The following is a 69,412-nucleotide window of genomic DNA, read 5'->3' on the forward strand; positions in this document are numbered from 1 at the left end:
CTTGAGTGTTATTTGTACATGATGTTGATACGTGGAATTATATTTAACATTCATGATTTGGGCTATAAAGAATATTCTTCTGCCTCTCGGTCAATGCCTTTTTCTCTGTTGAACTTTCTCCAGTCTTTTTTTTTTTTTTTTTTTTTTTTTTTAAATAACCATAAAGAAAGGAGACAAAATCCTTCAAAAAAACTTAAATGATAAGAGGGGCGAAACCTGCCCTTAATTTACAAGGTTGGACAGTTGTGGCTTATTTGACCCGGCTAGTTGAACTGGTGCTCAAGGAATATGTCATACTAGTCCCTAAACTATATTGATTTCTTAACTAACTCCCTCAACTACTAATTTTATCAATTAAGTCCCTACCGATCTACATTTCCACAGTCAAGTCTTTACTTATACGTCATGTTAAAAAGTGCACATCTTATTCAAGTTTCCTAACGAATTCTATTCCTCCTAGAAAATATTCTATTTTTCTCCATTTATCTTGTGCACAATTTGAGGATTATATTATTTTAATTTATTTTTATAACTTTTCTTACACGTTCTAAATAAAGAAAAAATTGGATAGTTTTGTATTTAACACTACATCATCTTCTATATTTTAATAAAATTAGTAGTTGGAGGACCAATCAAGAAACTATATATAATCAAGGGACTAAAATGAGGTTTTCCTTCTTAATTTCTAGATGCAAATAGCCAAATAATAAACACTCTATTTGTTCACTTTCCTTCCTTTGTAATGTTAGCATGCTACTATTTTATTTTTGGTATTATATATTAAAATTAAATATAGATCTCAATAATATTAAAATATATTATCCAAACTCATAAAAATATTACTTCATTTAAAACTAACTTGGTTCTTGTTAAGATTTATATGGTATCTAAATTATTATTATTATTAAATCTAATTTAATTCTGTAAATTTATTCGAGACCCAATTTTACTATTATTTTATCTGAGTTGGATATTAAAAAAATTAAATTGAATTTGTGTGATAAGATTTAAATTATATTTAAAAGTGTTATAATAGTTAATTTTTAAAGTGATTTTGACTTGACAATACATCAAAATATTTTTTTTTTTGAAATTATTTTTAATATTATTATATTAAAATGATCTACAAATATAAAAAATTTAAAATTTAGGGACGTAAAAGAATAATTAAAGATGGAAGAAAGGATAGGAAATTTCATTCGAGCATGTAGTGCATTCCAAATGGGTAAGTGACACATGGTGTCTTTGACCAAGACAAACCCCCTCGGCCTCCAAACCGTAGATCATTGAATATATATACACACACACTCTCTCTCTCTCAGCGAACTCTTCTCATATTGTCAATCCAACTCTCCATTTTTTTCCCCTGTTTTTGGCTTACCCACTCCACACGAGCCATCTCTCTCACCAAACACACTGAAAATCAACTCCCCATCTTGCTAAAAAGTAAAATTTCCCATCTTGGACCTCAAAACTAGAGATTGTAGGGATTTGGGTTTGGGTCAACGGGTTCGGTTCTTGAACTATTACAAAGTCAAGGTAGTGTAAAGAAATGAAATAATTTGGGGTTCCACAAAGAAGGAAAAAGGGATGTGGGAGATCTGGAGCTCGGCTTTCTTTTTGCTGTTTCATTTGGTGTTAAGGGTATCCGGTAATGCAGAAGGTATGCCTTTCTTTTCTTGTCTTGTTGTTTGTTGTAGTACATATATACTGGAAAAATAATAACATGGTTTTGTGTTGGCAAGACAGGCGATGCCTTGAATGCATTAAGGACGAATTTTCTTGATCCGGGTAATGTTCTTCAGAGTTGGGATCCTACTCTTGTCAATCCTTGCACCTGGTTTCATGTTACATGCAATAGTGAAAATAGCGTCACGCGTGTGTAAGTTTGTTTATGGAGTTAAGATAGTGTTAAATTTAGTTGATGATGGCGGCTACTATTGCTGTTAATGTAACAACATGCTAATTTTACTTTCAGTGATCTTGGAAATGCAAATCTATCTGGTCCACTGGTTACACAACTTGGTAACCTACCGAATTTGCAATACTTGTAAGTCTTCTTTGTTTGATTGGTTCGATTGCTCATAAGTAGAGTGTGTAGAAGTATGGTTCACCTCATTGATTGTGCACAAGTAGCGTGTATAGAAGTATGACTGGTTATGTTGTGCCTATCAAAATTGAAAAGAGAGAGGAAAAGGAGTCAGCAAATACCCATACTGATTTTCTATCACCATTGAGCCCACTTTGCGCAATTTCCACCTGAAAACAAGCTATCTAAATCTACTTGAATGTCTTGATTCTAGACATGATCTTACTGATTGGTGTCTGAATACCAAGGCTTTAAAGGGGCAAATCGTAGACTCTCTGCACACAGTTTTGTATATCTATAATTTAGAAACCTTCTGACATTAGTTATATACATGTGGGAATTTTTTCCAACACAAATTCCTAGTGGCAATTGATAGACGAGTTACATCACCTGGAATTGAAATTTTATATTTTTTAAAACAGGCTTTTGTTGAAACCCTGCCCCTTCTTCTTTTTTTTTTTTTTTTGTCATTGAATCACAATTAGTAATGAAGTTCTTTTGACAGGGAACTTTACAGCAATAACATAACTGGAAACATTCCAGATGAGCTTGGGAATCTGACAAACTTGGTGAGCTTGGATCTTTACTTGAACAATTTAAGCGGTCAGATTCCAAAGACGTTGGGCCAGCTTCAGAAACTCCGGTTCTTGTATGTAACCATGCCTTCCATCCAATATTTCTGTAAAGCTTGGAACTAGTTTGCTCTGTCTTTTATATTTTCATGGAAGTTTGCTGTGTGTGTATTGGCAGTAGGCCTTACATGGTTGTTCTTTATGTGGCAATGTGAAATGAAGATAAATATTTTTCTGTCTTTTATCATAAAAGTTTCCTTCACTCACTGAAGAAGCGACAAGGGTTGAAGTAATGCATATGCTGACAGTAATTGTTCGTACAGTTTTTTATGAAAATGGTAATAACAAATGGATATAAATGTTTATGTTTTGGATGTACACTTTACATGCTTGCTCTTTTTGTGCCAATATGGGATGGAGATTATTTTGTTTTGCTACTTTTACCACTATGAGTTTCTTGCCACTTACACAATTTCACTAAAGAAGAGACGGGGCAAAGTAATGGATATCTGCACTTGACATTTTCTTCTGATAAATCTGATTAGACATTTTGTTGATAAGCAAGACATACCCTGACAATTTGTACTTCGGGTGATAGTAAGTGCCATCTAGAAATCTGGCTTTGCACATCTAGTAGTGCATAAAGTTTATTCTGTATTTTTCCTGGCTGTTTTGTTTAAATATTGTTTTTGCGTTGTCAATGTCATTGAGATTCAGAACATGACTTTTCTGTTCTGTCAAATAGGCGTCTCAACAACAACACCTTGTCGGGACCAATTCCAATGAATTTAACTACGGTTAACACCTTGCAAGTCCTGTGAGTATTATTTTTCTGATGAAAGTATTTTCATTATCATGAATAGGTGTGTCCTTAATTTCCCCAGGTTCCAAATATTGCTCAAATGAAAACATATTGCCATTTGTGCAGGGATCTTTCTAACAACAAACTAACAGGAAATATTCCTGTCAATGGCTCATTCTCTTTATTCACACCTATAAGGTTTGTTGCAAGTAATTCTATTTTTTAGTGTCATTTTGGTGGTTGTAGATGACACAGTACCTGCGTTACTAACCTCCGCATTTGTTTGCAGTTTTGCCAATAATAAACTGAATCCTCTTCCAGCTTCTCCGCCACCTTCTCTTACTCCACCATCGGGTCCTTCTAATGGTCAGTTACAATGTCAACTTTTTATTTACTTATTTAACCAAAAGAGGGAAGGGGTTGAGAGGGGTTAAGATAAGTGCCTCTGTCTGGGGTTGGATTTTGAATCTTAGTAGGTCTCTTTCATTTGAAAATGTTTGTTGTTCTGGGTATTCCCGAAGCATGGTAAAGTCTTGAAATATCATTTGCAATAGGGAATAGTGCCATTGGAGCTATTGCTGGAGGAGTTGCTGCTGGTGCTGCTCTGCTGTTTGCTGGCCCTGCAATTGTACTTGCTTATTGGCGTCGTAGAAAACCACAGGACCATTTCTTTGATGTACCTGGTCAGTTTTTTTTTTTTTTTTTTTGAAGGAGAGGTCTTATTTAATCATAGCTGAAATTTCACCTGTTTAGAATGCGTTTTCACTTCCTTTACAATTATGTGCAGCTGAAGAGGACCCAGAAGTTCATCTTGGACAGCTTAAAAGGTTTTCTCTGCGTGAGCTACAAGTTGCAACTGACAATTTTAGTCACAAAAACATTTTGGGCAGAGGTGGATTTGGAAAGGTTTATAAAGGACGTTTAGCTGATGGTTCTCTAGCAGCTGTTAAAAGACTGAAAGAGGAGCGCACCCAGGGAGGGGAACTGCAGTTTCAGACAGAAGTTGAGATGATCAGCATGGCTGTGCATCGAAATTTGCTTCGTCTACGAGGATTTTGCATGACTCCAACTGAGCGGTTGCTTGTTTATCCTTTTATGGTTAATGGAAGTGTAGCATCATGTTTAAGAGGTATTGCTACCAGCAATTTGTTTGCTATATTTGTCTCTTGTTGTTATGTAATTTATAAGTGATTCATTTTCCACGTGCCAATCCTCTTAGATTCTTTCCCTTAAGGTAGCTTTAAATTTTTCATATAATTTTGTGATATCATGTCCAAATTCGGGTTGACCAAGGATTTCAATCTTAAATCTTAACAATAGTTTATTTTCAAGTCCAATTTGAACAGAAACCTCAATTCTCCAATTGCAATTCCTAATTTTGCATTTTGGTCCCCCTGTTTAATGCCCCTTCAGTCTCCTCTTCAGTCTGCAGGGATTTTGTGTTTCTTCGGTATACATTCCACGGTAAAAAAAAATGCTTGAGAGACCATCTCAAAAAAGTTTGAATATGCAACCCTCATTTGTACCCAGAAGTTCTTAATTACTATTTAACAGCTATAAAACAGAGAGAATATAAAGAATGGACATGATTATTTTATCATCCTGTGTGCTGTATATTGTGGTTATTCTTTTTTTTTATTGATAAGATTCTCCTTTTTGTGCCAAACAAAAAAGAAAAATAAACTCCAATTCTATGTGTTATATATAACATTTAGCATCATGAAAGAAAAGAAGTTGGCAAAAATTTTAGAAGTTTGTATTCTGGCTCTATTTGTAGCAAATTATTAAGCTTTCTAATAACTCGAAGGCTGGTTTTACTAATTATCATTTGTTCTATTTCAAACTGATGCATTATTGCAGAGCGTCCAGAATCACAACCACCTCTTGATTGGCCAAAAAGGAAGCGAATTGCATTAGGATCTGCCCGAGGGCTGGCTTATTTGCATGATCATTGTGATCCGAAGATTATTCACCGTGATGTGAAAGCTGCAAATATATTGTTAGATGAGGAATTTGAAGCAGTTGTTGGAGATTTTGGGTTGGCAAAACTCATGGATTACAAAGATACTCATGTTACTACTGCAGTACGTGGTACAATAGGGCATATAGCACCTGAGTACCTATCAACAGGAAAGTCTTCAGAGAAGACTGATGTTTTTGGGTATGGAGTCATGCTTCTTGAACTTATTACTGGACAAAGGGCTTTCGATCTTGCTCGGCTTGCAAACGATGACGATGTGATGTTACTTGATTGGGTATGTAGTCACTTCATTCCCTCCTGTGTTCTTACATTAAAAGTTTGATGACATCAAAAGGTAGTGAATGTTCTAGGATTGTTCATCATTTGTTGGGATTTCCATTATTGCTGCATGTGGTGAAGGAAAATGTGATGCAGGCGACAAAAGGATCAAATTTGTGTCTTTTAATAATTTTAGAATGCAGCTGGAAAATTGTTCAGGTCTAGGTCAGGAAGGCTCGTTCTACACAGGGGTTAGCCTCTCTCATTACATAATTATAATTGAGAAACTATAATCACTATGACACTAGGCTAACTCTACATTTGTAGGTTTTATTTCTCTTTAGTATTTATTTTATTAGTCCTAAAGTTATTTCTATTCTAAACAAGAATAGTTTTGTTGGTGGTTTAGCAGTCTAATCCCTTGTTGGATTAGGAAAGGAGCTTGTTAAGTCAATTAAGTATCATGCTTGTAATGCTCTATCTTCAAAATCAGTTTAGGACTGAAATTCCAGCAAATTCGCTTTTGATTGTGTGATGCAATCCTCTTAGGTGTGCCTTCTAAAAACCTTGGGTGAGAAGCTTAGGTTTTTCTTCCTCAAGTGACTCCCAGAATCGTACCCTACACCATCTACAATTTCCAGCAAACAAACACCATCAAACTAGATTTAAAACACTCACTAATAATCCCCAAACAACCTGCTTTCCTAACTTTACCAACTCTACAACAATTACTCATCAAAGCTTCAGCCTACATACCTTTGAAAGAGTCTCTACAAACAATATCAGAACAGCCACCTAAGCTGTACAATGTCAATATGAAGAAATCAAATTAAAGTGAATCAGTACATATTTGCACAAATAGGATGCGTTTGCTTTGTTGTTTAGTATATCAAATGGTTTCTAGCTAGTAAATGACCCCTTCGCATTTGGCATAATTGACTCAGTTTGCAACTAGCTTGATTTTTATGAAGTTAAAAGTTTGTCAGGGCAATGTCTATTTGTAATCTATTCAAGGAGGTAGGTAGGTAATGGGCTCAACTATTAGCTTGGGGCAAGGGAAGCAGTGCCTGAGGGGGCAATAGATTGCTTATCTCAAAATTTAAAGGGAGAAATTGGATTTAATAGCAATTGGAATTAAAAGTCCAATTTTTTCTTTTTTGTTGGGATGAAATTTTAAACGTACCTCAAATGTTCGACCCCACTCATTATTGGAAGTTCCATTAATAACATTATTGGAAGTTCCATTAATAATAATAATAAAAAAAAACTCATTGATATTGAAGGAAAAAAGGCTGTAACAAGGAAACATTTGGTTTGGTGTAAAAAAGTTAGTCTTACACTTGTATATTAGTCAGTGTTACTCTAGCAGTCTTGTTTACTGTCATTACTGAGTAGTTGGGCTTCCAGCTCTATATAAGAATGGACCTAGGTGATTGTTTTTAGCTGCCGTGGACGCTTATTTCCAGCCTAAGAATAACTCTGTGCTAATTAAAGAAACTATTGTATATGCTAATTCTGGGTGATTTAGACAACAATGTACTGGTTATGGGAGATGGATTGGTACTTGGAACAGAAATTTTCACAGGTTAGGAAGCACCCTTTTGGCCTTCGTATTGGACATACATTCATAGGATGACAACTGATGCTAAAAAGAGGTGCATTTTGCTTTTGGTAGTTTCTGGACTGGGTGGCTGGTAGCAGCTAGCTGTGCATGTTCGTTTGGGTATTCTATTTGTACTTTCATATGTGTTGATCGTTTGCGGGGCTTGCGAAAGAGGTGCTAAGATATCTACCTCCTAGGCTCCTAGCATTGTCATTCACGCGTTGGCAAAGCGTCATCAGTCATTTACATTTCCATGTTTGCTATCTAGGTTGCCCAATCATCAAAGAAAGTGGCTTCCTTTGTGTCTAACTTCATTTCTGAAACTTCAGGTGAAGGGACTTCTAAAAGATAAGAAGTTGGAGACGCTGGTTGATGCTGATCTGCAGGGAATTTACACCGATGATGAGGTTGAGCAACTGATCCAAGTTGCTCTACTGTGTACACAGAGCTCCCCAATGGAACGACCCAAGATGTCAGAGGTGGTCAGAATGCTGGAAGGGGATGGATTGGCGGAGAGATGGGAGGAATGGCAGAAAGAGGAGATTTTCCGTCAAGAGTTTAACCACACTCACCACCCAAACACTAACTGGATCGTAGACTCCTCATCCCACATCCCTCCAGATGAATTGTCTGGACCCAGATGATCCTCCCTTTTTTAGGGCACCATGGAAGTCTCCTCAAGAGCTATTGTGTTTGAAAGTGATATCAACCATTGTGCATAAACTGTTTTTACCATTTACCTTTCCTTTCTTTTCAATGTCTAGTTTTATATCTTATATTGAAGTTTCTGGCTGCTGTAATTTCTATAGGGAGATATGAAAGTTAAGCTGCCATCAAACACGGCAGGAAGGGGCCATGGAAGCACCCATATCACTTTTAAGTATTATAGAGATTTAGTCAAAGATTGTTACAGGAATAAATAGAATCATATTTTTCTTCTCTACTCAGGGTAACAACACAGCAATTTCCATCAAAAGAAGGCACTCTTCTTTCTCACTATCTTTATATATATATATATGAAAAGAAAAGAAACTATATGATAAACGACACAAGTGTTTTTGACCCCATAAAAAAAATATTTATTTAAATGGGAATGAAGAAAATAATGAAAGAAATAAAATTTCAAAAAAAAAAGATAAGAAAAGGAGTATCGATTTTATCATCAAACAATTTCTTACGTCAATTTTATCTTTGAACTCTCAAAAATCCTCAATTAAAAACTTAATACATTTTTTTAATTTTCATCCATATCTCCATTCATATTGTAATTTAATTTAAAGAAATGATAACATTATTTAAGAAACTTAACGTGCTTCATTGAATAATATTAATAAATATTTTAATTAAGAAATCAAAACAATTTAGAGGTAAAATTGATATAAAAATAATTTTAGTGTAAGATTAATAAAAAGTGATGTATTTGTGATTTGCCTAACTTAGTTTTAAAAAACGAGGAACAGATACTAAGCCTCCACCACACCCATCAATCAAAACATTGAAACAACTAATACCATCAACTAGATTATTTGTCATTTATATATATATAAAAATATACAAGTGTTAATTGTAAATTCAAAATATAATGCATATTTGGATGATATTTTTTTTTAATATTGATACGATAATATATTGAATGATGTTTGTTTTTAATTGTTGTGATAACAACATAATAAATTTATACGGGTTAACATGTCAAATTTTTTATTTCAATGATGAGACTGTGATAACTTTATAGAAAACAAATTATGAAAGCCAATTTTTAATTAATATAATATTGAAAGATAAAATTAAAAAAATATATTAAATTAAAAAAAAAATAAAAACAAATTGGGTCAACCCGTCAAATTAGCAACTTAGATCATGAGATCGAGATAACCTTATAGGAAAAAAAAAATCAGGCCCAATTTCTAACAAATTCAATGTTGAATGATAAAATCCAAAACAAGTAATTAAAAAAAAAAAAGCAATACAAGTCAACCTAGGCCAACCTTTTAAGCTCATGACTCAGGTTATAGGATCGAAATAACTTCATAAAAATCAAATAAAAAAATTACAAAACTTCATTTATAATAGATTCAATGTTCAAGATTGAAATCAAGAGAAAAAACAAAAACTAAATTCATGAGATCATGATAACTCTATAAAAAAACAAATATAAATATCAATTCCCAAATAATCTAATATTAAAATATGAGATTAAGAAAACTAAATAAAAAAAGAAAAAGATTCAGTTGTTGGAGTGTGAAATTAAAAAATATATATTTTATAAAGCCCCGCATAAACTTAGGATTAAAAGTAATGAGACCTTAAAGGGTAATTGAAACTCAAAATGAAAATAAATGAATAGATGATGAAATTAATAATAAAGGTGATGTGTAATGAATGAGATTCTCCATAAATAAATTTAAAGGTGTAATTGAATTTAAAATGAGAATTATAAATTTTAGTTTAAAATTTGTCATAATGGAAAAAACAGTGACGACAAAAACAATGGATAGAAGAATTAGAAAAATTTTAAATAAATATGTTCTGAAAATGAGCAAATAATTTTTTGAGATTATGATAGAAATGAGAAAATAAAAAATAATAAAGAACTATATGAAAAAGTATTGATGTAAAGTAGACTAAAAATCAGTAATGTTATTATGAAACATTAATAAGTCAAAAAATAAAATAAATAATAAAAAATATATTTTTTTGAAATAAATATATTGTCCCTAGTACCTAGTGGAATGATTGATATGATATATATAAGGATTTGATAAGAAAATTCAGATTTTTTATACAAAATCATAAACTAACCTTTTTTATATACTATCATGCATAACTTTTAATATAATTTTTGGATTAAGCTAAAACTTTTCTTGAAGTCTCAAAACATTTTTTTTTTTTATTAAGTCAGGCAAAATTCAGTAAGGTCTTATGATTTAGGTTGGAAACTGGGTTTTTCACATGAAAATCACCTAAAAGGTTAAATAAAAGGTAAAATTATAATTAGAAGAAAAATATTATCTTCTTGCTATAAGAACAATAGCCTAGCAGTTCTTAAAGAGGAGAAGGAGGGTTACTAATTTTTCCACCAAATTTTAAGAGAAAATTATCTTTTTCTTTTTTATTTGTAATGTAATATATAGATTTAAGCATTTACTTCAAGGGAAAACAATATCTAAATTGATTTGGGAGGCAAAGATCAAAGGGAGTGAAAATTGTTGAGAGAGAAAGCTTAAAGCCTAGAGAGAAGAAGAATTGGGGGGGGGGGGACTTGTTTAAAGGCTTGTTTAAATCCATTCTAGATGTCTTGAATAAGTGTTCTTACTGCTTATTTCTTGTTTATGATGAGTAATTGGAGAAATTGATATTGGTTAGTAAACTTGAAAATGAAAGGGAAGGAAACCCTTGTCTGAATTTTTAAATTCATTAAAGGAAGAGAATCTATTTGAAATTCTTGGTTCTAATGGTGATTTAATTGATGTGTAAATGTAGAAAGCATGTATAAATGGAGTTTGGTTTCAAAAGCATGAAGAAAATTTTAATAGGAAAGAAAAGCATATTAGTAAAAAATGGTGATTTGAATTGGTTTAGATTCTTTAGACTAGAACTGTGTTAAATGAATTGATGTGTTTTAATGTGTAGTATAGTTGTTTTTTTAGAAGGAATTGTGAGGGGGGAAATTAAAGAAACAAATCCATGGATTATCTATGTCTAAGGTTCAATCAAAGAGGGAAAATATTGGAATCTTCCAAAGTAATTGTTTTAGTTGTGTTTAACCATGAATGAAGAAGTTGATTTTGATTGGTTTTGGGATGAAAATGAAGTAAGACCATGTATGTTAGATTGTTAAATGAACTTGTTTAAGATGAACCTTTATAGGAAAATTGAAAGAAAAACCAAAGGATAAAGTAAAGCTAGTTTCGGCCTAACATTAAAAAAAAAAAAAAAAAAAGGGAAGAGAAATGAAAGTAAAAGGAGCTTATAGTGTGTTAAATGCTTTCATGAAGTTGAAACGAATTTGTTAAAAGTAATTGTAATAGATAATTTACAAGGAAAACCTAAGAACATTAAATGTGTAGTTTCAACCATATTTGAAAAATAATGGGAAATGGGCTTCTGGGTGGTTCAATGCGTTGAAACATTTCTTAAAAAAAAAAAAAAAAAAACCTTGAATTGGAACATGTTAGAAAGATTTTTAAATAAGGGAATGAGAGTATATGCTTTGGAAAATTAAATGTTAGCTTTGGCTTAAAATGCATAATAAAAAGAAAAGGAAGGATAGAAGTCATCATAGATTATTATTATTAAGTGTGGAATTTGGCTAAATTAGGTGCATGGATGTTAATTGTTGTGTTTATTTCATGATTGTGTGTTAATAGATTATTATACCTAGAGTAAATAGTAGAATTGGGGTTTTATAAATGATAAGAACAATGAAAAGTATGGATGTATATTGAGCTTTGTGAATTTATTTTTTATTAATTCATTAAATGAGAATTGAGATGAGGTTCCCAAGATAATTTTATGTGTTTTAAATAGCTTGTAATCCTATAGATACAGGAGATATTACTAGAGTTACACACTTTGCAAGTAAGTGTTTGTTACCTCGTTCTATTTTAAAAAATTGTACTTTCTTTAGCCTTGTTTTATTAATGTGCATTAGTACAAATTGTGTTGAAAATAGAAATGGCATGAATTAACTCGTAAGAGGAAAATATTGCATGACTTGATTTAAATAAAAGTTGAGAATTTATTGTAAAGGGAGTTCTCAATTCTATTCAAATATAATTACCTATTCATTTAAAGACCAATAATATTTATGGACACATGGATGTCTAATACTTAGTATATCATAATGGCGGTAGGTAAGAAAATGAATATCGATGTTGATTAATAATTTTGACGGACACAAAGGATGTTTAATACTTAGTAAACCATAAAGGTGGTAGCTAAAAAAATGATTATCGATGTTGATTGATAATGTTGATGGATACAAAGGATGTCTGATATTTGGTATATCATAATAGCAATAGCTAAGAAAATGAATATCGATATTGGTCGATAATGTCGATGAACATAAAAGATGTCTGGTACTTAATAAACTGTAATGACGGTAGCTAAGAAAATAAATATCAATGTTGACGAACATAGAGGATGTTCGATACTTAGTATACTATAATGGAGGTAGTTGAAGAAATAAATATCAATGTTGATCAATAATGTTGACAGACACAAAAGATGTTTAATGATTAGTATACTATAATGGTGGTGGCTAAGGAGATGGTTATTGATATTTATTGATGAACTTCACGGCCATGACAAAGAAAAAAAAATGTGTTCTAATACTTAGTGACCATGTTCATGGTAACTAAAGAGATGGGTAAAAGGCTTTTTTATTTCACGTGGATGATTACTGGCATGAAGAATAGATGTCTTAATCATCTGTATTAACAATAATTAAGGGGATAGGTGTAGGGTTTGTCAGAGTTATTGGCAACCATAAGGTTTAGCCAGAATTAAATAGTATCATTGATCATGGTAGTTTAAAGTTGTACTGGATAACTGGAAGGTATAACCAATTATGCAAGATTGTTGATGTGTGAAATAAAAATTATAGAAAATATAATAGTTGTGGGTTATATTAAAAATCATGAAAAAGGAATGAAACATGAAAAGAAAAAACCAGAAAATAAAATTAAAATATAAAAAGGAAAAGAAGTAGAATGTGGAATGACCTGAATGAAAGATTCAGATTTGACTTCAAAATGAAGAAGATTTGACTAGTGATATTAATATAGAATCTATTTAGGTAGTCAACATTTGATAATGGTAACTAATTATACTAGATTACTGTATTTTGAAATGACATTGGAATGCAATTCATAAGATGTTTTTAGACAACTTATGATATGAGTTAGAGTATTGTTATGGAGATAGCAATAGGATGCTTTCAAATGTTGTGTTAGGCAGCATATATATGGAGATTTTAATGATAACAATGATAGTAAGTTATGGAAAATAAGGGATTAGTTAAACAATGTGGTAAGGTGCATGTGAGCTATTTTAATAACAAAAACTTGGTACATTTAAGAACTGTTAAGGTAGTTCTAGCATGTTAGAGTGATAGCTGAATTGACAACTTAAAAGTGATAGGTAATGAGTAAATTGGAAAACTCTAGATGCTGAAAAAAGTAAGAATATGTGAAACCATGACTTGGCAAGAATATGAACACCATGACTGAAAAACAGGTAAATGTACAACTGTTTGTTAAATAGAAGATTGGTAAGTATATGAAGATGTAAATAAACAGTTACATATTACATTGATAAATATGAAATGCTAAAGTTATAACTAATTAAGTTAACATATAGATAAGAGATTAAGGTACTAATAGTTATAGTTTTGAAATTGGTATGAAATTATCCATTATGGTGATTAGGTTTTCAAAAGTATCCATGATGAAAGTTTGGTATAGGTTTACCTCTTTTCTTAGTTTGGTTCATGGGGTGGTACCATGGGATAGATTTATAATCTACCTCAAAGTTAAAAATTAAAGATATAGTCTAGAAGGGAAAGTTTCTGAGATGAAGGTTAGATAAGAAATTGCCTTCAAATTTCAAATGAGAATTTAAGTAAAGAGTTGTTAAAGAGCATAAGTGAAGATCAAGGGGAAAATACAAATAAAAATATGCTTATTGAGGCATGGAATGAAATATGAGGTCAATGGACCTATATGACGTTACATGTGATGCGTGAAGAATTAGTAAAGTTTACTATTTAGTAAAGTTTATAGATACCTGGATCTGTCTTATAAGTTCTTCAGATAAAAAACTTAAATAAATATGTTATGATTGCAAGGTTTTCTTACTCTTCTTCACAAGTCAACAATTAAACTTATTGGACGACTAGTGTTTAGGAGATTTGGTAAGATAGTGGATGTAATAAATAATGAATTAGGTTGGAAAGTAGTTTAATGAAAGCTAGTGAACATGTATTTGTAAAATGTTCTCAAATTGATCATTTATGTAATTTAAAAAGTATTAGCTTAATATGTGTAATAAATGTTGTCATATGATTATTTTTTTTGTTTGTTTGTTTGAGCGGCTAGAGGCCCATTGTGGGAATGAATTATTGTATAGATAGGAATTAAAATTTCCTTAATTTTCTATCCTGGTTTTTAAGAAAAGAGAAGAATTGTTAATGATCCGAATAGAAAAAAATTTTGCTGAAATTTTAATAGAATTGTTAATAACAAGTTAAGGATTGAAAATACAATAGTAAAAAAACAATGATGATTTTACGAGAGTAATTCAAGAAAAAAAATATTTTGTTTTTCACATAAGTTCAAGGCTCAAAAACTTTTATAATTGCAGATTGTTACATATTCAATTAAAAAAGAATTCAAAAAATAAATCAAGTCAACTCGGGTTAACTTACCAAACCCGAGACTCGGGTTATGAGATTGGAATAATCTCATAGAAAGCAAATTTAAAAAAAAAATATGAAGTCTAATTAAAAAAAAAATAAAGTAAAAAAGGACCAAAAAATAAATAGAGTCAACTCAAGCCAACTTTTTAAACCTGTAACTCAGGTCATGAGATCGGAATAACCTTATAAAAAGTAAATTGAAAAAGAATTTATAAGTTCAATTTTCAACCAATCCAATATTAAATGATAAAATTAAAAAAATTAAAAAAACAGCAAAAAAATCACCCAAATTAACCTGGTTAACTTGTTAAACTGACGATCTAGATTATAAAATCGAAATAAATTCATAGAAAGCAATTGAAAAAAAATAAAACCTCACTTTCAATAAATTTAATGTTGAAGTTGAAAAACAAATTCATGAAATTAGTATATAACCCAACAAAAAAAAATTGAAAAATATTATGACACAATCCTTTCAATGAAATTAAAAGAAAAATTAGAGAAAAAAAAATGGGTTGGTAAAGGGTTAAAAAAAATATAAAACATTTTTCAATAAATAGTGGTGTATGAATGTAACTATAGCGATTTATATTCTTTACCAATGAAATATTGATCTATCGTTGTAGGCACTGTTATATCCCTGAAAAGATAATAACACAAATTCGATCTCTAGAAAGCAGACTTGTTGAGAGGGGCAGTCATGAACCCCGAAAGGGATTAGTCTCACCTTTTAAAAAGATATGAGAATACCCGGGTAAAAAACAAAAAAATATATCCTTTATTATTTTTATTAATTTGTGCTAAAGCTATTAAAATAACGTTTTTAAAATAAACATTTATAATTATTTTTTTCAAAAAATCTGTGCAAAAACTATTAGGACATTTATTATAGGACTGAGGTAGGTAGTAATATTTTCTGCCAGCCGCATATCACTTGCTTGTGAATTACTCTACTTACCACCTAGGAATCATAATGAACTTAAACTTGCATCAATCTCGCATATAAAGTTGATCAACGAAGAAGAAACATGAAATAAGTGTTGACTATTTTTTTTTGTTCAAATTATTTTTTAAAATGTTTTTTACATGACTGAAAAGTGAATTGATTTTTTTTTATTTTTTTTTATAGTTTTGATATAGTTACCACGTGTTTATATTAAAAAATAAAAATATATTTAAGAAATTTCCAAGGACACTAAAACCAAGAGGTATACATGTCTTCAATGGACACATGTAGAATTGACAAAGCAGCAAGCACAAGACACACTTCAAAAACATCAATCTGGCAGGACTGCAAAGCAGAATCCTCCACAACTGCCTTAATGGTGTATAGCAACAATAACTTTAGGGCAGAGGCATTCCAGCAGCTGCAGTTCCTTCAAATGGCTACAGAACTTGCAACTTTCTTCCCATGTACATACAGTGCCTCATTCAGCAGTGTTCTGAAAATAATTCGAGGGCTTATTGTAACAGTCAAATTGTCAACTAGAAAAATAAAGAGCCTTGTACGGAATCCTAACACAATAAACACTACCGCTTAACACCAATTATACACAGTTATTAAACAGGCATCACACTTTTGTACAAATTTACTCCCTGGATAATATATTTGGATGCTGAAATTCACCAGATTCAAACTCCATCGATTGCATTCCTCAGATTTCCACCAAACAATGACATAAGGCCGCCGCCATGCACCCTTCCCTCGGGAACCAGATAGTCGAAATTCTTTTTCCCACCACTGGTGGCACCGTAACCATTTGTACCTTCCTCTAGCTTGTCAGCATTCATAAAACTTGTAAAAGACAAAGTGGCCTTCATAGAATGAGGAACCAGTACTTGGGGTGGTATGAGATGTAGTCTTTTTGCTGGCCTTTCTAGGGAATCACTGCAGTCCGAGACAGCACTAACTTCAGAATATGAATGACTGTTGTCAATGCTGCTACCTGCTGTTGAAGCAGCAGATACTAGGCCATGGAAGAGTCCCGGTCTGATCAAACCAGTCCTGTTTGCCTCCCTCTCTTGGACCATGCTGCTGTGTGCAGCACATAGACCACTCTTACCCCTGGCAAACTTCTCGCATTTTCCCTCACCCCAGGTGCATCGTTTACCCCCACCATGAGCTTTGCAGAAGTCAGTACTACCTTGGGCACTCTTCCCGCAGTTTGCAACGTTGCACCGCTTCCCTCCACCATGCCTAACACAGCAATCAGTACGGCCACGCGCGCTCTTTGTACAGCCTGGCACAACACACCTCTTTCCACCACCATGGGCAACACAAAAGTTTGTGCCTCCATGAACACTTTTTGGGCAAATTCCACCACCATCAAACATGCAGCGCTTTCCCCCACCATGTCCCTTGCACAGCGGCGTGCTCCCTTCAGCTCCTTTGGTGCATCCTGCAAATATGCATCGCTTTCCCCCACCATGAGCTTTGCAGTACCCAGTACTCCCCTGAGCACCCTTTGTACACCCTTGGTGTTCACAACGGCGCCCACCCCCATGAGAAATGCACAACCCGGCCTGTCCTTCAGCACTACGAGTGCAGTCTTTAACCTTGCACCTCTTCCCCCCTCCATGTCTAATACAAAGCCCTGATTTTCCTCTTGCAGCCTTAGTGCATCCACCTGGAAACCCGCATCTCCTGCCGCCACCATGTGCAATGCACAAATCTGTCTTCCCCTCAGCACTTTTAGTGCAACCCAAGTGTTGGCACCTCCTTCCTCCACCATGGACCTTACAATAGGCTGTTCGGCTCTCGGCACCTTTGCTGCAACCCGGCTTCTGGCATCGCTGTCCGCCCCCATGACCAATACAAAGGCCTGAAGCACCACGGGCTCCCTTTGAGCAACCCAAGAACTTGCATTTCTTCGGATTGCTTGTTCTGTGGTCTGAAGAAGTGGTTGAAATCGCTTGCTCAGACATAATGCCCATGGAGAAATCTGTGTTAGCAGATAGCTCATGGCTCAGCTGAAATTGATGATTAGATCTGGTTCCAAAGTTGAGAAGTTCAGTCTGTGATGGACCTTTTCTGACATCCATTCTAGGAGCCAAAAGAAGTGATGTCATGTAGCCACCAGACTTCTTTGCTGAGGTTGAACCCTCATCGACAACAGGAATCAGGGATCTAATATCATCATCAGAAATTTGGTTCAGCATAGATGTATTAGTATCAGTCTCTGAAATTGAATAGTCGAGACCACTCAAGGCTTCCTTGTCCCCTCCGGAAAGGCCAAGTTTTAGGATTGAATCACTCTCAGACAGCAACCCCTTGGGAAATATAGCAGCAGAATCCAGCCCTTTTTTTTTTGTTAACCCCCAAGCAGTAACAATCATCAAAATATGCACTTGGTGTTGGACCAAGTCCAAGCACCAACTTGCAGCCATCATCAGAACCATTAGAAAAATCAACCTTAAGATTATTTTGAGCACCCTCAGCATTGGTCGAACTGCTTCCTCCATATCCAAGGCAGTTCAAGCTCAAAGCAGTATCGCCAAAACAGTCATTTTTTGGAAGCTCATTATTATTAGAAAATCGCAGACCGTTTTTGTTAAGATTCATTGTCTAGAAGCTGTAAACTAAAGCGCTGGGGAACGAAAGGCTTAGCTGGCAGAAAAGATTGCAGCAGATGATACTAACAGGTATAGGTTATAGAGAAATGGAAAATTCCCAATATTCTAACTCCACCACTAACAAAACCTGACGTATCTGACCTGTCCATCTTTGTAAAATCAGAACCCACAGCAGAGACTGAAACAACAAAAGCATTTAGGACCTAGAAATATCTGACAACATTTCTAGGATAAAACCCTTCAGCACAAACAGTCACAATTGATGTGCGCAGATCTTTGGAGCCTCTTACGCTCCTTCCTTCACAATTCTTAAGTTTCATCAATCTGATAGGAAGCAAAAAAAATGAGAACCTCTGAATGATTACAAGACATGGTCAAACAAAATGGTTTTCAGCAAACCAAAATCAGATATAATTCAAACTAACTTATGAGTTCACAATTCACTGGACAGAATATATCAATATAAGCCACGTTTTACAGGACAAGATGCGCTATTTTCAACATTAGACAGCATAAAGTAGGACAGTGCAATATCTAGCAGAATAATAATAGACAATTAATATAATAGCTCTTCCAGAACATTGTCATGCATTTTTCAAACTCAAAGTAATATCTGAAAAGGAATGGTACCCAAACCTTAATCAGAGAGGGCCCTCCCTACCAAAATGACAGAGCGCAAATTTTTCACTAATTCTTCCCATCCCACCCCTCCCATCACAATTACCTCGACCTCTATCCAACATTATTTACACTACTATATATATATATATATAAGACTACTAAATAGTAATACAAAAAAGGTTAAAAACTCCAGACCCCATATCATTTAAATTCAAATTGCAATACTGTGAGTCTGAATCTCCAATAACACACATACACACACATATCAGCTAATACCTAATCTACCGACCTCCTTATCCAGCAACTGTAAAACTAAGAAACAGGCCCCTTCCATCAAAAGACAAATTAAAAGAAAAGAAAAGAAAAACCCACCAACAATTCAACTGAAATAGCAGATCTGAAACTGAAAACATCAGCTCACCATAAACTTGAGCATATAAAATCCAAACTAATACCAACACCAAAAAAAAAAAACATATAGAAACCAATATTCTCAAGCAAACTAATCTATTTTCACTCACTCATCCTTTCATTCTTGCCCAAGAAACCACCCACACATACATGTATTAATTATCACACTGAAATAACATAAATACCAATACCATGCCATCAGAAAACATTACTGAAAGAAATACAAAGGAAAAAGAAAAAAAGGAAAAGGTGATACCGTGATGACCAAATTTAGAGAACATGTGGACAAAGGGTGCGGATCTGAGAAGTGGCTATAGACATCGCTGAAACGCGTGTGTGCGCGAGAGAGAGCGAGAGGGAGAGAGTATTCCTTCAGTTGTGCACGCTATAAAGCTCTCTCCAACCAATTAAAAAAAAGCTTGTGTTGATTTGGGCGGCTCAAAGGACTTTTTGCCATCTTTTTGTTTTTTCTATACGACTCTATTTTGGGAAAATTATTTTTTAGTCCTTGTATTTCTTATGATTATACATGTGAGTTCTTTTAGTTTTGAAAGTCATATGTTACTCCTTTGACCTTTTCGATTTTTGTAAATGTTAAAATTGTTATTTTTAACATGTTCGCTTTTCAACGGGTAAGATTGCAAATTATGACAAATAGTTTAATTTATAATTTTATTATTAAATATTTTTAAATAATATATCCCTCTAAAGATATTTTTAAAAAGTTATCTAAATCAATAATAAAATCTGAAAAAAAAGAGTCATAAACAAACTTGAAATAAATAAAGATAAAAAAAATAACAAAATAGTTTTAATCCAAATAAAAAAATTAATCTTAAATCAATTAGTAAAATATAATAAATTTGTTATAATAATTTTTAGGTTTTATTTAAAAGTCTTCTTGAACCTTGACTGATATAAAATTTTAATCTTAAAAAAAAAAAAACAAAGTCTCTAAAATATTCTAATAAAACTTTAATAAATTCAACAATCAAATAAGAAACTATACAATGTATCATAAAAGAAATCTTATAAATTGTCAAAAATAAAAATGTATTCCTCCCCTAATTTCTCCCTACTTCTTATTTTGTACTATGCTTTTCATGTTTACCTTCAAAAGTGTAGGTATAATAATTACACACTTTCACTCTTATTTTTCTTATTATCCTTGCCATTTTTCAAATTTACTCGGAGCAAGAACATCAAACTTATAGAAGAATTATATTAGAAATTATAACAAATATTTTAATTTATAATTTTATTATTAAATATTTTTTAAATTGTATGTCTTTCTAAAAGGTATATAACTCCTTGCATAAATTTAAAAACTTATCTAAATCAATAACAAAATCTGAAAATAATAAAATAATAATAAGAGTCAAACAAACTTGAAATAAATAAAGATAAAAAAATAACAAAAGAGTTTTAATCCAAATAAAAAAATAATCTTAAATTAATTAGTAAAATATAATAAATTGGTTAGAGTAATTTTTAGATTTTATTTGAAATTCTTTCTAAACCTCAATTGATATAGAATTTTAACCTTAACAAAAAACAAAGTCTCTAGGAGATTCTAATAAAACTTCAACAAATTCAATGGTCCAATAAGACATATCATAAAATAAATCTCTTATATCAAAAAATATTATTCCTCCTCCTGTTTCTCCCTCCTTTTTTATTTTGTACCAAGCTTTTCATGTTTACCTTTAAAAGTACAAGTATAATAATTATAGTTTTGAAACCCGGTTAAGCAGTTCAATCTAGGATCCGGCCAATTCGGAACAGGAACCGGACCGGGTTAAAAAAAACCCGATTGACCTGGTGGGTTGATTCGGCAAGACCCAGTCAAAAAAATCGGTTGCAACCTGTTGACTTTTGATATTTTTTTTATTAAAATGACATCATTTTAATTTTAAAAAAAAATTGATCCGGTCAAAACACGGGACCTGGGTCTTGGATCGGGCTGGTTACCGGATCGAGTCTGAAAACTATGATAATAATTACACACTTTCACTATTTTTTTTTTCTTATTATCCTTACCGTTTTTCAAATTTACTCAGAACAAAAACATTTAACTGCATAAACATAAATATAGTTAACGATAAAAATGAAATAACTTTTAAAAAAACCATTAATGAATTCTTTTTATTCCAAGAAAATTGCACGAACACAATTAGGACATGGATTTAAGGACTGAGGGGGTAACAAATAAACTAAAAGTATATAATACAAGATTTCGTATGCCATGAGATTCGATAATTATTTTTCACAAAGTATAGGGACCAAATAGTAGTTTACTCATATTTTTATGCATCCATCGATGGATGGATCTATTTATTAAATATTGACCAGAAAAAAGATGATAAAAAATTAAAATCAGTTCTAGGAATGAATGGTGAAAGATCCAAACACGCCTCATTTTGCCAATTATTTGAAAGGGACGTGCAATGAGAAGATTAATATATAGTAAATATATAATATAATATACAACATCGATAATTACGTCCGTTTGGCATTTTTCTATTGGGATTGACTCCTCAGGGAAACTAGAGGCCAAGGTGGAGTCGTCGTATGGTGGAGTTGTTTAATATCGCGTCGCGGTATGCTATTTAAAATAATTTATTATTTAAATATATATTAAAATAATTTTTTTTAATTTTTAAATATATAAATCCAAACACGACTTACGGTTTTGTTTTCCATCTAAATAATCTAAATCAATGATTTAAAATATTTAATTTTTTATAGTATATGAAAAGTAAGTATTTATAATAAAATTGCCTCTGTTGTCGACGTTGATAACATCATTTTATCACCAACTATTTATTTTTTATATTTTCAACAACAAAGCTCTTAATTAAAATATAAGAATGTAAATAAAAAAACTTAATCCCATGTACATGTACTGTAATACAAAATTCAAAGACCCTTAGATTCATTAATCTGGTATTCAATATATCTTAATTAATTTTATTTGGTTTAAATTAAAAAATATAATATATATCTTAATCTACAACTTATAATACTATTTTTATACACGCATATCAAGTGCAGAAAAATTATAGGACATGAGTTTTTCATCATAGCTATAGACACAATTTATTTTAAAGCGAAATTATATATTTGTCCTTAGTGGTGACAAAAAAAAAATCTTGGAAATGGAGATGTTTTTGTCTTTTTTACTAGCTCATTTGCCATTAAAAGATTATTCAATGGGTTCTAAGCCTTTTCTATTTTTTTTTTTTTATCACAATGATAATATTCTATTTACCTTTGAGTTAACAAAATTTAAAGCTGTTGATTAAAGTTTTTTTTTTTTTTTTCATAAATTTTTAAATAGTAAAATTATATTTTTTATTTCACTATCAAAAAATTATTCGGCTTTTGAACAAACACAATTTTAAGTCTTTTCATTATTATATGTTTTTTGACTTTGAAAAAGATTAAAAAAATAAAATAAAGTTTGCATTGAAGTTTTCTTGTACGTTGATAACACCATTTTATCAGCAACTATTTTATATATATATATATTATTTTCAACAATGAAGCTCTTAATTGAAATATAAAGGTGTAAATAAATAACTCAACCCCATACATATACTGTAATAAAAATTCCAAAGACATTTAGATTGATTGACCTGGTATTCAATATATTTTAATTAATTTTATTTGGTTTAAACTAAAAAATAATATATATATATATATATACACACACACACACATACATACATATATATATATATATATATCTTAATCTACAATACTATATTTACACACATATATCAAGTGTAGAAAATTTTAGGGCATGAGTTTTTCATCATAGCTATACACAGTTTATTATATATCTTTAAAGTGAAATTATATATTTGTCCTTGAGTGGTGATAAAAGAGAAAAAAAAAGCCTTGAAAATGGAGGTGTTTTTGTCTTTTGTTACTAGCTCATTTGTCATTAAAAGATTATTCAATGGTCTCTAAGCCTTTTTATTTTTTTTTATCACAATGATAATATTTTTTTACCTTTAGAGTTAACAAAACTTAAAGCTGTTGATCAAGGTATTTTTTTTTCATAAATTTTAAAATAGTAAAAATATTTTTTTTATTTTCACTATCAAAAAACTATTCGGCTGTTGAACAAAGATAATTTTAGTCTTTTCATTATTATATGTTTTTTACTTTGAAAAATATAAATAAAATAAAATAAAGTTTGCATTTAAGTTTTCTTGTACGTTGATAACATCATTTTATCACCAACTATTTCTATTTTTATAATTTCAACAATTTATAATTTCAACAATGAAGCTCTTAATCGAAATATAAGGGTGTAAATAAAAAACTCAACCCCATACATATATTGTAATACAAATTTCAAAGACCCTTAGATTGATTGACCTGGTATTCAATATATTTTAATTAATTTAATTTGGTTTAAACTAAAAAGTAATATATATATATATATATCTTAATCTACAATACTATATTTACACACGTATATCAAGTGTAGAAAATTATAGGGCATGAGTTTTTTCATCATAGTTATAGACACAGTTTATTATATATCTTTAAAGTGAAATTATATATTTGTCCTTGAGTGATTATAAAAAAAGCCTTGAAAATAGGGGGTGTTTTTGATCTTTTTCACTAGCTCATTTGTCCATTAAAAGATTATTCAATGGTTTCTAAGCCTTTTCTATTTTTTTTATCATAATGATAATATTCTTTTACCTCTAGACTTAACAAAACTTAAAGATGTTGATCAAGGAGTTTTTTTTTTTTTTTTACCTTTCATAAATTTTTAAATAGTAAAAATATTTTTTTTATTTCAACTATCAAAAAAATTATTGAGCTATTGAACAAGGATAAATTTAGTCTTTTCATTATTGGATGTTTTTTACTTTGAAAAAGATTAAAAAAAAACAAAATAAAGTTTGCATTTAAGTTTTCTTGTATGTTGATAACATCATTTTATCACCAACTATTTATTTTTTTATATTTTTCAACAATAAAGCTCTTAATTGAAATATAAGGGTGCAAATAAAAAACCCAATCCCGTACATATACTTTAATAAAAATTCCAAATACCCTTAGATTGATTGACCCAATATTCAATATATTATAATTAATTTTATTTAGTTTAAAATTAGTACAAAAAATAATATATATCTTAATTTACAACTTGCTTTATAATACTATCTTTACATATACAAATTAAATGTAAAAAATTATAGGGCATGAGTTTTTCATCATGGTTATAGACACAGTTTATTATATATCTTTAAAGTGAAATTATATATTTTTCCTTGAGTGGTGATAAAAAAAAAAAAAAGGGCCTTGGAAATAGGGGTGTTTTTAATCTTTTTCACTAGCTCATGTGTTCATTAAAAGATTATTCAGTGGTGTCTAGGGCTTTTATATTTTTTTTCACATTAATAGTATTTTTTTTATCCCTAGATTTAACAAAATTTAAAGCTGTTGATCAAGGGTTTTTTTCTTTTACTTTTCATAATTTTTTTAATAATAAAAATAATGTTTTACATCCAATATTAAAGAATTATTGTGTTGTTGAACAAGGATATTTTTATTCTTTTCATTATTCATGTACAATTAAAATATGTTTCTAACTTTGAAAAGATAAAATATATATATATATATATATATATATATATATATATATAAGGTTTGCATTTAAGTTTTCTTGTACGTTGATAACATCATTTAATCACCAACTATTTATTTTTTATATTTTCAACAATGAAACTCTTAATTGAAATACAAGGGTGTAAATAAAAAACTCAATCTCGTATATATAATGTATTAAAAATTCCAAATACCCTTATATTGATTGACCTGGTACTCAATATATTTTAATTAATTTTATTTGGTTTAAACTAAAAAATATAATATATATATATCTTAATCTACGACTTATAATACTATCTTTACACACGCATATCAAGTGTAGAAAATTATAAGGCATGGGTTTTTTATCATAGCTGGAGACACAATTTATTATATAGTTTTAAAGTGAAGTTATATATTTGTCCTTGAGTGGTGTTTAAAAAAAAAAAACCTTGAAAATGGGGGGTGTTTTGATCTTTTTCCCTAGCTCATTTGTCATTAAAAGATTATTCAGTGGTCTCTAAGCATTTTTTATCTTTTTTTTATCACAGTGATACTATTCATTTACCTTTAGAGTTAACAAAATTTAAAATTGTTGATCAAGGTTTTTTTTTTTTTAACTTTTCATAAATTTTTAAATATTAAAACAATTTTTTTATTTTCACTATTAAAAAATTATTTGGCCATTGAACAAGAAGAATTTTAGTCTTTTCATTATTGTATGTTTTTTACTTTGAAAAAGATTAAAAAAAATAAAATAAAGTTTGCATTTAAATTTTCTTGTACGTTGATAACATCATTTTATCACCAACTATTTATTTTTTATATTTTCAACAATGAAGCTCTTAATTGAAATATAAGGGTGTAAATAAATAATTCAATCCCGTATAATACAAAATTCAAAGACCCTTAGATTGATTGACCTAGTATTCAATATATCTTAATTAATTTTATTTGGTTTAAACTAAAAAATATAATATATATCTTAATCTACAGGTTATAATACTATCTTTATACACGCATATCAAGTGTAGAAAATTATAGGGGATGAGTTTTTCATCATAGTTATAGACACATTTTATTATATATCTTTAAAGGGAAATTATATATTTGTCCTTGAGTGGTGATAAAAAAAAAAAAAAAGCCTTGGAAATGGGGGTGTTTTTGCCTTTTTCACTAGCTCATTTATCATTAAAAGATTATTAAGTGGTGTTTAAGCCTTTTCTATTTTTTTTTACATCTAGAGTTAACAAAACTTAAAGCTGTTGACCAAGGGTTTTTTTTTTTTTTACTTTTCATAAATTTTAAATAGTAAAAATATTTTTTTATTTCCACTATTAAAAGATTATTGGTCTGTTTAACAAGGATAATTTTAGTTTTTCCATTATTGTATGTTTTTTACTTTGAAAAACATTTAAAAAAATAAAATAAAGTTTGGGTTAAAGTTTTCTTATACATTGATAACATCATTTTATCACCAACTATTTTTTTTTTTATATATTTTTCTATAATGAAGCTCTTAATGGAAAAATAAGGGTGCAAATAAAAAACTCAATCCTATACATATACTGTATTAAAAATTCCAAATACCCTTAGATTTATTGACCTCGTATTCAATATAATTTAATTAATTTTATTTGGTTTAAACTAAAAAAATATAATATATATATCTTAATTTACAGCTTATAATACTATCTTTACACACGCATAACAAGTGTAGAAAATTATAGGGCATGAGTTTTTTTATCATAGCTATAGACACAATTTATTATATATCTTAAAAATGAAATTATATATTTGTTCTTGAGTGATTATATAAAAAAAAAAAAAGCCTTGAAAATGGGGGTATTTTAATCTTTTTCACTAGCTCATTTGTCATTAAAAGATTATTCAGTGGTGTCCAGGCTTCTTTTTTTTCACAATGATAATTTTTTTTATCCCTATAGTTAACAAAACTAAAGTTGTTGATCAAATGTTTTTTTTTTTCACTTCTCATAAATTTTGAAATAATAAAAATATTTTTTTACCTCCAATACTAAAAAATTATTATGCTGTTAAACAATGATATTTTTAGTCTTTTCATTATTCATGTATAGTTAAAATATGTTTTTAACTTTGAAAAAGATAATATATATATATATATATATATATATATATATATATATATATATATATATATATATATATATATAAGGTTTGCATTTAAGTTTTCTTGTATGTTGATAACATCATTTTATCACCAACTATTTATTTTTTATATTTTCAACAATGAAGCTCTTAATTAAAATATAAGAGTGTAAATAAAAAACTCAATCCCATACATATACTACAATAAAAATTCCAAAGACTCTTAGATTGATTGAACTGACATTCAATATATTTTAATTAATTTTATTTGGTTTATACTTAGTAAAAAATAATAATATATATCTTAATTTACAGCTTATAATACTATCTTTACACACACATATTAAGTGTAGAAAATTATAGGGCTCGAGTCTTTCACTGTAGATGCAGACACAATTTATTATGTATTTTTATAGTGAAATTACCTATTTGTCCTTAAGTGGTGATAAAAAAAGCCTTGGAGGTGGGAGCGGAGGTGGTTTAGTCTTTTTCACTAGCTCATTTGTCATTAAAAAATTGTTAGTGATGTCTAGTTCTTTTCCTTCTTCTTTTTTTTTTTCAAAGTGAAAATGTTTTTTCAACCCTAAACTCAACAAAACTTAAAGATATTGACAAAGGGCTTTGTTTTTATACTTTTCATAAAATTTTAAACAATAAAAATAGTTTTTCACCTCCAATATCAAAAAATCATTAAGCTATTGAGCAAGGGCATTTTTGGTTTTTTTTTATTATTCAGTTTTTTGTCCTTGAAAAAGATTAAAAAAAAATCAAGGTTTGGATTTAGGTTTTTCGTGTACTTTCACGCTGGGTTTTAGGGTAATTATTAGGATCACAGGGCAGGTATTTTGGTATTTTTTTCACATTTTCTTTTCATATTTAAATCAAAAAAGTTATTAGTGCGTGCTCAGAACGTCCTAGTAAGTGGGTGGCATCCGTGTCATTCAGGAGGCGCGTGTGATGTCAACCGGTGGCCAAACCTGACCTCTCGTTCTCTCAAAGGATGCGCCATCATGTCCTCTTCCTAAGTTAAAGTTTTTTGGCTTTTAATTTCATCATTCAATCAAAATTTTTGTTGTTTTTTTTTTTTTTTTTTTTCAATTCGATTCTCATTCTTTTGATTTGTTTTTTAAAAGCTATTTTTCAATTCAATTCAACCCTCCAATTAAAAAGTTTTGTTTGGCCTCTGATTAAGGTTTTTTTTTTTTTATCCTGAATTTTTTTTATCCTTTTGTATGATTTTTTTTTTTTGTGGTTTCATCTTTCTACATTTGATTTGTTAGGGATTCAGTTTCATGCTATCTTATTATTCTGTATTAGTTTTTAAAAAATATTAGTTTTGTGATTTTCTTCAATTTTTTTTTATGAGTTTATCACAGTATCATGATATAGGTGTTTTGCATGTCTTTTTTATAATATAAGTTTTTTAAAAGATTATTTTGTTTATGTTTGATTTTTCAAGATATTATTCTAATTTATCTATAATTTTTCTTTTTGTTTTATACAAATAAAGTTTATTTTTCAAAATAAGAAATATTATTTTTTTAAATAATATTTCTTATGTGTTTGGCATTGTGTAATATCTTTTTTAGGGTGTGGGGGTTTATTCAACCAGTTTTATTTGTGTTTATCTTTTAGGTCATGAGATTTTTACAGTGTGAGTTTATCTTTTATTGATTTAATAAACAAGTTCAATGAACATAAGCAGGTGAATGTCTCATTTTATGTGATCGAAATATCTTAATCTATATTCATCTTTTAATTTTTTTAATTTCTCTTTTGGTTATTGTTAATGATTTTTTATTATTTACATAGATGGTTATCAATTTATTTAATTAGATACTTCTACAAACTTTTTGATTTACACTTTGAGATTTTTTTAATATAAAAAAACACATCGAAGTAACCTGTATATCTGGTATTTTCTTAGAAAAAAACTTTATAACCCGTAGTAGAGTGCATGTTAGATAACTAGATAACAAAAATATAAAGCATATGGCGTTTTCACAATGCATAAAAAAACCGTTCACTTTCTCACAAATTATTGTTGATTGAAGCAATGATTTTTAACAAAATTTTAATTTGATCCTCAAACTTTTTCTTTGCACAATTAAGCCATTTTGAGCCCAAATTAACACACAATTGCGTGTTTTTTAGAGGGAGGGTTGAATTGAAAGACAAGGGACTAAAATAAAAAATGTGAGTAACATAGGTGGTGTTTTCAAATTTGTTTATGATGTACATTTTAGAACCCTATCTTTTTTTGCTATAAGGTGGCTAGTTCCTTTAATTTTTTAAAAATACATTCTGGTACCAAACTTAATTTTTATCATTTTTCAATTCTTTTCTCACGGGAGGAGAGAGGAGTCGCTGGATTCCGACAAAGACAGAGAAAGCTCTTTGTTGGTGATTATACCGACCACCAAACAGGTTAAAATTGGTGTTAACGGGTTCCACTAGACAAAGAAGTCTTATAGTGGTTGTTTCAAGCCTCAATGTAGCTTATAAAACCAGATCTAGTTAAGGAAGCAATATTTGTTTTTTGTTTGATTTAGTTGTTTGGATTGTTTTTTGGGTTTAATATGTTGATAGGTTGGTTTCTTGGTGTTCTAAGGGTGTTTTGTAGGGTGTTTTGTAGTTGAAATGAGTTGGAAAACAGATTTTTTTGGATAAAAAACCCATAAACCTGATTTTTCAGCCACCATCGTGGTGATTGGAATTTGCGTTGGTAGACAACACGTCTTCTACCATAGCGGGTGAAGTATCGTTTGCCTATTCTCTTTTTTTTTAAAAAAAAAAAAAAAAATCCTATCATCCACCCTTTTGAAAAAGAAAAAAAAAATAGTTGGCCAGTTGTAAGGGCCTGGGCTTCAAGGCTCATATATCTGGATATTTTTTTTTGTATTTTTTGTTTTTTTTAATTAATACCTTTTTTAATATCTTTTTTAAAAAAATTTTTAAAGTTTTTTTTTTTAATTAATACGATTATGTCATCTTTTTAGTTTCATTTAGTCTTTTTAAAATAGTGATTATTTGTTTTAATTATATTGGGTGTCTTTAATGTTTCATGAGATCAATAAGATTTATTTGTATTTTATTTTTATATATTTCATATATATTAAATTTATTTTTATAAATTATAAAAGTTTATTTTTTTATGATATTTTTTATATGTGAAACCTTACATGCTATGTTTTTTCTTATATTTTATTCAATAAATTTTATATGTCTATCAATTTCTACTACAAATTGATTTTAATAAACAAATTTATTAAATACAATCGGGAAAGTGACCTATGTTGTGGTATTAAATATCTTGATTTATATTTTTTTATTATTTTTTGCAATTTCATTTTTATCTATCTTTAATTTTTTTTTCTATCGAATTATCTTGACTTTATGATTTAGGACGCACAATAGACATGAAATCTTGACATATCTAATGTTCAGACCATGGAATTTCGTGTGTTAACCCAACTTTGCCTAGAACAATATATTTTTTTCATTTATTTTTTGTTGTTGTTGCCTTATTTTTCATCATATTATCAAATTAATTAAAATTTAAATCGATTATTGAATTTCTCTCACTTCTTTAAGAACATGGTCATCTCCTTTTTTTTTTTTCAAGTTCAAAATATTTGGTCTAGCTTACAGTGTTGCGTAGGCCTCCAATCTAGTAACAAAATATAAAGTGTGTAGAGAAAACAATGTAATTTTTTTTACTATTCACCCTCTCACAAATTCACTATAAATTCTAATAGTGTATTTTTATTTTGGTCTTCAAAATTTTTTATTTGCACAACTAAGCTCTTTTGAGTCAAAATTAGCTTCTAATTGCATATTTTTCTAGGTTGAAGAGTTAAATTAAAAAAAAACAAAAGATTAGAGTGAAAAATACGAGTAGCATAGGTGGTGCCTAATTTAAAATTTATTTAAAAGTATAATTTAGTTCCTTTTCTTTTTTATTTATTAAGTGATTGGTCCCTTCAATTTAAAAAAATAATAAATTTGATATTAAATTTTATTTTTATTATTTTTCAATTATTTTTTTATAAAAGAGAGAGGAAAAAAAGCTCGATGAGTTCCCGTCTAAAACAAAATTATCGTTGCAATGATTACGGCAACTATAAAAAAGTAATAAGATGCAAGTACGTTTGTTGTCCTCTCCTGAGCAATAAGAAAAAGGAAGAAGCTTTCACTTTCGGAAATCAAAAGGGAATAGTAGAACATGGCTTGCTTGGCGGGAAGAGAAAGGGAAATAAAAAAAAGCAAATGACATTCATCATTAGTAAGAATTTGCATAGCTAGGTTGGGGTGATTATTTTTTATTTTATTTTTTAAAAAAAATTAAATTAAATTTGTTTTTAAAAAAATCAAAATAGAATAAAAAATGGTTTAAACTGACTAGTTTTGGTTCGGTTTTTTTTGAATAAAAATCGGTTTAAACTAGTTTGGCTTGGCTTGATTTTTTCTGGTTTGGCTCAGTTTTGGCTTAATTTTTTTGGTTTGGCTCAGTTTTTTTACTGGTTTTTTTGGGTTCTAGTTCGGTTCGTTTTTTTTTTATTTCAGGTTTATAAAACCAAACCGAATTAGTCGGTTTTTTTAAAATTCTAATTAGTTTAATCGGTTATTTTTTCACAGTTTTTTTTTTAATTTTTTAATTTAATTGATTTTTTTATTCATCCTTTCGCCAGGCATCTAAAGTCCAAACAAAGCATGCAAAATACGCATGCATGTACACAAATCTTGTCGTGTTATTAGCACTCCTACGCTCGTTGAAAAGGTAAATTTTTTTCCTCGATCCTTTTGTTCATCCTACTGTTCTCTCTTTTCTGACGTTCTTTGCCTTGCGTTGGCAGCTTCGTAAGTTTAAAACTAAGTTCGTTCCTCATGCCTGCCATTGCAGTTCCCCTTGGTTTTCATTTCCAGTTTTCCCTCTTGATTTGGATCTATACAACCCCTGCTGGTTTGAGCCTGAGATTTCCGGCATTAGTTTTAAAGAATAATATAAATTATATATTGGGATTTTTACTAAATTAAAATAATTTTTTTAAATGGTATTAGAATTTTGATAACCAAGCACTCATGAATTTAAATTTTATTATTTTTATTTATTTAATAAAAATTAAGCATATGTTAAACTAGACTTATACAAATTTTAAGTTTAAATGATTTTAATTTAAGGAGAATGTAATTAAAAAATAATAATATAAATTATATATAATAATTTAAATTATTAAATTAAGATGATTATTTAAAAATGATGGTACCCACGAGTGAAGAGGCTAATAAATGAGGAAATTCAAGGTATACAAGAACAACCTCAGGATGCACCTGTTCCTGTACAGAGGGAAATAAAAACAGTAACCACTCGTAATGTTACTGCCGGAGAGGGAAGTGTTGGAGGTTATTAAATGGTATTTTTTTTTTTTTAAAAATTTATTTTTTTTAACATTAATATATTATAACGGTATGGATTTCAAACTGTTTTTCTCATTATCTAAGTTATTTTAAAAAATTTATGTATTAGACTAATACATAATTATTCATAAAATAATAAAAAACAATATAAAAAAAAAACCTTAATCTTCTTAACAAAAATTTTAAAAAACATATAAAATAAAAGAATATAAACAAAGAAAACGATATAAAAAAATGGCGTGCCGGGGCTTGACCTAGCCTCCCTACCCTTTTGCATTTGGCAAAACAAAAGCCCAGGAAAAAAAAAAAAAACGAATAAAAAAAAAAAAGCTTGGGCTTGCTTAAGCAAGACTCGCCCAACAAAAAAACGTAAATGCACATGGGCTTGAGAGGCGAGACCACACACATTGTTTTATTTTTTCAATGGAAAAACGATACATCTTTCGCCTCTAAATTTTTTTATATTACAAACAACATGCAGCTTGCTCAAGCAGAAAACGTGTCATCTTTTAGTTCACTTTTCAGCCATCTCTAGTGATTGGAAAGTCCATGTGTCACTAATCAAGAAGAGAATTCAAAATAAAAGAATTGCAATCATAAAAATATGGATTAAATTCAATAAAAATAAAATAAAATAAAATAATTAGGGATTAAATCAAAAAATAAAATTCAATAAAAAAAGATTAAAACAAAATAAATAGAAATAAAAACAACAACTTTGATATAAAACAACTTTGCACAGTTTTAGTTTTATTTGTAATGGAGTAAGAATTGTTAATGTTTGCATGGAACTATCTCAAGAAGTTTTAGTTTTATCTTAAGTGTGATCTTTGATATCATGGGAGCTCACTCATTAGAAAGCAGCTTAATATCCAACGTAGTTCTCGGGTGTATCAAGACTTCGTTTTACTTTAGTGGCCATGTTTTCCATTGATCGAAAACATTCAAGCTTGAGTTCTGCTTCTCCTCCTTTTTATCCTTCCAGATCTTCAAAAAAAGACAGTACTTGAAGTCAAAAAAGGATATATACATGGTGCAAGCACGAGCAAGAATCTTCACACTCCTGTTATACGTGAGAATTTTCCTGTGCAACAAAACAGTGCTTTGGTGCTGGGGAAGCCTCGTATAGCTGACTCTGTTGCAATTGACACGCCTTTTATATTGATGATACCGTCACTCCGGCAGCAGGGAAGCCTTTGAGCAATATGCAAATGCCGCCTTCTGGATCTTCTGCGATCAATCCTATTACATCTTTGAAATCTACGGCTCAGGGAAGGAGTGTAGCTATGTCAGGCCAGATGATCTTCAGCGATTTCCTGCTCAAAACCGTATTCAACCTCCAGCAGTTAGTCCAATGTCCTTGTAGTAATTCTCAAGCCTCTTCTCCACCAAAAACTGCTTTGTCACTAACTTCTTATGAAGCTGGTGAAGCAGAGACTGCTGCAGAATCAAGTAATCCAGAACAGCATTGGTTGAAAAGGAAAAAGGCATAATTCAAGGAAATAGAAGAGGATCTTTTCTTTATGGTGGAATAAAGGAAGATTTTCTGAAAAGAATTGCTTTGATATCTAGTCCCAGAAACAAGAACTGAGGGGGTTTGTCCAACATTTTCTTTTCTCAAACTGAAATAAAACATTGATCACATGTAGGTACAAAATGCTCAGTTCCTTGTCGTAAGAGGAAGCGATGTAGTTTATGATTATTGTTTTGCACCTCTTTTCTGCTTTGGAAGTAATTAAAATACCACAGGCTTCCCAGACTCAACGTTTTAGAGAAGACAAGCAAGTTAATTTTCTAGGAATTATATGTTAATTTCTGCAAATTAAAGCCTAACTTGATCAATTACAGATCGATGAAGCTCGGGTCTCTTTTCTTGTAGAATTAAGTTAAAGTTTACCAATCAATAATTCATGTTCTAAGAATCATTTTTTGATTCCCTTGCATATATCGTAGGTAACTGAAGATGCTGAAATCATTCGATCAACCTTTTCTTTATGGAACGCTCACAGCGATGCTTCTTCATGTCTTTTGTCCGTGTTTATGTCAGAGATGCAGTGACCAATGCTTTTCACGTCTTTCCAGCTGGTTCTCTCTTTTGCTTCTTTTGGCAGGCAACTGGCGTCACCTCTGATGCAGCCATCACATGATTCTTTGCTCTTTTTCCCCCCTCACTGGTGTGGAATTAACAGTGGCTTAGACTGCCCTGCTGATGTTCATTCGGTCCTTGTATTGATGCTTCTCATTTGATCCTTCTTTTGACTCCGCCTTCATCTACTCAAACCTGCTCGTGCTTTCGCTCTTTTTTATTCCGTTTGTTATGAATTTGCATTGTTTTCCTTCATTTAGCGGCCTGCTCCGGCAGCTCCTTTCAAGTTCGTTTCCTGCACTTTTCCGACAGCTGCTCGCAGCATTGTCTCCCTGCAGGGTCACTGGCTTCCCAGCCTTGCCTGAGCTCAGACACCCGCGTCCAGACGTGTAGCTTATATGTGCACAACATGAGGATCCATGCTTGCCTGCTCTGCTGCTATTTCAGTGCCCCTGTCACCTGCTGTTCTTTTTTCCATTGCTCTTTTTTGCTCTTGCTGAGGCAAGAAGAACATTGCCTAAATGCCACTGTCGTCAATTTCTGCTGAATTTTCTCTAAATGCTTGATTTCAGCAATGATGGTTGTCCTTTTAAGATTCTCCAGACAAATTCTTTCGGCTTTCCTCCACTATCCCATCAACGCGATCTAAATCATTGCACAATCGAAAGAGAACGCCCACGGTGAAGAGTATGTTTGGTAGTGTGGTAGCGGTTGTTTTTCAAATAATTTTTCGTGTCGAAATGCATGTCAATGATATTTTTTATTTTTTAAAAATTATTTTTGACATCAGCCCATTAAAACGATCCAAAACATACAAATCATATTAAATTTTAACAAAAAAATAAATTGAATTTTTTGAAAACACTGTTTGTTTTGAAAATGCGCTTATATTTTTCTAAAGGGTGGCTCAAGAATGCTGGGGTTCAGTTTGTGTTTTGTTTGTCAATTTCTTTGCATCAGATCATTTAATTTCAAGATTTTGAGATTTAACTGGAAAATGGTAGTTTGCTGGTTGATTTATTATTTCTTACCATTTGAAGTGTTTTACCAGACACTTGCTGAAATTAATGTTATATGATATCAATTTTTCCGAGTCTTACTTTCATTTATGTGTTGAATTTTCTTCTCTTTTCATGTATTTGCTTTTCATTTTGCTAATGCTAAGCTGCTTCATCTTCATTGACTGACAGGGGATTATTTTAATCATTCTTGTAATATTTTGAAATCAAGAAAGAAGGTTTGATAGAAAATAACAACAATACTCTTAGAAGAGTAAGCTTTTAGGTGTATATGGATGAAGGACATTTTAGTAATTGAATAAAGAGATGGTTAATATAAAAGGAAGAAGAGAAAAGGAAACGAAGAAGGAAAGACTCGGATTTCAAGAGAGGGAACTGTAAGAAGAGAGAGAAAGAGAAGGAGAAGAGAGTTGGAGAAAATAAGTTTAAAAAATAAAACTTATGTTTTGATGTGTATAATTGCTACTATTAATTAAGATTATATTTTGTTGAAGATTACAGGTTTTAAAGATTTTGATTTGGTTTGAATAATGAGTTGATTGGAATATTATGGGTTAATTATTATGGATAATAATTTATTTAGTTGATGAAACTCAAGTCTCTTTTTTTATAGAATTTAGTTAAAGTTTACCAATCAATAATTCATGTTGTAAGAATCATTTTTTTTATTCGTTTGCATATATTAGTTAACTGAAGATGCTGAAATCATTCAATCAACCTTTTCTTTATGGAATGCTCACAGCAATGCTGTGTTTGGATTTGTTATCAAGCTTCTTCATTTTTTTGTCCGCGTTTAACAAGAATTACTTCAGTATAGTTATGAATTTATGATATTTTCAGTTTAGTTATCTAATTTGATAAAATTATAATTTTAACCCTAAAAATCTGAGAAAAATCAAGATTGGTCCCTAACTGAAATTCTAGTTTTTTTATATTGGTTATGACGGATAATTGAGGTTAATTGATGAATTATTATCAAGTTTTATATTTTGTTTCCTTTTGAAATAGATTTCAGAAAACGTTTGATTTTTGGGTTTTTAGAAAAAAGAACGGATTTAGTTTATAAACATAAAGGATTATGAGTTAGATCCTAAGTTAAGTGTATTAAATAAATTATACATTATTTTTTAGTATGTCTCATTTTATATTCAAATATTCCTAATGTTTTACCTGCAGGACATCAGTAGGATTGCCTTCAGCATATGACTCTGTGTTATTTCTACTTTTGAGTTAGATGAGTAGATAATTTTTTATATGATAGAGGATTAGTATAAATACTTGAATTGTTTATATGGAATTGATTGTGCTTCTTGGTAATTCTTATATTGTTATTTATATTTCCTTGTTTATTATTAAACATGATCATTTATTGAAACTGAATCTTTAGATATGAACCATTATGTACTTCTGAAATGATAGCTTTTTATTTAATTGATGTCATAAGTTGAGCCTTAAGATAAGAATATGTTTGTGTGATTATAATATGAATATATGGTATGCCAATTAGAATACTCATTCTAACAGAGTAATGTTAGTTTTTGTGTACATCGTATCTAAACCTTAATTGGTCGAAGGAGTTATCAACCTGTGATAATAATCATCTTACAGTACGAAGAGTCATGCTCATTACTTTTTGATTTTTTGACAAGCTTTATCTTATGATGTTCTTGATATGGTTATTTGAGAAACTTTTATTGTAAGAACTTAAAGCGCTATTCTCTCTCTCTCTCTCTCTCTCTATATATATATATATATATATATATATATATATATATATATATTTTATCATCTCATGTGTATGTATATTGAATCCCTCTCATTATTTATCTTTTTCAAGTTTATAGCTTGTTAGCATGTCATTTTTTTTTTATTTCAGAACATGTTCTTTTGATTGTAATGAATACTTTTTTTATTATGTCTAGTTAGTGCTCAACAATTATAATATTTGTATCAATTTTTTTTTATTAAAATAATCTAAGTTTATATTATAAAATTAATATCATGTTTCATAAAAATCTGTTTTGTTTATATAAATAAAAAAGTTTGTAATATGTAAATCTGAAGGAGAACCTATTTTATGTACCGGCACCTATTACCCGAAAACATTCAAGCTTGACTTCTGCTTCTCCTCCTTTTTGTCCTTCCGGATCTTCAAACAAAGACATTACTTTAAGTAAACAAAGGAAATGCATGGTGCAAGCACAAGCAAGAATCTTCGCACTCCATTCAAACAGTGCATTGGTGCGGGGGGAGAATACAGCTGACTCTGTTACAATTGACGAGCTTTATATTGGTGACACCGTCACTCCTCCGACAGCAGGGAAGCCTTTGAGCAATATGAAAATGCCACCTTCTGTGGTCAGTTCTATTCCATCTTCGCAATCTCCACTTCTATCAGGGAGGGAGCTCCGCAGCACAACCAAATCAACAGAACCTCCACCGCTCCACCGCTTCACTCTCTTCAGCGAATCCCTGCTCAAAACCGTAGTCAAGCTCCTGCTTAGCAGTTAGTCCAATGTCCTGGTAGTGATTCTCAAGCCTCCTCTCCACCAAAAATTCAGGGAAATAGAAGAGGATCTTTTCTATATGGTGGGACACAGGTTATGGGAGCCACAAGGAACGTGGGTGTTGAGCATGGTGATCAGAACTTCCCGGGAACAACCTTCTTTTTAGCCAGGTACAGTTTTTTTTTGGGATCATATTTTTTATCCTCTTAAAAGGGTAACAAATAAGAAGAACAATTTCAATGCTTTTCATTATGCAAGTGTGAGAGACGCTCATGCCAATGCTTTAGCCTTGCACTTTTTTTCATACTACATGTGGTTTCATCTTGCTTTCTCTTCTTTTCCGTGTGTTTGGTATTTTTTTTATTTGTTTATTAATGTGAGTGTTCGGGTTAGTTTGCGTTTATTTCGATTAATTTTACGGTTCTTGAAATTAACAATTATATAAGTTTTCGGTGGTTTTAAGATTTGCGAGACTCGAACTTATAATTTTTAAAAATTAAACTTAAGACTTGACTAATTAAGCTTCTCTTTCTTATTATCAGCTGTTATAGTGTGTCCAGTCCATGCTTTGTATTCTTAAGGAAGCAAAGGACTACATGCTGTATATTGGTGTCTAAATAATTCATTTTGTTACGGTGGTTGATTGGCATGCAGTTATGCAATTTGGTGGTCAGCATCTCGGTGGTCTTGGAGTTCCTGCGGTTGCCATGGCGTTTCCCGGATATGTTGCTCTGCCGAAATGACATGGTATGCGCAGAACGGCTGTCAGATTTTTGGTTTTACCTCGGATCTTGCATGGTCTAGGGATGTTGATAAGGGAATTTTTAGCATGTATATTTTTCACTATGCTTGATTTTTAAATATTTTGGATATGTTGCACAAGACAATTAGAATTTTGAATCTTTTTTTGAATTATTGACCTCGTGGGAAATTAATGTGTTTTCAGATCTTAAGTTACTGAACAGGCAGAGCCCGGCAATGAAACTGAATAATGATTCATTATGTATTGCAAAAGAAGCTATACAATTTAGTTCCAGATGTTCGTCACTATTTTCAAATAGCTGAGATGAAGGTCTACAAAATATATGAAGGGCATATAACTCAGTTTTGTTGTTTCAAAGCCCAAAAAGCAAGTTGAAAAACAAGGATTGAACCAGCCCGAAATTCCTGCATTGCAAAGACTGTTTTAGTTTATGGCCCTTATCTCAACGCTCAGACATCCAAAAATTGCAAGATCAGTTTCGTTGGAAAGAAAATTTGATTCTCTACAATTTTTCCAGAAATAGAGATCTTTGAATTCACATGTTTTCTACTTCAAATCGGGCCCGCAATGTCTGAGTAAGAAGGAATTCAATGCAGAAAAGGAAACTTTCCTCATTACTGCAGGGGTAGAAAAGCCACAATATAAAAGAAAATAAGGGGATCTAAAAACAAGGAATTGAAGACGTACAAACCCTACAACATAAAAAAGAAAAAAAGAGAGGAGGCAGCACCAAGTGAAATAAAGGAGGGGCAGAGGCAAAACTATTGAAAACCGGGAGGACACCTATTTTTTCAACGGAAATTCTCTCCTTTTGAGTGATGTTCATTGTATCAAGTTTGTTTCTCTTTAATTTAACTATGGAGTAGACTTTTATTCTAGGATTTTTGATGTAACCTTACTATAATTATGTGAACAATTTCTTCGATTGAATTATTACATTAAGATGTTGAGTATTTCATTCTATGTGTAATGCTTGTGTGTGTTTGGCCAACATCTGCATGATTTAGAATTCAATTTGAAACTGAGAAGTGATAATTGTTTTAGCTATTGTTTGAAATACCGTAAAAAATCTATAGAAATAGAGATATCCTAAGAACTTTTGTAATCGTTACAGGTTTCAGTAAATAACTTTTTTCGTTCAGAACTTTAAGTATATGAAATTTGTTTGTCGAAATAATTTCTCAAGCATGTGCTGTCATTGTTCCTTAAGTGGCAAATTGATGCTTCTGATGAAGCCGATGTTTTCCGTTGGTGCAATGAGATCATTATGATTCAGCTATTCCAAAAAGATAGAAGAGAGAAGAAGAAGAAAGTGATTGCTTATCGTGCTCTGTTATAAACATAGTAGCGTTTTTCATTGTTGTGCATCAGTTTTCTAAATTTATATGACATGTAGTTTATTTTTTAAAAGTATTTTTATTTGAAAATATAAAATTTTTTTTTTATTTTTTTAAAATTATTTTTCACATCAACACATCAAAACGATTTTAAAATACATAAAAATTAATTTGAAATAAAAAAAAATAATTTTTTTAAAATTTTTTAAGACGTAAAAACATGTTTTTACAGAATTATTGCTATGCTAAATCCATCATGTGGACTTTCTCTTTGGCGTTTCTCCTCTTTTATATCATAACGAATTGTTTAAATGATGTTCAGGTTAGCAGTTCTGACTGGTGCTGCGAGAGCTTTAGGGCTGCATGTTGTTCACCTCACATTTCAGTTGCTGGAGGGTGAAACATTAGGGACCTAATTGATAAATTATTTTATTTCAAGACTCGATTGGGAATAGCTATATAGGCTATGGACTAAATTGAGGATTCCTGTAGATTCTTAGCAGCAAATTCATAACCTTTTCTGACTTCGGCAGTGTGATCTGCCTGTGTTTTTTTCCCCATTTAGAACACCTTTTTATATGAGAATTGAAATCTGTGAGCACTTTGGCCATTCCTACATGCTTCGTTGCTTCTATTTTTATGAAGGGTGACTGGTCAAGAGTGCTAGAGTTAGTCAGTGTCAATTTATCTGCAACTCTTTTCTATAGATCATTTACTCACATGCATGAATTTTGTGAAAGAGCAACTCCTCCCACAGCGACTGAAGGAGCTGGTGAATCCCATCACTTTGTGAATGCATGACAAATGGTAAACTGTTCTCACCTTAATTTTCCAGATAAAAGACAAGAATAAAATACCATAATAATTTCTTGTGCACGGTCTTGCTCCAAATTTAGCTCTCCCCTCTGGCAATCCGAATGAAACTAGCCGGCAACACTTCAAAGAGAGGGAGGGAGGGAGGGAGCTTTATGATATTCTACAAAAAATAAAGTCTCAGATATCCATTCTTCACGTTCGTACAAGCTATCTAAAACATGTGTGACAAGCATCAATCAATTATGCAGCTGCAGTTGAATGTGTGCTCTTTGCCTTCAGCTCTGGGCTTAGCATGCATATTGTGTAACATTTACAGCCTAAAACATCGGGTTTGTGAAGGCAAAAAAAAATAAAATGAACTTCCCTTGACTCAAGAAGACAACTTTTGAGTGAATAACCAGATTGGCTGTATATTACAAATCTAAAACAAAGAAAAAACCTGAAAATGTTACAGATAGCCACTGACAACTTCAACCGAATTTACCAATTCCCACTTTCTTCTTGATTGCTCTTTGACCATGATTTATGAAGGAATCGATTATTCCCGCAATTGTGAAAATACCTACAAGGGTTAACACTATATTAATCATTTCAAATAAAAAAGAAGAAAGTAAGATGCTTATGCAGGAAGAATATAAGATCCAATAATATCATATTATCATTCTTGTAAAAGGTTGAATAATATATTACCCAAGAAGGCAAATAGAGTAAACTAATTCTCAATTAGGCCACACAGAAATACTGAAATAGAAGTTAAAAGTTATTGAAATAATTTACTGCTAGGTATTACTGGTTTTCCATGTCAAACTTCACTACTGCCATATTGCAGGCTAAACCAGCGTTACAAGTCTGATGTATGTAAGGTTCACGGTACAATTTCTGGTGTAGATATGATACCTTGACTTGTACAACTACTTTACAACAGGCTTAGTTGAATTGGTATTTCAGGTTTTAGTGTGCTTAGGAGTGCTTGTTGAGGTTGTTTTGATTGACATACATGCAAAAATACACTTCTCATATTTAGTATTTTGCAAGTATATTTTCCATAGATTTGCATAATTTTCCTTTTGGAGATGCTTGCAATTTCATTACTTGTGAGCTTCCACGTTATGTTTTGCAACTTGTTGATCCAAATCATCACGTACAACTGTAATGGATCTGGAACCTGAAGCTAGGGCAGCCAAGTCAATGGGTTAACAATGGACAAAACCATATCTAATTTCATGTTCGCTAAAATACTTCCAAACCTAAAACTAAATCTGTGATAACAAAATATTGTTGTCATAAGAGTTCTCCAGTTCCTAATTTGTAAACCATTTGAGTGTTTCAATTGTAAACGAAACCCTGTAAACACTATAAATCAAGTTACCAGTGTTTGCTCATATTGCAAATTGAGCTAAAGCAGAGATAAGAATGCTTAGAAGCATTTGTAAACAAAATTGATTGGATTGAAATAAGATCAAAAAGGAGGACAAACAGAGCAAAAACATAACAGAATGGACAAAAAATATCCAAGTAGCCAACAAATTATGCAATTTCCTGTTATTTTAAGTGGACAAATTACGCTCACAAATGTGCAATTAGTCGAGAATTTCTGCTTCGGAAATAGCAATTTCCCGTTATCTTAACCATGGCAATAGAGCATGTTGTTTCCTAATTTAAGCATTAAACATGACTTTCCTAATCTTAACTAACTAGGCGCTATCAATTTGGACCAAAACCCTAAAGAGACCTGGAATGGTAATCTCAGGATCCACCAACTTGAAACCAACTTCTCTGGCAGAAGCACAAACTAATCATTTCTTCCATCCTGTGTACAATACAATTTAGCAAAAGTAAAGCCCTTTATGGTTTTCCCTGGTGCAAAGGGTGACTTTGGCATCAATTCCCTAGTAAGGTTAGGGAAGCAAAAGCAGCAATTTCAAAAGCTGGTTTCTCCGCTTCTTACCAGGACCAGTTAAGACATTGAAGGACATGTAAGATCAACTTTTTTTTTTTCAATTTTATGTAATTATTCAAGTCACTTTCTCTACTTACTTTCATAATTCTATTTCATATTTAGTAGCTTTTCCAACAGCTCACAGGATCTTACTTCCTATTTAGAAGAAGTTGCCTTCTACTGCAACACATGCATGATTGATAAATTAAATTGAGGTTCCAGGGATTAGGTTCTCTTTGGTTTTTGTTGTTTGGTTCCTAATTCACTTTGTTTTATATCAGTAAGTTTTTGTGCTTAATATGAAACATATTTTTTGTGGTTAAGCATTATATGATGATCAGGTACAACAAATGGTTACCTTACAAACATTATAGCATCTTATAACCTTTTATCTGGGAAAAATGTTCGAGAGCTTGGAGACCATAGGTATAATCCGGAAATTTCAAGAGATAATTTAGATTAAAAAACAGAAGCAAGGGGAGTGGCTCAACTCTCCTGATTTTCCAATCCTCTTTTGGAACTATGTATCAAATTCCTAATAGGTTAAAGATTTCCTCTCAAAAAAAATCTTTGTTTAAAATAGCATTTGTTTTACTAAGTGTAGGATTTCCTTTTTGAGTATTGTACAAGTAGGTTTGTGCTCCTTCTATAAACCAACGATAGAATCAAGAGTTCAAAAGTAATATTGGTGTGGCCTTTTGAGTCATATTTGAGAGATTTTCTTGGACGGCTTTTTTGGTAGAATTTTTGTTTTTCTCCTTAATGGAGACATTGTTTCATAAATTTGAGTAGTTTTTGTTGTGAGAACTTTCTCAGGGTGTAATTGGATTTTGGGCTTACTAGTGAGAGTGGTTGAGAGATTTTCTGGGGCAAATCTATCGGTGATTGTAATAATTTGGATTACTGAGTTTTTGTGGAGATAATGGCTAATTTTGATCACTGAAGTTTTTGTGCAGACAACTGCTAAACCATTGTAAATCTTTTGCACTTGTTATTTATTTTTAGTGGAGTTGCCACCTTCAAAGGAAAAAACCGTTGCGTAACTGCTTATGCCTGTTGGTACAAATTGCAAGCCTAATGCATTTACCATGCAGAATATTCCTAAGATTCACCTTAATTTAAATAGACCTATACAAGTTTGAATATGTTCCAGAGTTGCCAGAAAGGTCAAGTCAAGAACAGCACTACCCTATCACAATTCAAAGCTAACAATTAACACCATAATGAGTCACGTCAAAGCTGCCAAAATAAACAATATAATGATGAATAACAAGAGCACATTTTCAAGATAAGGTTTAAACAGCACATGCATGCATGTTCTGATAAAAAATTGTAAGCTTTCAAGGGCAGGGGGTTGTGGAGAGCAAAGGACAGAGAAACTACCTCCGATTATAGCACAAACACTTGTCATGAAGTGTAAAAATGAAATGTGCTCCTCTTTGAATATCACCTGCAAAATGCAAAAAGTTCAATAGATAGCAAATGATAAGCAACACCAAGTGGCTGCTTGTTATAGCACCATTTTGTGTACTGACGATCAAAAGATTTGAAACAAGTAGATCACTGTTTTTTATTTTTTTTTACCACTTTTTCCCCTAAGCACTTCTATAATATTTATTCACTGGACAAGTTCCTAAAGAACTTTCTAAAATCCAACAAAATAACTTCATTTTGTACATGGTTAACATATATGGAACATATAAACAGTGAAAAACAAACGACATTGGTTTAAATAACAACAGTCAACAACATGGAAGCTTTTCAATAGTAACAATTGCTGCACCAACATAATAATGAAAGACTCTAGATAGATGCTCAACAAGATTATATTATATGCATGAAGGAACACACCTTAATTGGAGAAAAGTCATAGAAGAAGTAAACTCCAGGAAGAGAATCAAGGGGTGTCAATTCTGATTTCTTGAAATGCTCTGTAACAGAGTACTGCAAAACAGCCATGCTACTTCAGCACATGATGACAGGAACAAGCCATGAGGAACATATTCGTGATCTTTAGATTTTTAGTAATACCTGATTCGAATGCACAGTGCGGCCTCGAATATCAGTGTATATTGTAGGGACCACCTGCAAAGTTAAAACTGTAATTCTATTGAAACATTGCCAGCTACATTTAAGATAATGATCCTAACATGACATTGTTAAAGGCAAAACTGGTTGTTCACGTTATCCAAACTTCAAAACTATACATATATCCAGTAATCTTCCATAAACAGTCAGAATGCATTGCTCTCGTGTGCTAATAGCCTATGAACAAAAAAGAAAGCAAATGTCTGGAAATCCTCAAAATTAATGGGTACAAGATACCAAAAAACAGAATTAACCAGAAAAGGTGGAAGACAACTGAAAAATTCTCATGCGATATTTTTTACATTCTTGGATTTAAGCAATAAAACTAGAGGAATGCACAACTTTGGATGGAATTCTCAATCAAAAACATTGATTCTTTTAACATTGGACAGGACTCAGTGTAAGCATGTAGAGTCAGAATAATGCCTTGGCATTAACAATACCAACCTTAATGAAAAACTGCTGCACGCCATTTGGTGTGTCATGCATCAATTGTATCCTGAACAAGGCAATAGATTAGAACTATTAAGTCAAAAAGACAAAAAAAAAAAAAAAGAGAGGGAAGGGGTGGGAAGATGAAATTAACAAACAGGAAACATCCAAAATAGAAAGGAAACTTGACTTGACAAAAAATAAATCACAAGTATCTAAACATGACAATTGATAAATCACAAGTATCTATTTTCAACACAAGTGAGGCTATCAGTCACTCAAACACACACAGAACATTTCAACTAATAAAACAAATAATGCCGGAAGAGCAATAACTTTTATAGGTGTGTGTAGCTGTGCAAGAAAAGAAAGAGAAAATTACCCAGCAAGGGGGTTTACCACGCCTGGAAAGTTGTCACCAAAAGCCAGTCTATTGATCCTATGACTTGTCTGTATCATGGTCCAAAATGTTTAAAATGAATTTAACATAATGAGATTTCATCTAAATAAAAAACTAAAGGAGAAAAGTTACATGACAGAGACATTACCTATTGAAATTTCATGCAAGGAAAAAAAATGAGAAAGGTTAATTTTACAAAATTCCACAAGAAAAACAAAGTAAATCATAACTGAAGTATTTTAGTGATATAGAATAATTATCCCATGAATTTATAGACCATATTAAAGCATAAAATTACTATTTTTCTATTTTAATTATTTTCCTAGTTAATTTTGGATTTTAATTATTTGTTTTCTACTTAGTTTGGAACTTTTAATTTAATTAGTATTTTACTATTTAGAAATCCTAATGCTAGATGGATTCTTTCAATTAGGTAAATTTTAATTAGGAATCATTTTCTATAAAGGATTTTAGTACTAATATAAACAGGAATGTCTAATTTATTTTATGAGGATCAAGACTACTATTCAAATGTCAATAAAAATACCAGATAATTTTCTCTAGAATTCTCCATAGTTTGGTCTGTAACTTTAAGGTTTTAGAACCCTAGCTTTATCTTCGCTATACACTGCATTAAGTGGTATCACAACATGTCAACATTCGATTCGATGGGAAATTGTGAAGAGAATGGTGGAGCATTTGGTGTCAACCATCTCAATAACAATAATTAGGTGATGCAAGCTATTTGGGATCAACTAAATCGTTATTCAGTAGCAATAGTGGCTTTAAAGAGGTGAATGCAAACTGGGCTTGATGACATCAATAACAGAGTTGATGACCTTACAACTAGGCTTAAGGCATTGGGGTTACACGCAAATATGAACCAAGGACGAAAGAGAGACATGACGGGGATGATGCTCGCGGCCAGCCTGTCCCTGAACCGATTCGTGCAAATTCTCGTTGTCAGCATGACAACAAGTGCTCATCTAATGAAGAAGATTGAGGTGATATTGCTGGAAATAATAGGTATAATCAAGATTACTGTATGAAGGTTGAGATTTCTTCTTTTGGTGATGATATAGGAGTAGAGGAGTTCCTTAATTGGTTAGCTGAATGTGATCTATTTTATAAGCATACAGGAATTTCAGATTCAAAGATGGTAAAAATTATAGGGTTTATATTAAAGCATGGGCCTTAGTCTAGTGGGATAGGCTATTGAAAACTAGGAGGTGCGAAGCTAAAATACCTATTGAAACTTGGGAACGGATGAAGCAGTTGTTAAAAGGTCGATTTTCACCCCTTGATTATGATTAACTTCTATTCCGTAAGGTATCAAAGGGTGTTCCCAAGATTCTCAACTCTGCATAAATATACAGCATAATTTTTACACCTAACTGAATGAAATAATCTGCATGAAACTGATGAGCAACAAGTGGCTAGGCATGTAAAGTGACTGAAACTTGCCATTAGAGAGAATTTAGCTTCAGATGCTAGTAAATGTTATCAAGGGATGAAATATGGTTTTAAGAGCAGAAATGTTAATGTACAATAGAACCAATACGAGATTTGATTATCCAAGGAGGGTTCTTACCATAAAGCCTCGACTTACGCCTACTGAGAAAGGTAAGCTGCCACAGACAAACAGTCAATCCAGGCAAGCTATTTTCGGCTCTAGCTATGATAAAAATAGACCCGAGCAATTCCTAATAGAGATAACCAGAAAAGAGATAATCCTAATATCAATTTTCCTCCAATAAAGTGTTATAGATGCAATCAGGAAGGGCAAGGATCCAAACCTGTGAATGTTGTTGAATGTAATGATGAAGAATGTAGAGAAGGTACAAAATTGTGTTCGGAGGAGTGTTACGAACCTAATAGTGAGGGTGAATATGAAGATGATGATGATGATGATGGTCAGGCCTATGTTTTGAGACAATTACTTCTCACACCAAAAGCTGATGATGAGACACAATAACACAAGCACAAGCTTTTTCATGCAAGGTGCATAACCAATAGCTTTTTAACCATATTATCAATAGAGGTAGATGCAAGAATATTAATGGTAGGGAAACCACTGTTAAATTAGGTATGAATATTGAGAAACATTCTAAACCTTAAATACCTTAATTTATTAAAAAGGTAACAAAAATAACAATAATAAAATGATGTAATGTTTTTTTTTCCCCATAAACAAGTATTAAGGATAAAGTTTATCATGATATAGTTGACATATTTTGATGCCTTTGAAGAGGAATTCCCAACCAAAAGCCCAAAAGGCTGGAGGAAATGCATTCCTTACTATTACCCAATATTTGTTAAAAATTGAAACAAATTTAAAGAAGACGAAGAAAATACATGTTTTAATTGTGAAGTCCTTATTGTTGTCCGAAGAAGCTGACAAGGTAGTTAAGGTTCCTGAAGTTGTTAAGCCTCTATTGCGGGAGTTTCATAAAGTTATTCCAGATGAACTACCGAATGAGTTACCTCCTATTCATGATATTCCACACAGTTTGACTTGATAATAGGGGATAGTCTTTTGAATTTAACTCATTACAAAATGAGACCAAAAGAGAGGGAGATCTTGAGGGAGAAAATAGAAGAATTGCTGAAGAAAAGGATGATTCAAGAGAGGTTAAGCCCATGTTTTGTTCCTGCTTTACTAATACCAAAGAAGGATGGTAGTTGGCGCATGTGTATTGATAGTCACGCCATCAATGAAATCATTGTGGGATATAGGTTTCCAATTCCATGATTAGATGACATGCTAGATCAGTTGTTTAGTGCAACAATCTTTTTAAAAATTGACTTGAGAAGTGAGTACCATCAAATTCAGATACAACCAGGGGATAAGTGGAAAACAACTTTCGAGACAAAAGATGAGTTGTATGAGTAGTTAGTCATGTCATTTGGGTTAATGAATGCATCGAGTACATTTATGAAATTGATGAATCAGGTTTTACAACCTTTCATAAATTAATTCATTGTGGTTTATTTTAATGATATCCTTGTATTCAGTCATAATGAAACAGATCATATGGAGCACTTAAGGAGTGTTCTCAAGTTTTTGCTAAAAAACAAGTTGTATTTAAATCTGAAGAATTGTAGCTTCATGACCAGCAAGTTGTTATCCTTGGGTTTTGTAGTAGGAGCTGCTAGAGTTGAAGTTGACAAGGAGAAAATTAGGGCAATTCATGATTAGCCCGCACCCAAGACATTTAGTGATGTGTGGAGTTTTTATGGCTTGGCTATTTTTTATATGAGAATTATTCGATATTTCAGTAGTATTATAGCACTAATCACCGAATGTTTGAAGAAGGAAAAGTTTAAGTGGGGTGAGGAAGAAGAATAGAGTTTTGCCTTAATAAAAGAAAAGTTATGCAATGCTCCAATGCATGCTTTACCCAATTTTGACAAGTTGTTTGAAGTTGAATGTGATGCTTGCGGAGTGGGTATTGAAGGAGTTTTTTCCCGAGAAGAAACCTCCCATAGCCTTTTTTAGTGAGAAGTTGAATGAAGCTCCCTTGAAATGAACTAACTATCTATGATAAAGAACTCTATGTTGTGTAAGGGCTTTGAAAATTTAGGAGCATTATTTGATTAATAGAGATTTTATCTTGTATTAAGATCATGAAGCTTTGAAGTCTTTGGATAGTTAGAAGAAAATCAGTGCAGATATGATGGCCATTCCTTTAAAAGTTCAGTTTCAATCTTAAGCACAAATTTAGAGTTAAGAACAAAGTGGCCAACGCATTAAGTAGGTGAGTTGCCCTACTAATCACTTTTCATTGCGAGATTTTGGGTTTTGAGTGTTTGAAAGAGCTATACACTGAAGATGTTAATTTTAAAAGATATGGGAGAAGTGTTCTAATGGTCGAGCTGATGAAGATTTCGGTTTACATGATGATTGTATATCTCTCGCACATTCATGTGCGAGAAATTGATTTGAAACTGGCATGGTGGCGGATTATAGTGTCATGGGAGGAAGAGATAAAATAGTGTCAGCTTTGGAGAATAAGTATTATTGGCCTCAGCTCAAGCGTGATGCAAACAAATTTGTCCGATGTTGTTTTACTTGTCAAGCAGCTAAGGGGCAATCACAAAACATTGGTTTATACATGTCTCTACCTATACATAAACATATCTAAGAAGATATTTCCATGGATTTTGGGTTAGGCCTTCCACAAACTCGGCAAGGAATGAATTATGTTTTTGTTGTTGTGGATAGATATTCAAAGATGACACACTTTATTACTTGTAAGAAAACTACGAATGCGATTAGTATGGCTAGGCTATTTTTCAGGAAGATAATGAGGTTGCATGGTGTTCCAAAATCCATTACATATGATAGAGATATCAGGCTCCAGAATTTGCTTATAGCAATTCCAAGCATAGTGCTACTAGCAAGACACCATTTGAGATTGTGTACATGAAGCCTCCAAATCATGTACTCGATCTGCATTCATTGCCTAAAGCTGCTAGATTTAGCAAGTCAGCAGGGAATTTGGCTGAAGAGGTGCAAGTTGTGCATCAAAAGGTCAAGAGAAAACTATAAGCAGCAGCTAACAAAAATAAGCACACATCAAACAAGCATAGACGAGTTAAATTGTTTCAAGGAGACATGGTCATGGTTTTCTTACACAAGGAGAGATTTCCAATAAGGTGTAAACTAAAGATGAAGAAGTATGGTCCATACAAGGTGCTAAAGAAGATCAATGATAATGCTTATGTTATTGATCTTCTGGATAGCATGGGCATATCAAAAAACCTTCATTGTGTTGATCTTTAAGAGTACTTTCTAGATATTGAACTTAAGTTGAGCATGAGCTTTTCTAAAGTGGGGGAAACTGACGTAGAACAAAATCCCAGGAGTTTATAAAGATTAAAGCATGAAGTAATTACTTTCCTGTTTTAATTATTTTCTAGTTAATTTTAGATTTTAATTATTTATTTCCTACTTAGTTTAGAACTTTTAATTTAATTAGCATTTTACTATTTAGGAATTCTAATGCTAAATGGATTTTATTAATTAGGTAAGTTTTAATTAGAAATCCTTATCTATAATGGAATTTAATATTAATATAAATAGGAATGTCTAGTTTATTTTATGTGGATCAAAACTATTATTCAAATTTCAATAAAAATACCAGATAATTTTCTCAAGTTTTTCTACAGTTTCATATGTAATCTTAAGGCTTGAGAACCCTAATTTTGTATTTGCTATACGTCGGTACCAAGAAATGTCTTACATTATAACTATCCTTTTGCAAATCCAGCAAATCCTGTATCAGAAAATTTGTTTGATGGAAGCTTTTCCAAGGAGCAAAATGAAAACTCCCAGCAACTCTGTTAACTTCCAAGGATCCATTAATATTACATCCTTCACCTTCTTCGTCTTTTATCATTTGGATAAAGCCTTCACGTTTGCACTGAAAGAAAATTGTACTGATGAAACATCAGAATACAAAACTCAATACAAAAATTTCTCAGGCTAAGCAGCTAGACAATCAGTACAAACAGAAGTCAAAAACTAGCAACTGTGAACAGAATATGCATGTGCATTTAATTTCACACTCAGATGGACATGGCTCTAGCTTATAACAAATAAATAGATGCATCCAATTACAAATGAATATCCAACCTAGGAAGCATTGAATTTTTACATTTAATATTGATATCAGAATAAAAAATTGAGTTTTCTTCTAGATAATTGGTTCTCTGTTTTGTGATCTTAAGGGTGGTTCTACACCACAAGCACTGCTACCTCACTAGCTTGAGATTTTTCCTCTAGGAATATAATTATTTTGGACTTATAGTTATTTCTACAACAGTATAAAAACAAGACAATATGGACAGAATGAATTGTGAGCATGTATTATATATTCAAATCAATTAGAACATCTCAACTGAATTCAAAAAATACTAACCAAATAACACAAGCCACTTATTAGGGAGAGCTCCATGACATGAAACACATTTGGGGAATAATATCATGATATCAATAAAAAGAGAGTGAATCTCAAATATTTGTGCACGTCAATTGGAATACCTTGACCCCTTCTATGATCCACATAATGATGTCAATTGAACAGTTGACAGGACACATAAAAAGGTGACTAATTAATTCTAACAAATGCGCTCAATTGATAATTGTCTGAAAGTACAAACCCTCAATTAGAGATAAAGAGAATTGTCCATGCAATATTGATGTAAATGTCAGCATGCCACATGTCAATTTAATCACATCATATATTTGATGGAAACTAACTGGAGCATTGATTTGAAAAAATTTGAGAGTTCACAAATTCAAAAGGTAAAAATAATGGGAACTCAAATAGAAAAAACTGAAAAGCTCACATGCCAAATATCTGATAATCTCAAAAGGTTTTAGTATCTAATTTTTTCATATATAAAATAATTTCAACTTCATAATAAAATAAAACAAACAACTTAAACGATAATTTGAAGGACAGTAATAGGGTGGCATAATATGTAAAATAGATATAATTATTTTGACAAATAAATTATAAACTGACACTGTCAATCTTCAAAAAACATGATAGGAATTTCCTCTGAAATGACACTGTGGGAAGAGGAAAACATAGAAAACAGAAATTACAGCAGAATAATGGTTAAAATTAGGATAAACTGAAGTTGGAACAAGATAATTAGGATTTAAGGTTCATAAGAAACCTCCAAAACCTGAATAGATGGATGAAAATAACTAAAAACTACTTTGAGAATAACCTAGCAGCCTATTTATACTGGTTAAAACCCTAGATCCTAGTAGAAAGGATTCCTAGTCATAGTCTCCAAGTAAAACTACTTAGCCACTAAAGGAAAGACTTTAAGAAGTCACATGATAATCACAACCCTAGATTAATTAACCCTCATATCAGAAATATAAGAGAATAAATTCTTACAAAACCACTTGTATCATGTTATTACATTTCTAGGAACCTTCTTCTTTATATTATTGTTCCATCCTGGTCAAGAACTTCTCACATTGTTATAGAAAATGAAATGATCTAACCCTCATTTCATCTTGATTTCAAAAAATACAAACAAAATATAAGTGTTGGAGTTGTTCAGCACTAAGGAATATCTTACATTTTTTTTTAATGGAAACTATGCTTTGATAAATATTAATCATTATTTAAAATAATTTATTATTTTTTTATTCCATTAGTAGAATGTACGTGTATAATGATGATAAGACCAGTAAAAACAGGTTTGAAATGTAATTTTTAAATTTTTTCTGCAACTAAAACCATTTTTTTCCCACTGGGTCTCTCTCGTAAAATTCAAAAGTAACGATTTTCTTTTTGATACAAAAGGTAACTTTGTTTTGTGTTTGCCATGAGTGGCCATGCAATTATAATTGTAAATCACTACAAATGAAGGTCAGTCTGGTCATTTAAAGGTTAAATCAATAGTTTTAAATGCTTGGCTTATTTGAACTAGAATATATTAATTGGGAATTTTGCTCTCCCAACAGGTCAATTAATACCCATATTAATGCTTCTACACCCATTAGCTTTAAACCAGGCCGGCATCAAAAGAGAAGTAAAGTCAACTTCAAAATTAAACTAATGAAAACTACAGCTTAGTGGTATATTTGAGTTGGCTTTACTACATTTGAAGCACAAAGAGCCGATCATAAAGGTGCTAACTAGAGTTAGTTTAGAAGTTACCAGACCAACAACAAAATACCAAGGAATAGAGATGGCTCATCATACAATTCATGCCAAATGTGGATACACACAGTTTCCTATTAAAGTAATCTCAATTAGGAGTTCATCTTTCCTGTCTGGCAATTATTGAACTTGATTTTCCTACATAGGAATTCCTATTCCTATTCATTCTATATTCTTGGTGTGTACATGGGTTCCCATTATTTGTTTTAGAACAGTTGCTTTTGATGAAAGAATAAAGAGCATTGAGCATAGTGAAACTTTTCTTCCATCTACAATATTATTCACGATTCCTTCTGATCCACTTCTCTCTTATTTCATTTCCTCCATGTCTCACATCAGTACCCCTTAACAAATTTGGAAGAAATTAGTTCAAGTAATTCATGCTGTTATTGTAAAAACAAATCTACTTCATTATGCCAGGATGAAATTCCTGGTGAATCTACGAGTCTTTATGCAAGTGATGATGCACTTTATAATGGTAGATGAGCAAAATTCCAGAATCACACAAGGAATAAAAAACAAGGGAGAAGTCCCATCATCAAGGTAAGTAGAATACCTCAATGAGATGTTCAAAGGGACACATCAGCAACCACAATATTAAGCTTCCTTTTGTGCCTTGCTAAGAAATAGCATACAATCCGTGTGAAGATTGTCTGAAGTAAAATACAAGAGAACTTACTTGGTCAATCAGATCCATATTTGTCATCGCCCACCCTTTTCTCCTATATGCTTCACGAACTTCTTCGCATGTGTTGCAACAATCATCATCTGACTGCAGGAGAGAGATTGATTAATAATCTACAGAAATAAGAGCCAATCTTCGAAATGTAGATTGGTCCATGGGATTGGGAAGGGCAGGCTCATTTAGTTGCAGCTTCATGTTGCAGCATGCTTTGAAGCACTTGCTTTGGTTGCATAATAAACTTTTAAGAACAAAAGGCAACCTACAACCCTTGGCTGTAGGAATTCCTACTGCCCACAATATGTGGCAACCTCTCAGGCCACCACATGTACATACCATTAATTACTTCACAAATTTTGGGTCAGTAAAAATGTCCTATCTTGCCACTATGTACCTTTGCTCCTTGTTAATGGCTGTTAAAAATGGAAACTTATCAATTTTTATATACAGCAAGGATTTTGATTCCCTAACTATTTGTGAAAAAATAAATGCTACATGCTACCCAACACATAGTTCTCTATGAGATTGCCTCATGTTGGGCGATATGATTTGCTACAGCCAAGGTTGTAGGAAGCTTTTGTTTGGATTCTTCCTGTAACATTAAGATGCCACGAGTCATTTAAATCCATACAGAAACATGAATGCCCCCTTTTTTTAATTATTATGAGAAACTTTATCTCATATAATTTCTATAATGGGGCAAAAAACACTAACAATTAGCATACGTGAACAAGAAAAATAAAATTAGTGGTCCATATTTTCTTTGTTCTTCTTCTCTAAACAATGTACCAAAACCAACATTAGCACATAGCTCAGCTAGACCAAAAAACCTAATGAGACACGTAAAGTATTGCCCAATTCCAAATAATAAACCAAAAGAAGCCTAACTCAGCTAACCAATAAAGTAAAATGCAAACCCAGCCTGACCCAATGATTAACAGGGCAAACCCAAGCAGAGCTAGCAGTCAAGCTAGCCCTGCCTAAACCCTTCTTCTACTTCTTCCCTTTTATTCCATCAGCCACACCTTTTGCTAAGCATACCACCCAAGCTACAGTGGTCAGCTCCTCCTCCTCTATCATTTCTTCTACTTGATTTCCCTGTCTTTCATTTCACAATCACTAGCAAAGGATGACAATGGCTAACAGAATTTGATCCTTCTGAGAAGTACACGCTCAACAATACATTATAGAGATTGGATTGATGATTTTGGTGGTCAAGATTGCGATATTTGAAAAACACCCTGCTATGAAACTCCTATGGACCAGAAAAATTGATGGCAGCAGATCCTCTGGCTCTAGTTTAGGTCAGAAATGCAATGTTCATAACTAAGAAAACCTTAGCCTTTTTCAGTTTCCTCATTATTCTACTTTATCTTATTCATTACTTTCCTAACAACACTTGTAACTTTTCAAAATAAAAAAGAAATCATATAATTATGATCTCTTTCAGTCTAGATAACTAATTTCCTATATAGTAAAAAAAAAAGAAGCTAGAAACTCTTTTGTTTCATATTCGCACATTTGTACAAATACCTGGGCTATAATTTTAAGAGTTTCCATATGAAATGACAAAATAAGGAGTACCAGACATCAATATACCATTTCGCCTCCAAAACACGAACCACAATATTCCTCATCGTGTCCAAGCCTGCCACCATGCCTCTGTAAAGGCCTGTCAATCTGCATGAAAAGAAGGCCAGAGGCAGACAGCCAACGTAAAGGCAAAGAAGGAAAGATAAAAAAAAGGAATAAGTTACAAGAAAACAGAGTAATGGATGAAAAAATTGAAAACCTGAAAAAATAATACAACGCATTTGAAAGGAAAAGGGAAATGTGGAATGACACAAGTCCTAAATCAAAATTCATCCCTATATATGTAAATCAACTTTATGACTTTGATAGAATGTATTATCATGTAATTGCAAGTCAAAATTAAGCAATACACAGAAATCCCTTAATTTATGTTAGCATAAATTGTGTTATATTCTTTTGGTTACTGACCTTTGGAGCACCAATCCCTTCCTGACGGACTTCAATTACATCGCCATGAGCATTGATCCTTTTCTTAGATATATCATGCCGCTGCAATTGCAATCAGGACCAAATTAATGGGACAATAACCAAATTTCATTTTACTTTATTTATTTGGGGTACACACAATATCAAGATGCTGCTCTCCACTGATATCTATGGCATCCACACTGAGCAACGAACATCGAATGGCAGGAAAAGTGACATCAAACTGCATATAAATATATATATTAATAAAACGAAAAACCTTTTTTAAAAAATAAAATAAAAGAGGAAATCAAATACATTAAAAAAAGAAAGAAATTGGACATTGATGCGTAGGCTTTGCCCTCTTGAAGTATCCACTAAAAGCTTTGTCTCCGTAACCTTATGAAGATACAAGCCTTTCAAAATAAAAACAAATTAAGGGATCATCAAAACGATTAAGACCAAAATATTTGAAAGGAATTGGATAGGCTACGTACCGAGTTCAGAGAAGAAGAGGAAAAGAATGAGAACGGAAGAGATGAGAGTGATAAGGCCTCCGGAGAGAGTACGGCTGTAGAAATCCTCGTTTATTTTTGGATACGCGTCTAAATTCCGCAATTTCTGATATATCCTGTCCATTTTCTTCCCAAATTCTGAATCGTTCTCTAACACTAATGGTGTCTGTTTCTTCCGTCAGCGGCTGATTTTACAAGAAGAAGATGGAAACGCCGCCGGCCGGTGAACGGACGAACATATTATAGAACGCCTGTCTCTTTACTCGAGGAAAAAAGAAAGAAGACATACATTTGTCTTGGAAATTAGTCAATGAGTTTTACTACAACTCAACTGTTGCTTGGTCTTTTTTTTTACTCTCCGTGTCTTTTTTAGTATTTTTCTTTTTTTAAATAGCACTTACAAAAAAATTAGTAAAATAAATAATATTATTTAAAAATAAATAAATAATAGCACAGTTTATACTTTATAATGCCGTGTAAAAATAACTTTTAAGCTTATCATTATTAAGTGACATTTCAAATAAACAGTTAAATGGTTTGCAGAAATCATAATGATAAGGGCAGAAAAAACTAAAGAAAAATATAGTGAAAGCATATTGCAACTCTGATTAATATATTATTGCTATTATTAGAAAAATCTTGATTAAATAAATTTAATGAAATCAAAAAAGATTGCTAGTGTTGAAGACAAGCAAGTCGCAAGCAATTTGTAAAGGCATCAAATATTGCCGATTTTGTAAGTTTCTTTGTGTTTTTGGATTTTTATTTGTTAAATTCTTTTTAATAATATCATAATTAAAGTTATGATATGTCTTGAAGATCTCTTTTATTATTTATTTTTTCTCTCTCTCCTCTTTTCATTATGTGCACTCTATTTCAAAATTTATTTAAAATATCATTTTTTTAATAATAATAAATTTAAAAATTATGTTTTTCAATCACGACAGACTTAAATTTACTCCATTAATTCTTTTCCAAATTATATTAATTTAAAAAGAAACATGCTAATAAGCAAAAATAATTTTCTTTTAGTTTTTTTATGTAAATATATCGGTTTCAATTTAAGCTAATTGAAATCATCAATTATTTTAAAATAAAAACAAATATTTTTATAACAATATGTTGCAAATTTAAAATGAATATTTTTAAAAGTAAGAATATTCTACCACTACATTCATAAAATTATAATAATTTCCTTTCATATACCTGGTACAATTTTAAAATTATGTCAATTTTATGTTATAAAACTAATTCTAGCTTGACAAGTAAATCTAATGATCCACTAGTCTAAAATTTAGTTTGAGCTAGGTTTATGTTAAACTAGGTAGAGGTTAACTTGGTTAAATTCAATTGATCTAACAAGTTTACTCGCGACCTAATTAATCCAGTCAAAACCCAAGTAAAACCTAGTGTGAATTTTTTTTTTTCAAGAACATCATTTCAACTTCTTTTTTTTTCTTAAAACAATATTATTTTGAAATAAACTGGGATCAACCTGAATTGAACCACTTAACTCATGATATGGACCTTTAATCAGGTTAAGTATTAAAACTATGCTTAAACTAAACTTCTAACTTAATATTGAATCAATTACTTCCTTTTACTTTTGTTGGATTATTTTATTAATATAAAAAAAATATTTAGACATTGTTAATATTTTTTATAGTGAAAAAAACCTAATCATAGTGGAAATTGATTCGAAGTGACTTGGTATCTTGACGGGTCCAAAGGCAGTCCGGATGACCGGTAGAAATATAGTTTAACTCAAAATAAATATTTAAGATGAGATTTTTTTTTAAATAAGCATTGAAACATCAACATATTGGATCGATTCTGTTAACACGGGTTAACCTGTCAATTCATATACCAAGTCATGAGATAATGATAAACTCATAGAAAGTAAATCAAAACAAATTACAAAACTCAATTTCCAATGAACTCAATGTTGGAGGGTGAAATTGAAAAAAAAATAAGTTAAAATAATAACCCAAGTTAATTTGGGTTAACTTGTTAAACCTACAACTTGAGTTATGAGAATAAAATAACTAATAGAAAACAAAGTGAAACAAATTATAAAGCTCAATTCTCAATCAACTCAATGTTGAAAGATAATAATAATAATAATAATAATAATAATAATAAATGTTGATTAAAAAAAAACAAAAAAATAACTCAAGTTAACCAGGATTATCTCGCGAAACTCGTGACTTGAGTCATAAAAAGGGGATAACCTCATAGAAAGAAAATTGTCATAAATTATGAAGCCTAATTCCTAATAAATTCATTGTTGAAGAATGAAATTGAAGAAAAAACTCAATTAGAAAATGGAAAGAAAAAAAAAACCTTGAGTCAACCGAGTTAACCGTGTCAAACTAGCGATCCAGTTCATAAGTTTAGGATAATTTCATAAGAAGTAAATTAAAAAACATTATGAAGTGCAACTCTTAATAAATCTAATATTGAATGATAAAGTTAAAAAAATGATGGGAAAAACATTATTCTATTGAACAGTGTTATGTGAGGAGTATAGTAAAACCCCATCCTCCTTTGGTTTTTTTGTTATTTTTCAATTAACACAAATGTTGAAGGATAAAATTAAAAAAAAATCAATTAAAAAAAAAAAAAAACCTGTCAAACTTGTGGTTCGAGTTATAAGTTTGGGATAACCTTTTACAAAATAAATTATGAAAAATTATGAAACTTAATTTCTAATAAATCTAATAATGAATAATAAAATTAAAATTAAAAAAAAAAACATAAAGAATAAGAAAAAATATCACTTTAGTGAATAGTGTTATAATAAGAGGGATACAGTAAAACTTCATTTTGCTTTAGTTTTTTGTTGATGTAAACTAGATTTGATTGGTTTGATGTTTGTTTATATTGGTTAAATTACTAAAATGAGTATTTAGTTTAATTGAATAACATAGTATCGTTGAATAAAAAGATATAAAAGATTGAAGGGTTTAAGTGTGTGTTTGAGATTGTGGTATGTTGAGTTGGAGTTGATTTTTTTAGGTACACTCTCTTTTATGCACAAACTACACCTCGCTAAAAGCTAAAAATATATGTTTTTTGTTGTTTTTTTGTGGATCTCATAAAAAAAACTCAATTATATCAGTATACCTTAATCTCAAATACACCTTAAATCAAATATATCAAGTTGTATTATATATTTTAAATCCTAAAGTTGTTGTTATCACAGTGAACAAATTTGGAAGTTAAGTTAGTACATGGTTATTATGCAAGAAAAATTAGAGATATTACAAAAATATTTTTGTTGTAATTTATGTTTATGTTTTTTAACTACTTGATTGGATGAAAAATATGGATGGATATCATATTAGTTCAAGGTTATGTTTGGTATCATGATATAATTGTCATGTGTATCACAATAACAAATAGGTCATAAATGACATAAAAATCACTATTTTTTTGAAAAAAAAAAACAAAGACAATTGATTTTTTTCTAGATATTCTATAAGTAAATAAATTAACTTATCTAGAGATTTTATCTTATTTTTTTTAAAAAAAATTATCTTTATTTCAAACTCACGAGCTTAACCTGTCCCATTTAAAAAATATGTTGGGTCTGGGTCATTTTAAAATTTGTTGGGTCTAAGTCGATTCATGTGAGATTGAGTAAATGTGATGTAAATCTCATGACCACGGGATCAAGAAACACACTACAAGATTGATAATGAATCTTGAAAAGCCGAAACAAGTATGAAAGGAATGTGATACAATGAAAACATGTCCCAAGACATCAGCACTATTGGAATTAGAACTCCTACCCTGTAAATACCAATTCATGCACAAGAAATGTTAGAAAGACACCACGAAGCCAATTAATTTTCAATAAGTCAATTTAGTTTGTTAAAGAACTAAAAAATACGAGAATCTCTTCCACATAAGCTGAATAAATTCGGCAGCATTAATATTATCAAGTATGAATATTTTGTCATTATAAAGAGCATTTGTACTCTTGAAAATAATAACCCTAATGGATCTACTATTATGAGAGAAATTGGACCACTCACAAAACTTACATAAAACCTATACTAATAAACTCGAATGTATGATCTCAAACAAGTATTAGACCATAGTTAGGAACTAATTATTAATTAAGCTCAAACAAGTCTTGGTCTTGGCTAATTAATCAAACCTAAAAGATGAAAAACTAAGCTACCTAAATTTAAAGATAAACAAAAGAAATCAAAGACAACTGAAATTAAAGTATTTGTAGAGCCCTTAGCCGCCAAACATATCCTATAAAAGAAAGGAATCCAATTCTTCAATTAATCAAAGCCATATCAAAAACCTTAGTAACCTAAGCTAATGAAAAAGTTTAGGGCCTAAACAAACTCATTTAATCTCTCTTTGATGTCTAAAATTAACCCATTATAGTTATGGACTAACTTGGGCAAAAATAACAAAGAAAGAATACTTTGTTGACGAGACTACAAAACAATAACAATGACTTTGATAAATTTAAATAGTATGTTTCCAAACTCTAATTAACCTAAATTTTTACCACAATATATTTTCATGTGTCTAATATCTCTCTCTAAAATTTTAGCTTAATTTGATTTACAGTTTGATAGATAATTTTGATCTCACAAAACTAGTTAGTAGGCATTTGAGGCAAAATTCAGACCTAACTTAATTTGTATCATTTTCTCCTTCTTCAAAAGGATTCATCCTCAAATATATAACATAAAGATCATCATTTGAAGAAAAAAATTAGCATCAAGCCAAAAATTAGCATCATCATCAAAGCTCGAAAGAACTTATTAGCAAATAAGGTCTCCATAATATACAAACTCTCTTTTCCAACCATCTTCCTTTTCTTTAATTTTAGTTGCTCATCATATATTTGCTTAGGTGTCAGAGGTACAAGAGTTATAGGTCTTCAATCCATCTTAAAGGATCGCCATATTTGTCATAAACTCTTCTACCTGTTTTTAAAGCTTCTTTGTTTCCTCAAGATTTCTTTGATAGGCTGATGAGTTAGGAATCGATGCTTTAGGTGCAAGATCAATATGATGTTTAATTTTTTTTTATCAATGGTAATTCATTAGGAATATTATATATATATATATATATATATATATATATATATATATATATATACATCATCAAACTTTTACAATAAAGGAACATAAGCACTAAGAATAGAAGGGTCAAGTTTGTTAGTATTAAAATAAACTTTCTTGTAAATAAGTAGGATTATCGAATTGTTTAAATAACATGCCTATTTGTTTGGTTTTTTTATGTTCTTTTGATTGAGAATTTTGCTTTCTTATTTTTTTTGCCTTTTACGGGTTAATTGCAGTTTCATGACTCGGGTCACTGTTTTCAAATATTAGCTTGATTTAAGTGAAATCTTTTTTTAGATCATTTTTTACAAATTGATTTATTTTTCAATTTCATCATTCGACATTAGGTTATTCGGCCTCGAGATTCGTGATTTGTTATGCCTTTTTTTTTGCAGGGTTATCTTGATCTCATATATTAAGTAATCGGTTAATCAGGTTAACCCGTGTTAACTTGTATTTTTTCTTGACATTTTTTTTATTTGCTTTCATTTTTTTTGGCATTAAATTATTGGTTCAAGTCCCTTGTGATTTTTTAGCTTTTTTTTTGTGGGTTATCTCGAGTTCAGACTAGTTAAGTTAACTTGGATAGACTCGTTTTTTTTTTCCAGTGTTTTTTTTATTGATTTAAGTTCGTTCTTTTTTCTAATTTTATTTTTTTATCCTGATCTCATTTCGCGTGTAGTGAGTTAATTAAGTTAAACTGGGCTAATCCCAAGTTTTTTCTTTTTAATGAAATTAATTTTTTTTTTAATTTCATTATTTGATATTAAATTATCAAGCTTTAAGTTTTGTAATTTTTTTTTTTTTTTTCTTATGCAAAGTTATTTAATCTCATTTTCTAAATCATGTAATAATTAAAATATCCCAAGTTAATTCAAACTATTATCACCTCAACATGTAGTTTTACATTGAAAAAAATTTATCTAGCATTCTTGAAATCCAATGTCCATTTATTATAAAAAGTGAGGACCGGCCTTCTTTCAATTCTAAATTTCAAATCACTTGAATTATTGGATTGACTAATTTACACCTTCGAGAACTAAACTCATTGATAGTGAATTTGAAACTGATTCTTCTTCTTAAGAAAAATTAAATAAACAGTAACTTTTCCTCCCAAAGATAACAGGTATTTTTTATTTTATTTTATTTTTTGAAATTTCTTACCATTCTTTAACAATTATGATGCACAATAAATAAGTAAAGCAATTAAGAATTCTTTTATATATATATATAGACACACATACACTCTTTTTAAAAGACATGAAAAAAATATTTTTTGGGCCTTTTTTTTTAAGATTACGATGTTTAAGTACAACTCAAACTTGGGTCATGCAAGTTTAATTTTATTATTAATATTATAAATATTACTTCTAGGTCAGACGTTTTCTTTGTGTATGCCTTGCAAAAAAACCCAAGATTTTAAAATTTTTATTGTTTTAAATATTTTTATACAAAAAAAATGATCGCGCGGGTACCAAGGCTAGTATATACTACTACCGTAGCTATGCCTTTTACTTATTTAAGCTGTTTTTTTTTATTTGATTTTTTTTTTGTTTTTGGTTTTTTTTTGTAGCAGCTTTTTCCTTTTTTTTTTTTTTTGCTTTTGCTTCTGTTTTTTTATAAATGTTTTTTCACTGTAGCAACTTTGTTTTTTTTTCCTCGCTTTTGTTTCTTCTGTTTTTTTACATATAATGTATCACTGTGCACACAACGAAACACTTAACTTTTTTTTTCTTTTTACTGGTTTTTTTTTTTGCTTTTTTCTTTGTGTTTTTTTTTTTTAATGAATTTTTTTTTGTTTAATTTAGTTTGTTAATGTGAAAAAAAAATTTAATTTAGTTATCATACTTTCATTACACGGATCTCAGTTTTTTTTTATATATTAAGTTGGTTGAGAACTTAGCTTTGTAGCTTTTCATTATGGATTACTACAATGTTTCCCTTACATGATTAACGTTTTTTCATTATAATTATTATTATATGACTGTTTTTTTCTTTTTTAATTTTTTTTGTTTGATTTAGTTTGTTAATGTTAATTTTTTTTTTATTTAGTTATCATATTTTCATGATACAAATCTCGGGTTTGATGGGTTAACCTGATTTGACGAGTTATTTTTTTCATTTAGTTTAGTTTGTTAAAGTTAATTTTCTTTTTATTTAATTATCAGACTTTCATGACACGTATCCTGGGCTTGACGGGTTAACTTGGTTTGATGGGTTAACCCAGTTAATTCTTGGTAAACCCGTCATTTTTTTTTTCTATTTAGTTATCAAACTTTTATGATGCAAATCCCAAGTTTTACGGGATAACCTGGTTTAAAGGGTTAACCCAATTAATTCAATTTTTTTTTCTTTTTTTTCATTAGTTTTTTCCTTTCTGTTGATTTTTTTCTTTGTTTTTTTTTTAATTAATCTATTTAATTATCACATTTTTATGACACGACCTTATAGCCAGATCCACATCCAATATTCTTGGGTCCGGTGTTACAGTCAGCCTCACTTAAACCTGGGTCATGCAAGTTTAATTTTATTCTCTTAGATCAAGCGTTGTAGCCAAATCCAAGATTCTTCGGTATAACTTTGCAGAAAAACCCAAGATTTTTAAATTTTTATTTTTTTAAATATTTTTTATATATAAAAAAATAAACTGTGGCATCGCGCGGGTGTAAAAGCTAGTACACTCTAAAGACGTGAGGAAAATATTGTAGTTTTCCCTACGCCTTTTAACTTTTTCTATTTATAATTATATTATATTATATTATATTATTATAATATATCCTAAAAAGTATTGTAGTTGTTTTTTTTCATCATTTTTTTTCTAATGAATTTTTTTTAATTTAATTTGTTAATGTTACATTTTTTTTATTTAGTTATCAGACTTTCATGACACGGATCCCGGGTTTAATAGGTTAACCTAGTTTGACGGGTTAACCCGGATGTGTTTTTCTTTTTAATCAATTTTTTTCATTTAGTTTAGTTTGTTAATGTTAAATTTCTTTATATTTAATTATTAGATTTTAATGACACGTATTCCGGGCTTGACGATGTAACTTGATTTGACGGGTTAACCCAGTTAATTCTAGGTAAACCTGTCAATTTGTTTTTCTATTTAGTTATCAAACTTTCATGACGCGAATCTAAAGTTTGACGGGTTAACCTAGTTTGAAGGATTAACCTGGTTTGAAGGATTAACCTGGTTTGAAGGGTTAACCCAGTTAATTCAAATTTTTTTTCTTCTTATTGGTTTTTTTCTTTTTAATTAATCTATTTAATTATCACACTTTTATGACATGACCTTATAGCCAGACCCACATCCAATACTTTTGGGTTCGGTGTTGCAGTCAAACTCATTTAAACTTAAGTCATGTAAGTTTAATATTATAAATATTATTCTTGGATCAAGCGTTGCAACTAAATCCAAAACTCTTGGTATAGCTTTGTAGAAAGACCTAATATTTTTAAATCTTAATTTTTTAAATATTTTTTATGTTAAAAAAATTAACCCGCGGTATATGTAACTAGTGTATATATATTTCCCATAATTTCTGATTTAATTAAAACATATTAATTAGCACTCGTAATTTTAGAAATTACACATTTAATTCTTATATTTTCTTTACTTATTTATAGCTTAAAAATATTTTGAATATTTTTTTTCTCAATAAATTGCAAAAAAAAAGTGTGGATAGTATTGAATGATAAACATTTTTTAACAAAATACTATTGATTAAGCAAGCATGACTGACACTGATCAAGGAATTATCTCTTAATTTTTAACACTATAGGTACTAATTTGTTTATTTTGATAAACTAGAAGGGCTAATATGTTATTTTAATACCGTAAACAAAGCGCAATAATGAGAAACACATAGAAAGAGGAAAGGGAAGAAAGAAGCGATAGAATTTGTTAGAGAAAGGGCAAAAAAGATGAGCTTGTCATTGATCCAAGGTTATTCTTCTGCGGAAGAAGAAGCAGCGGCAGCAGCAACGGAAGAGGAAGAAGATTACCAGGATTTTTCAGAAGAAGAAGAAGAAGAAGGGCATTCAGGCAACCGTTGGAAGGCTTCATACAAAGCACCCGCCAATGGATCGTCATCCTCTTCTTCCATCCTTCCCTCTGCTATAGACGCTTTCTCCCAAGTAGTTTATAGTTTTTAAAATTTCTTTTCTAGATAAATTCAAGAAAGTGAGATTTAGGGTTTTGTTTCTTTTGTTTTCTTTTTTTGCTGGAGGTTTCAGGGCCGCCCCAGTTTCTTAGTAATTCTGTGGAAGAGTACGGGGTTGTAGCTGACCATAATCAGCAACAGCAAGGGAAGCACAGAAAGACATGGAAGAGGAGCAGTAATAATAATAATAATAATCAACGCAAGGACAAGAAGAAAGACTTACCTTCTGGTAAGTTACTAATTTTCCCATTTCAAATGGTTGTCGTTTTCATGTATTATTGTCTTTGTTGATACTTAGTAAGCTAAATGCTCTCACCACAATAGTGAGAAGAAAAGAGGGATGGAGGAGGATTATCCTTTTGGTTCCCTACCCTTCTAGATCTAGTGAACAATGGGGTTTTATTGCTATAAAATGTGCTTCGTCGCCCCCGAATGAAGGGTCAATCTCGTAGTTGCTGGTCTGTAATTTCTGAACTTGGAAAACTTATTGTCAACATAAAAGCTGCAATTTGGTAGCGACAAGGATTTCGTTTATTACAGGCCTGCTAGTTTATCAGAGAATCTTGTTAGGATGTGTGCAGCTATCAATGGAGTTTTCAAAATAGTTCCATGACAAATGTTTAAGCTTGAAACTTGATTTTAGTATAGCTGTTAAATTAATGCTGTATGGTGTTCAAAGAGACAAGCTTGATTTGCTTCCTCGAGTCAATAAGGGAAATCAAGTCCATGCCTCTTATTTCAGCTTTTGTCAAGTCTGCACATTAATGGAACCACACGCTCATTGCTAGAAACCATCTATGTCGTCCATGTAATTATGCAGGTAAACTGTCAAGAGGGTCAAAGCACAATGACCATCTCAATTACCAAATCTCACCATAAAAGAATCACATGTATGATATTACTGAAATCATATTACAGCGAAATTATGCCAGAAGTTTATAGAAGTTTAATAGTGAGCTCTCTGTTTCTCCATTATGCCTCAGTCATGATTGAATTTTCCTTCCATTTTCACCACAGTGAGGCTATTACATGCATCTGCTTGATCAATAATGTATCTGATTTCACACTTTTATCTGTCGCCAATAGTTTGATCAGTGTTTATTTTGGTTAACCATTTATTTGATCAGAGTCGATGTTGTTCCATATGGAGGACACAAATTTTCTCATGTGTGTTGTGCACAATGTAGGAGCTGTGGTGGAGGCCAAACCTGTACTTGTTGGAATTAGTGAGCGAGTGAGGAGTGATGTTGGGGCCGGTGAACTTCCACCATCAGTTCCAAGCACTACACAGGAGGGAGGAAAGCGTATCTCAACTGCTACCAATCCTGCTGCAGAAGATGCTGCAGAGCTACTGAGGTATATCTTCACATCTCTTGCAACATGTATTTAAGCTATGACATGTTTTTATAGTTTGTTCTCTCCCTTGCATCACCTCGAGCTGAGGGTGCATGTTGATGATTTAGATATGTGTGATAAATGGGGATTCCTGTTGGTTGTGGTCAACTGTTATCTTGAAAGAAACTAGTTTGCCTTGGTTAATTATTATTTGGTGTTTGTGCTACAACTTCAAACATAACCCGACCTTCAGTCACAAACTCTTCTTTTCCTCCCTCTTGTGTTTTCCCTGATAAGGTAGTCAACCAATTCCTTTTCTTTGTCTGGTTGAAAACCTTTACATTTCTCTTGGCATAATCTCCAGCATGTGTATGCGTAACCTAATTCGATATTTGCCCTTCTAAGGTGGAGTTTTGGAGTTATGGCTTTAGACAGTAGGACTAGTGGTGGAAAAAATAAGGGATTCTGAACTTTGACTAGTGCTGCTGAAGAATAAACAAAATCCAGAAGCCTTTGATTTTCTTGTTTGCTTATAGCCTTGTGATGATTGTTTTAAAGTATCTTCGATTGCGATTAAGTTTCTTCTGTCTAACATTCTTTAACCTGGTTATAGGATGTGCCTGCAATGTGGAATACCCAAGACATTCTCCAGTGCAAGTGGAATGGTCTGTCCTGTTTGCGGTGATCGCCCACCTAATGACACAAGCAAAGAATCCAAGAAGAAAGGTTCTGCTATCAAAGACAAGGAAAAGAGTAAGAGGATGAAGGGTCAGTCATCTCATGCTACTTGGAAAAGCGAGACAGAGATGCAGCTCAGGCAGCAGTTTGACTAGCCTTGTTTAGAGAAATGGCTCCTTGGAAGCCCATGGTGACAGTTGTGTTAGGATCAAGGATCACTGAGGAAAACGGTGTAATCGTTGTAGTTTATTCGACATCTAGCGGTGAAGTAGCTGATTAAATTATATATTAGGGCCTTTCCATTATTTGATGACTTGAAGTTGTTGCCTTGTTTGTGAAGCTGTTTGTTTCTGTGTTTCACAATTGTTTTTAAGAAAAATTAAATTTTTGTATTTATTTTAAATTAATAAGTTTTTAGTGTTTTTAAATTATTTTGATATATTAATGTTAAAAATAATTTTTTAAAAAAAAAAAATATTATTCACATGTATTTTAACACTTACAAAATTATTTAAAAAATAATAATAATTATATTTCTAAACAAACTTCATTTGACCATGCAAACCTATCTTCAACATCGAGTTGCTTCATCGGTTTATTTTACCTCAATTTAGGTGGGAAGATTTTGTAAAATGTTAGGATTACCCCATCCGGAGTCCATAAACTACCGCTATGGGTTCTCAAATTTTGCAAAATATTTTTTTTTTGCTAAAATGAACTGATTTTTTAATGTTTTTATAAGGTTTTGATATATTGATTTTAAAAATAATAATAAAAATATTATTTTAATATATTTTTAAATAAAAATTATTTTAATTTCCTATAACTATTACAATTCAAAATAGATATCAGACAAATTCAGCTTACATCATCATGTCAAATCTCAGTTTTCAGTTTGCCTCACCCTGGTGTGTTCGTGGCTGTACTAGGTTGTAGGGTGGCTCCTTGCCTTACTCGCATGCCTCTGCGCTGCAGAGACCTGGAAGGTTGAGATGGTTGTTCGCATGCCTCTGCACTTTTACTGTTCAAAGACACTTTCAAAATCATTTCCAATTGCATTAGGGGTCTGTTTCAAAATCATTTCCAAGTTTAGGTTTTTTTTTTTATATTAAAATAATTTTTTTATTTTTAAAAAATTATTTTTATTAACACATAAATTTAAAAAACATAAAATTTTTTAATTTTAAAAAAATAATTTTACTGTGTTTTTAAACACACCATTGAACAACAGGGGTGAGAAACGTTTCTTTTCTTACAATTTTAAAATCAAATAATTTAACTAAACCAATAGGTTCGGTTTACATTTTTTTACTTTTAATTCGACTATTTTTCTTAAGAGATTTTGATTCGAATGAGATTTTAATTTT

General features: G+C 31.1%; 3 protein-coding genes and 1 pseudogene across 6 annotated transcripts; 2 read left to right on the top strand and 2 right to left on the bottom strand.

Annotated features, from left to right (window-relative positions):
- The first annotated feature begins 1,291 nt into the window (after positions 1-1,291).
- LOC118029117 (BRASSINOSTEROID INSENSITIVE 1-associated receptor kinase 1) lies at positions 1,292-8,248 on the top strand. Of its 2 annotated transcripts, none has more exons than XM_035032942.2 (11): positions 1,292-1,663; positions 1,746-1,882; positions 1,979-2,050; positions 2,595-2,738; positions 3,407-3,478; positions 3,590-3,661; positions 3,753-3,829; positions 4,018-4,146; positions 4,251-4,592; positions 5,324-5,718; positions 7,635-8,248. In XM_035032942.2, exons 1-11 carry the CDS (start codon positions 1,655-1,657, stop codon positions 7,947-7,949), a joined length of 1,764 nt encoding a protein of 587 aa, XP_034888833.1. In that variant the 5' UTR covers positions 1,292-1,654; the 3' UTR covers positions 7,950-8,248. The 2 variants fall into 2 exon arrangements, with proteins under 2 accessions (XP_034888833.1, XP_034888827.1); XM_035032936.2 differs by having other exon boundaries at positions 1,293-1,663; positions 1,750-1,882.
- Positions 8,249-15,992: 7,744 nt separating this feature from the next.
- On the bottom strand, positions 15,993-19,746 carry LOC118029134 (uncharacterized; annotated as a pseudogene).
- Positions 19,747-41,044: 21,298 nt separating this feature from the next.
- Positions 41,045-57,104, bottom strand: LOC118029143 (uncharacterized). 3 transcript variants are annotated; one of them, XM_035032960.2, is made up of 14 exons: positions 56,750-57,104; positions 56,571-56,668; positions 56,413-56,496; positions 56,256-56,336; positions 55,854-55,934; positions 54,252-54,344; positions 51,125-51,304; positions 45,861-45,928; positions 45,494-45,545; positions 44,990-45,043; positions 44,810-44,902; positions 44,342-44,408; positions 41,459-41,581; positions 41,045-41,179 (listed from the first exon to the last, which is right to left on the bottom strand). In XM_035032960.2, the coding sequence occupies exons 1-13, from the start codon at positions 56,889-56,891 to the stop codon at positions 41,490-41,492; spliced, it is 1,185 nt and encodes a 394-aa protein (XP_034888851.1). In that variant the 5' UTR covers positions 56,892-57,104; the 3' UTR covers positions 41,045-41,179; positions 41,459-41,489. The 3 variants fall into 3 exon arrangements, with proteins under 3 accessions (XP_034888851.1, XP_034888848.1, XP_034888858.1); XM_035032957.2 differs by having other exon boundaries at positions 41,178-41,581; XM_035032967.2 differs by having other exon boundaries at positions 41,178-41,581; positions 56,595-56,668; positions 56,750-57,103.
- Positions 57,105-65,725: 8,621 nt separating this feature from the next.
- Positions 65,726-68,378, top strand: LOC118029164 (uncharacterized). Its single transcript, XM_035032979.2, has 4 exons — positions 65,726-66,006; positions 66,099-66,261; positions 67,220-67,388; positions 67,981-68,378. The coding sequence occupies exons 1-4, from the start codon at positions 65,794-65,796 to the stop codon at positions 68,198-68,200; spliced, it is 765 nt and encodes a 254-aa protein (XP_034888870.1). The 5' UTR covers positions 65,726-65,793; the 3' UTR covers positions 68,201-68,378.
- Positions 68,379-69,412: the final 1,034 nt, after the last annotated feature.

This window comes from Populus alba, chromosome 3 (genome assembly GCF_005239225.2).
Source record: "Populus alba chromosome 3, ASM523922v2, whole genome shotgun sequence".
Lineage (NCBI taxonomy): Eukaryota > Viridiplantae > Streptophyta > Magnoliopsida > Malpighiales > Salicaceae > Populus > Populus alba.

Excerpts from the sequence above, each read along its gene's own strand:
- LOC118029117 (XM_035032936.2), top strand. The coding sequence starts at position 1,591 with ATGTGGGAGATCTGGAGCTCGGCTTTCTTTTTGCTGTTTCATTTGGTG. Across the intron at positions 1,883-1,978 it reads GAAAATAGCGTCACGCGTGT|TGATCTTGGAAATGCAAATC; the intron begins GTAAGTTTGTTT and ends TTTTACTTTCAG. Across the intron at positions 3,662-3,752 it reads TCTTTATTCACACCTATAAG|TTTTGCCAATAATAAACTGA; the intron begins GTTTGTTGCAAG and ends ATTTGTTTGCAG.
- LOC118029143 (XM_035032960.2), bottom strand. The coding sequence starts at position 56,891 with ATGGACAGGATATATCAGAAATTGCGGAATTTAGACGCGTATCCAAAA. Across the intron at positions 56,669-56,749 it reads CCTCTTCTTCTCTGAACTCG|GCTTGTATCTTCATAAGGTT; the intron begins GTACGTAGCCTA and ends TTATTTTGAAAG. Across the intron at positions 56,497-56,570 it reads AATTTCTTTCTTTTTTTAAT|TTTGATGTCACTTTTCCTGC; the intron begins GTATTTGATTTC and ends ATTTATATGCAG.
- LOC118029164 (XM_035032979.2), top strand. The coding sequence starts at position 65,794 with ATGAGCTTGTCATTGATCCAAGGTTATTCTTCTGCGGAAGAAGAAGCA. Across the intron at positions 66,262-67,219 it reads GAAGAAAGACTTACCTTCTG|GAGCTGTGGTGGAGGCCAAA; the intron begins GTAAGTTACTAA and ends TGCACAATGTAG. Across the intron at positions 67,389-67,980 it reads GATGCTGCAGAGCTACTGAG|GATGTGCCTGCAATGTGGAA; the intron begins GTATATCTTCAC and ends ACCTGGTTATAG.